A 72,089-nucleotide genomic window follows, 5' to 3' on the forward strand; every position below is an offset into this window, starting at 1 on the left:
ATTTCCATACCGTTTGGTTACCCACAACATGTCCAAGAGCACCACGCAAAATTCAGCTCCAATGGAGAGACTTGCCGCCAAATATGAACGGCGCTCTATGGTGTCAGCATGAACCATCTCCAGTCCTCCAATCATTTCACTCCTTTTTTGCCATGTGAGGGGGCATGGAGGCCTGAAAAACTGCATCTGGAACAACAAAACACCCTCTACATGTGGCGCCTGTTTGTCGTGCACCCCACTCTGTCAGACATAAAGTTCTGAGGACGCCACCCTCATAATGCATATAACCTGGCGTCGACAAGGCGACTAGTATACCGTATTTGGCAGTAAAACTATCTCGTGAGGCTCCAGCCAGTCGCTCCAAACTTCTTCCAGGCTGCTGGCCTCTACATACCGGCTGATATAGTGTGTGCAGAATACCATGGCTGGTGGATGTGCAGGCAGCGGGGCACATGTGGATAGAGCGGTAGTGGTGGGTGCTGCGGGCAGGTGCGTGGGGAAAATGTCGAGCGCTGGAGGGGAAGTACCGTTCTAATTGATGTCTACACTCACATTTTTTTTAAATATTAAGTGGGGTCCCTTCACGCCCACACTTTCATGGTGACCCTACATAAATGTATCACGTCTGCTTTGGATAGTGTCTAAAAGAATCCCGCGGAAAATGCAACGATTTATTTTCGCTGGCTTCTTCACCACTTTTATCTTTCAGAGAAGTGTCACGAGTGGCGAATAATTCTAAAACAGTGGTTTAATAAGTTTATTAAGTGAGGAGCAGAGGAAAAGTAAGATCAGTGGCTTACGCAAAAGCACATCCTTGGTACAAAATAAACGTGAATTGACTTCACTTATGTTGTTCCAAAACCCAAAACATTTCTCGTTTAAGCAGCTGTCGATGGCCCTTAAAAATTATATTCTTTCATCGAAAAAGTCTGTAGTTCGTGGAATAAAACGGCAGATAAGAATTTTATGGCAAAATACTCTCCTCTTTGTGTGCTATCGTTTGCCTAAATCTCATTTCGATATATCAAACAGTTTATGAAATATGGGAAATGTGATTATTTCACTCTTTGTCGCTGGTGCGGTGAGATCACAAATGAGTTTGCTAAGATCAATTTTCTCGAGGTTGGTGACAGATGGTGACCTCCACCCAAGATTAAAGAAAAATTCGCTATGTCAGCTAAATTTCATACGCTGCAACATATAATGCATCGTGCACCAAACGCAAAATCATAGTGACACCTATTTTTCTTTGAAAACTTTTTCGAATTTCTCGCAATGTCTTACTTCCACATAAATATCGTAATAGCTATGACCATTAACGAAATGATGGGCATGTGATAATGAACCAGACATATAAAGCTACAAGTAAAGCCAAATAATTTTTTTAACGAACATTTTCTGTAAAATCGTTTGAGAAAGACCGCAGGGCGTGCACCTCGATTCTGTGCTCGCTGACTGGCCGAAAAGTGGCAAACGCTTGTCGGCCTTCCCTTCCGAACAAACAAATGAGCTCGCCCAGCACTTTGGACGAAACCTTGTCACTGCGCATCTGCCACTGTACCCTGCACGAACTCTACAAAGGCGTACCGCCGACCTTTCCCCAGGGATAGCCTCTGCCGGTACCCGTTATTGTCGCCAACCAGGCACCTTCTGGGAATTCTCTGGCCCAACCACTCGCGATTCTCTCAAGTGCACCATATCAGAACCAGCACCCAATTTAATCAGAGCAAACGAAGCTAGAGCTCTCAGTACCTGGCCACACGTTATTCCATGGCATTAATCGGCCTGGTCACACTGATGACATTTCCAACGAGTGATAAAAATGGAAGAGGACAAGCCAACAAGGGCTTGGCGCCTTTCAACGCCTTTTGGCAATGTTTCAGTGAGTACGGTACCCATCATCTTCAGGCAAAGTGTCGAGATGTTGAGTTCCATGTATCTATTTATCCCCTGGACCACCGACTTCTTCTGTGGGCGGATCATCATGTGCCTCAGTAAGAGGATGCTGCGGTAATGTGGAGGAAGGAGGTGCGGTCAGTGGTGGGGGAAAGCGGTGCTACCCTTGTGCGGACATCGAGCTCCGTTTTTCTCCATTTCGTTCGCGTACGCCGCAGCTTTCAGAACGGGGTGTTCCTGTCGTATTTTCGTAACTGGGGAATAGCAGACTGTGCTGTGTTGAAATCAGCTGTCCCGATTTCTTAGGTTGTGGCTCTGAGCACTATGGGACTTAACATCCGAGGTCATCAATACCCTAGAACTTAGAACTACTTAAACCTAACTAACCTAATGACATCACACACATTCATGCCCGAGGTAGGATTCGAACCTGCGACAGTACCAGTAGCGCGGTTCCGGACTGAAGCGCCTAGGACCACTCGGCCACCGAGGCCGGCTCTTAGGTTGTTCTGCAGACATATCTCTGCCCCTTCTTTGACAACTGTCCTAGAAACAAATGACGTGGTATAGATTCATCGTTTATTGAAAATCGGAGGTGTGTTACACGTTGCTGCTATGCCCTGCCACCTTGGACATGTCTGTCTGACCTATTAGAACGTTTCTTAATGCATTGCGCTCAGTGCTATGAGATGCGTCGCTGAGTCTGTCCGATGTACTGCATCCTATGTTGTAAACGCCTGGAGCCTGCAGGCCTAGGCGGTCTTTGGTCGAACTAGCCATGTACTTAATTTCACGTTGTATGGAAGACCGTCTTTATTTGATGTTGCTCTATTATTCTCGCCATTATGCTTGTCAGTGGCCCTTTATGCGGGAGGAACGCTACATGTTTGGCTTCTGGTTTGTCCTCTCTTCTTTTATCTGCCTTTAATGCCAGTGTTATTTGCATCTCGTTGTATCCATTTTTGCAAGGAGTTTTCCGCAGATGTTGCAACTCATTCTGCAAGTTCTTCCTTGTTCGACTTGGCTCTACGTACTAAGGTGGTTAGTATCGAGCTGGGTTGCGTTGTTCTTGCTGGTGGCAACTCACATACCCTCTCAACCTGTGTAGTTTCCTTTTGTTTTCTCTTTCCCTTCTGGGCCAGTGCAGTATAGTATTTAGTTAAGCAACAGAAATAAACGTATAACACTTTCGTACTGAACAAGCTACTGTTTACAAATAAAAATTCTTGTATGGGATAAGGTTGGGTCATAAGAATCTTTTTTAGTTTAATTTCAAATTTAGCTTTCCTGTCTGTCAGGCATTTAATATCAAGGATTTTGAAAACCAATTTTACACACTCCTTTAGAGAAAGTAAATTTCTATGAGGAGGAATGGATGCCGTTTTTAATACGTCATATCGCTTCTGTGCTGTATGGGTTATTTACATTTCCCGAGAGAAAATTTGTACTACTTTGCTGTAGTTAAAATATGTAACCCCTCAAAGAACTGTTTATGAAACTATCTGAAGTACGAGATCGATAGTATATAACAGGCGGTTGTGGTATGAATATTGTGATTCGACTACAGAATGCTAGACTTGTTACGTGAAGGAAATATTAGGTTCCTATTGATATACTTGCTAATTACCTGGCGCTGTCTGGCTATGTGTTTATTCCAGTCTTGTCTATGTCTATCTCCTCCCCTCTCACTGTCCATCTACTCTACCCGTCTCTCTGCCTATCTCCTCCTGCCTCTTTCCTGTCCATCTGCTTCTCTCCCCCTGTCCATTAGTTTCTCCTCCTCTGTCCATCTACTCCTTTCCCCTCTGTCCATCTTCTCCTTCCCCCCTGCCCATTTCCTACTCCACAATTTTATCACATCCTCCCCCCCACCCCCTCTTTCATTAATCTCTTCCTCGCCCCTCTGTCTCCCCACCTTCTCCTCTTTCCTTTCTCTGTTCATCTCATCCTCGCACCTCCATCGGCCCATCTGCACCTTGTCCATTTCCTCCTCTACTCTCTTTGTCCATCACCTCCTCCCTCATCTCTCAGGCTATCTCTTCCTCCCCTTCTCTATGTCTATTCCCTCTTCTTTCTTTGTCTATCTCTTCCTCTCCCTTCTCTATGTTTCTTTCCCCTTCCTCCTCTCACTGTCCTTCTTCTATTCCTCTCCATGTCCACCTTCTCCTTATTCCTCTCTGTCCGTCCATCTCCTCCTGTCCCCTTCTCTTTTGACCTGATCACGCCCACCACAATAGCAGGCTGGTGATTCTTATCTCCCACAGGATTTCTTTCCAGATGGTAAGTAATATGTGTACCAAATGGAGTCGTCTCAAAAGTTTAGGATGAGATCTTTACTCGTTGCCTTTCCCTCATATGCACATGTCAAATGTATTTTACGTATGTTTAAAATATTTCGGAAGTATTTGTTCACATATTTCACCAGTATCTGTAGCGAATTTGGGCCTGCAGTTTCACCTTCACGCAGCTCAATGTTTATGTCGAACCTCTGGATTGCGTGTTGTACAGTGATATAATTTCGCAGGTACATCCAGTGATACATGTGTCTGTTGTCTGCGGCAGGTGTTGTGAATGGAGTTAGAAGTGAGAAAGTAATAAATTAAAACGACATGCGTGATACGGCAGTTTTTCACGCATCCCACTCTTTATGACGTCATATGTCCTGAACTATGTGTCGTGCAGTGATATATTTTTGTGGATACGTTGAGTGGCGTATGTGGCTACCACCTGCGAAATGTGTTGCGGATAGAGTTAGTAGCAAAGAAATATTAAATTTAAACGTCATATATGACGCGACAGTTTTTCGCGCATCTCAGTGTTTATGACGTCATAGCTCCTGAACTTTGTGGCGTACAATGATATAATTTTGCTGGTACATTCAGTGGTATGTGTGAATACTGTCTGCAATGTGTGTTACGAATATAGTTAGAAGTGAAGACGTAATAGATTAAAACGTCATGCTCCATGCAGTAGTTTCACTGCATAAACAGCGAAGATGTAGTAAGCGATAAACTTTGATCGTTTTATGATTTTGTGGAGGTTTGTCAGCGAGAAAAAGTTTCATAAAGATTTGAAAATATGTGCAATGTTTGTGGCAAGTCATTATGTGCTCTCATTCTTAAATATAGATGAATGAAGTTGAGGTATTCGCGCGTTGTGGGATGCACTGCTTTTTCACCCCCAGCCCGACCTATTTGATAGGTAAGTGGTTGTTACCCCCACAGCGATTCTTTCCAGAAAGTAAGTGACACGTGTACCACGTTTGGTTGAAACAGATCCAGTGGTTTAGAGTGAGGTGTGGAACATACATACATATTCGTACACACTTTTTATAATATGTAGGGATTTCTTAAAACTGGCAATGACGTAGCGAAGGAGAGGAACAGCATGGTGAACGTTTTGTGACACATGGCTCATGGTTGCATGTTTGGGGGAATTTTGTACATTGGCCATTACTTGGGGCAGGACCTGAAGTCGACGCCGTCATGTTCAAACTAGACGAAGGAGACAGAGATAATCTCAGTCTTAGACCTCATGCAATATCTACCCTTACTAGGATACTTAGATAAATTTTTGTGTCATTCCTGTGGGACGAGCGTGCCTGGGGCACCAGTTGGGATGGAGACCAGTGAGGAGACAGCGCGGCAGATTCTCTCAAGCCAATCAGCAAGGTAAGGCCAACGGTTTTCACGGTAGCACAAGAGCTCACTCTCCTAGAGACAGTGTTAGTGGTGAGACAACCCGTGCGGCCCTCTCCATGAAGGATGGGACTCTCCGACGCCGATCTCACTGCCCAGCAAAACCCTGGAACGATTGTTCCTCTGTTATCATCCACGTTCATCGGATTTCTGTGCATTTTTACGGGGAGCGATCTACATCTACATGGATACTATGAAAATCACATTTAAGTGCCTGGCAGAGGGTTCATCGAACCACTTCCACAATTTTCTATTATTCCAATCTCGTATAGCGCGCGAAAAGAATGAACACCTATATCTTTCCGTACGAGCTCCTATTTCCCTTATTTCCTCCCTATGTAGCTCGGTGTCAACAAAATATTTTCGCATTCGGAGGAGAAGGTTGGTGATTGGAATTTCGTGAGAAGATTCCGTCGCAACGAAAAATGCCTTTCTTTTAATGATGTGCAGCCCAAATCCTGTATCATTTCTGTGACACTCTCTCCCATATTTGGCGATAATAAAAAACGTGATGCCTTTCTTTGAACTTTCTCGATAAACTCCGTCAGTCGTATCTGGTGAGGATCCCACACCGCGCAGCAGTATTCTAAAAGAGAACGGACAAGCGTAGCGTAGGCAGTCTGCTTAGTAGGTCTGTTACATTTTCTAAGTGTCCTGCCAATGAAACGCAGTCTTTGGTTAGCCTTCCCCACGAAATTTTCTATGTGTTCCTTCCAATTTAAGTTGTTCGTAATTGTAATACCCAGGTATTTAGTTGAATTTACGGCTTTTAGATTAGACTGATTTATCATGTAACCGAAGTTTAACGAGTTCCTTTTAGCACTCATGTGAATGACGTCACACTTTTCATTATTTAGGGTCAACTGCCACTTTTCGCACGATTCAGATATTTTTTCTAAATCATTTTGCAGTTTGTTTTGATCTTCTGATGACTTTATTAGTCGATCAACGACAGCGTCATCTGCAAACAACCGAAGACGGTTGCTCAGATTATCTCCCAAATCGTTTATATAGATAAGGAACACCAAAGGGCCTATAACACTACCTTGGAGAACGCCAGAAACCACTTCTGTTTTACTGGATGAATTTCCGTCAATTACTACGAACTGTGACCTCTCTGACAGGAAATCACAAATCCAGTCACATAACTGAGACGATATTCCATAAGCACGCAATTTCGCTACGAGCTGCTTGTGTGGTACATTGCCAAAACCTTCCGGAAATGAAGAAATACGGGATAGATCTGAAATCCCTTGTGAATAGCACTCAACACTTCATGCGAATAAAGAGCTAGTTGTGTTTCACAGGAACGATGTTTTCTAAACTCATGTTGACTATGTCATTAGATCGTTTAGATCAATAAATTCAACCCATTTGCTCGAACAATGTCGGTTGTGGGACGTCGTGGAATACATCCGCTTCAGCCCCTGTAGTTTCATGACCTTCCGATAGGTGGCACTGCTATACATAGCCTTCAAAATGGCGTCTGAAACGGAGGTGCGTGGCAAGCAGAGAGCTGACACGGAATTTCTTTTTGCGGAAAATCAATTTTAGATAATCATGGATACCTGGTATCTACGGATATCTGGCAGTGAACAAAAGCTCGGTTAGTCGTTGGGCGAGGTGTCTATCATCATCAATCTCCTGCTGGCCGGCCGAACACAACTGTCACTCGTGCATTGTTGGAACGTATGGACACTCTCATTCGACATGATCGACGATCGCAACAAACACCTCGCTTGACGTCTTTGTTGATAGGTCTGATACTGTGCAGCAGTTTGTGTACTCGCAGGTGTATGCCAGATGGGTTCCATGCCGCCTAACAGAAGACCATGAGGAGCAACGAAGGACCATTTGTGCGGAATTTCTTACGCATTACGAGTCTGATCCTAAAAATATTCTGTTGAACTTCGTCACCGGCGACGAGTAATGGGTTCATCACTTCAAATTGGTAACAAAACGACAATCCATCACCTCTCCTACGAAGAAAATGTTCGAAGCCGTACTCCCAACCGGTAAAGTAGCGGCGACGGTCTTTTTAATATCGTTTCTCGTGGTGTAAGTGTAGTGTGCTACCAGCAGGAAATTGAGGAAACGACTTCAGAGTGTTCGTCACCACAAAAATGTACACGAACTTCTCCTTCTGAATGACAATGAAAGGCCACACAGAAGTCTGTGAATCAGAGAGGAGCTGACAAAACTTCATTGGTCTCTTCTTCCTCATCCATCCTACAGCCCGGATCTCGCACCTTCCTTCTTCCATCTATGGCCTAAAGGAGTGTGCACTACGCGGGAAGCAGTACATGGATGATTACCAGTATTCTGGTGTTCATAAATTATTTTGGTTATCCATCCAAGAAATTGATGCAGCAAGATTGTGTCTTCCTACCATTGTATATAATAAGGGGACGCCGGCTGGAATGACCGAGCGCTTCTAGGCGCTTCAGTCTGGAACCGCGCGACCGCTACGGTCGCAGGTTCGAATCCTGCCTCGGGAATGGATGTGTGTGATGTCCTTAGGTTAGTTAGGTTTAAATACTTCTAAGTTTAGGGGACTGATGACCTCAAATGTTAAGTCCCATAGTCCTTAGAGCCATTGTTTTAAACTATTTGCGATCACGTGCCTGGCGGAGCAAAGTAGTTCCTAGACTAGCTGCGACCTCTGGTGAAGCTGCTCTGCAGGCTCCGTGAACGGGTACCGGTCCCTGGCGGCAATTGGTGGAGACCTGGTGTTGTCTTGTGTTGTGGGCCCCGGTAAGTATCTGTTTTGACAACACAGACGACGTAGGTTTTCCTGGTCAATATACACTCTGTGATGCAGACATCCCGTGATGGTTGGACGTAAAGTGGGATGCCGATACAGTAGGCGCTACGATGTCCGAAGTGTGCGGCCACAGCATTTACGATTACTTCTTTTTACTAATTTCCGTCGTGTGCACTCAACAGTTGTTTTGAATAGAAAACGCTGAACCAGGAAGGTATTTCCAGACGTTTTTCTTGCCTTTAACTCATATCTGATCTAGAGTACAGCGCTTTTTACCTTGCTGCACTACACTACTGGCCATTAAAATTGCTACACCAAGAAGAAATGCAGATGATAAACGGGTATTCATTGGACAAATATATTATGCTAGAACTGACATGTGATTACATTTTCACGCCATTTGAGTGCATAGATCCTGAGAAATCAGTACCCAGAACAACCACCTCTGGCCGTAATAACGGCCTTGATACGCCTGGGCAAGGGTCAAACAGAGCTTGGATGGTGTGTACAGGTACAGCTGCCCATGCAGCTTCAACACTATACCACAGTTCATCAAGAATAGTGACTGGCGTATTGTGACGAGCCAGTTGCTCGGCCACCATTGACCAGACGTTTTCAATTGGTGAGACATCTGGAGAATGTGCTGGCCAGGGCAGCAGTCGAACACTTTCTGTCTCCAGAAAGGCCTGTACAGGACCTGCAACATGCGGTCGTGCATTATCCTGCTGAAATGTAGGGTTTCACAGGGATCGAATGAAGGGTAGAGTCACGGGTTGTAACACATCTGAAATGTAACGTCCACTGTTCAAAGTGCCGTCAATGCGAACAAGAGGTGACCGTGACGTGTAACCAATGGCACCCCATACCATCACGCCGGTATAGCGATGACGAATACACGCGTCCAATTGCGTTCACCGCGATGTCGCCAAACACGGATGCGACCATCATGATGCTGTAAACAGGACCTGTATTCATCCGAAAAAATGTTTTGTCATTCGCGCACCCAGGTTCGTCGTTGAGTACACCATCGCAGGCGCTCCTGTCTGTGATGCAGCGTCAAGGGTAACCGCAGCCAAGGTCTCCTAGCTGATAGTCCATGCTGCTGTAAACGTCGTCGAACTGTTCGTGCAGATGGTTGTTGTCTTGCAAACGTCCCCATCTGTTGACTTTGGGATCGAGAAGTGGCTGCCCGATCCATTACAGCCATGTGGATAAGATGCCTGTCATCTCGCCTGCTAGTGATACAAGGCCGTTGGGATCCAGCACGGTGTTCCATATTACCCTCCTGAACCCACCGATTCCGTATTCTGCTAACAGTCATTGGATATCGACAACGCGAGCAGCAATGTCGCGATACGATAAACCGCAATCGCGATAGGCTACAATCCGATCTTTGTCAAAGTCGGAAACGTGATGGCACCCATTTCTCCTCCTTACATGAGGCATCACAACAACGTTTCACCAGGTAATGCCGGTCAACTGCTGTTTGAGTATGAGTGTCGTTTTGTAGCGTACTGAAGGACAGGCTCCAGGACACCCAAAAGAACCACACCCGGGCTATCCCAGAAGACTGTGCACATCACTTTGCCTGCAGACAGCTGTACTGAAATTGTTCTTTGACGGAGAATTCCCATGCCGCCATGCCATGGACTGTCTTTCGGATTCCGGCACGTAGTGGCGACACCACATCTTGTCTCCAGTGACGACGTTATTCAGAAAATTTTTGCCTTCAGCTTCATATTGGTCCAGCAGGTCCCAACAAATTTCCATTCGATAAATTTTTTGCTATTCTGTAATCATGCGCGGGATCCGTCTCGCACAGACTTTGCGATAACCAAGATGTTCCAACATTTTTTCCAAGGCATTACAGCTGATATTCAGCTTCGCACAATTGTAAGGTATCTGGTATAAGAATTCATTAGAAACAATAAATATTTTTTTCAAAATTGTACGACATACAATAACTGACTAGATTACAATGTTTTTAAGAGGTGGACGTAAAGTTCCCCGTCCCTTGGTATTGCGAGGTTTAAAGAGCTCCGTTCATCTATCAGAGGCGACCATATTTTATACACTTGCTCCACTAGTACTGGCACAGCTCGAGGCGGACACGGGGGCGCTGCCACAAGGCACTCTGTTTTGTTTGTTGCCACGTGATCCAGGGCTGGTACCAGTGCGTTAGTCAACAGTCGACGACAGTGTTGTAGATTGAAGTAAAAGCAGTCACAGAGGAGCTCCATACTCTCCAAAGGCTGTCTCAAATAGGCTCAAAGCTGTATAAAAATACAGCCATTTCCTAAGCACTGTTGTGAAAATTTCACGTGGTAAGGTTGTCTGTTATGCAGTTAACGAGCCGTATTTGCGTATTTCGCTTTACATTCAGCAATCTGCAAATTAGTTGAAGAAAACTGTTGTATGCCATTCGACATGGTAACGTAATCTATGGAGTCGATAGTACCCGCAGTTCGAGCCATTCTGTAACACGTTATTAAAATAAGTAAACTTGATTCCTTGTCGGTGTTCTGCTCCTTGACAGACGAGGAAATGACATTGTTCGTTCGTCAAAGATAGCTCAAGAAACACGACAGGTTGTATCTCGTTATGTTCATAACGTCATGATAGGCGACGGAAACTAATGCTACTACAACCTGGCCGAAGGAAGTGTCAGCCTGGCGGCAAGGTCGCGTTTTCGAACTGACTGTTGCTAAGTGCTAATGCAGTAAAACTACGTACAAATAACAGAAGAGGGACTGAGACAAGAAGAATGAACCAGTCATTTATCTATGACAGCGTGTATCCGTTTGCCAACAGTTTGTTTCGTTGCCTTTGGTACATGTAAGAATATTTGGTGCTTACAAATTTGCAGTCCTACACGTAAACGAAAATAATACCGACAATTGAATTGTTGTTCCAGAAACGACTGAGAAATCGAATAACGTGAATAACATCTGAAATCCGTTGTGTTTCGTTCGAAACGATGTGACAGCTTGTAGTAAATCCTTATTTCGCTGGTGTCATGACACTCCTTTATCTTTTTCAGGGCTGGTCGTATCTCACTATGTGCTCCTAATTCCACTAACTGCTACGCTTGCAGAGACTGCATATAAATGGTATAGTTCAGTTATGCAGAAGTAACGGAGTACTTTTAGTTACAGTGGTTTAGTCACTGTTCTCTCCTTTGAAGGAACAGAAGATTTAGAGCATTTATCGAAATAATCCAAGGCACGAACGAAATTCCTAGGAGATTAAAACAGTGAACTGTGTGCCAGATTGGGACGCGAACCTGGGACCCATCTGCGACGCGGTTTTATCTGCCAGGAAGTTTTTAATCAGGGCACACTCTGCTGCAGAGTGAAAATTCATTTGGAATCTCTGACACTTTATTTCTATATTAAAGAAAATAGAATGTTATGCATCATTTTAATAGATAGATTTTTTTGACTATGTTCACAAATGAACGCTTTAATTTCTCCAGTAATTATGACTTTAAAACCTCCAGAAAGATTTTATTCCAGTATAGCAACTTCGTATAATCTATTATTTCGGGACTGATTTCATCAAAATATGAGTACGTTATACGCGACAAGATATGTAAACGAATTAAACATTTTAAAAACCGTCTCATCTATTTATTATGAGATTAAATGTTCAAAATGATTTCTGTAGACACCAATGGACAACTGTAAACGAATAAACAGAGAAAGAAGGATAGACTGAAGTGTTGACGCCAGAATATCCACAGAATCGCACAGTGCGTCTCTTCTCTGTCTGGTACACCATGATTCTCCGTTGATGTGACAAGAGTAAAGTATGACTAAGGACACCAAAAAAGTTCAAGTCTAGCCTGCATGGTTACTAGAACTCGCTCAGGATCAAGGCAAACACTCCCCCCCCCCCCCTCCCTGTACATTCTAGACTAACTGGGTGAGGTATAATTGGCGGAAAAATTTAAAAAAAGATGGGGGTTGGGGTGCTGCCCTATTGGTCAGGTGATCTGGAACAGCAGGCATAGTTGCCAAATTTCCCAAGTGCATTTAGCCTAATTCATTTCCCAATTATCTTAATAGTTATACGAGGGTTATTCCGAAGGTGAGGAACGATCAGCCACGAAATGGAAAACATAGTGAAAATCCGATGACGTTTTGCACAGGTGTATTGGGCAGTGTCTCTAGTATGCCCGTCGGTCGCATTGCGTCGTTCTTTTTAGTTCGGAGCACACAGAGCACATAAAGATACCTAGAACAATAGTGTCTCCCACAAAGTACGAGGGCATGGTGAAAAATTTCGCCTGAAGCTATGCAGCCAACATTACATAACTGATGTGGGTTTTCTTATTCAAGACAATTCTCAGCCGCATTCTGCAGGGGCAATGAAGATCCTCCTGCATTGTTTTCAGTTGGAAATGTTTGATTACCCACAATATAGCCCGTAATTGTCTCCCGCTGAGTTTCATCTCTGCTTACATGAACTGCTGGCTATGAAGACAACATTCTGGCACAGACAACGAGCTGTATGCCAGCGTAGAGAATTGTCGGAAAGCACTGGTGGCTGCCTTCTATAACGAGGGTATTGAAAAGTTGGTACAACGCCACGACAAACGTCTAAGTCGGATCGGCTACTATGGAGATAAGTAGCTGGAAGTTGTAGCTAACTGTTGCAAATAAAACAGTTTTGATTTCTATTTCGCAACCTATCGTTTCTTACTTCCGAACAGACCTCGTAATTTATGACCTATCTTATCTTTATCAGTATAATTTATGACCCAGTATGGCGGCTAAGTACTATTAGAAGATGTCGTTACCTTAATTAGTTTAATTTATGAACAAGTACGCCTCCTACTTTTAAAACGTAACTGCCTTATATTTACTTCATCCTTATGTTAGTGGCTTTAATTTCTTAGACAAAATGGACACTGTACGCTATTTAAGCTTATCGTAATTGGCATAATTTATGATCTAAAAGTGAGTTGTCACAATCAAAACATGGCTACCTCTGTGTTTATGTCAATTTTATCTTAGTGGCTGTAATTTATGTCTCGATATTGCCACCAGATTCTTTTTCAAGGTACCCTTACCTTAATTAGTATAGCTTATTACACAATATGGTCTTGCAATCAAATATGTCTGCCTAAGAGGAGTCTCACACCACGATATTACAATGGACAAGTAAACCAGCAAGACATTAAGAAAATGTAAATCTGTTTATCTAGGAACGATTCTCCAGAAATGTCTATGTTAGAAAAACACAGTGCAGGTCACACACAATACGTCACCAAATTACTATGATATCCCATGCTTCTAAAGCACTCCGTCTTCAGGCCACAAGTGGCCCATTGGGACTATCCGACTGCCGTATCATCCTCAGATGAGGAAGCAGATAGGAGGGGCGTGTGGTCAGCACACCGCTCTCCCGGTCGTTATGATAGTTTTCTGTGACCGGAGCCGCTACTGTTCGGTCGAGTTGCTCCTCAAATAGCATCACGAGGCTGAGTGCACCCCGAAAAATGTCAACAGCGTATGGCGGACGGGACGGTCACCCATCCCAGTGCCGGCCAAGCCCAACAGCGCTTAATTTCGGTGATCTGACGGGAAACGGTAACGGTGTATCCACTGCGGCAAGGCCGTTGCCCCACCCCCCCCCAATGCTTCTACATTTAAAGAGTATCCCGTCGCTGTTGCCAGCCCACTTGTGCTGGTACCACCGCCACTGGGATGGAACAGGACCAATTACAACATGTTCATTATAGACAAAATTTGGGAGAGCCTCTGACTTTTCGTGCCATACATTGCTGCTGCTGCAGCTGCCGCCCTCCTCGTGGAACTGCCACTTTGAGTGACTGCACATCGAGAGCTACTGCCAGACAACTGGATAAATAGACATTAAGCACGACTCCAACCAGCAGCAGCAGCAAGAAGGTATAAGCCTCCCTTCCAGGCACCACACTATCCAGTCCTGCAGCTAAGCCTTCTGAGATGCTTCTGTACATATTGTCACAATTAAATGAGTAATGATGGTTCTGCCAAAGGCAATGCATTAGCGGACTGCATGCAGTCAGGGATGTTCTCGCATCGATCACTCTCAGATGTAATTCCCTTAAACTTCATCTTTTCTCGAGACGCCTAAAGTGCAATATTCCTCGTTTTAAAACAGTAGAAATTATGCTTTTCTAAATAACATCTTTACATACACAGAAAAATGGGATGAAATAACATGGTTTCCCGGACAACAATACTAAGATCGTGTGGAAGGGTAAGCCAAAGACTATGTTTTATTGTCCAAACATTTTAACTTCCAAAATGCTAACACTATCATAGCTATCAAAGAATTATAATCACACTAGTGTATTACAACAAGCAACCTGCGGGTCTTTTGTAGGAACTTGAATGAGAGTGCATGGAAAGAAAGACAATGTAATTTTCGCCAAACCATGTTAGATATTACAAAGCACCACATCAGTAAGCCATCATAAGTTCCAGAGCAATTTTAATATTTTAGTTTAGTGCACTAATATAGGTTTTTGGCAATCGGTACCATATACATCCTGCCATCTGAGCAATGCATATGCACGAACTTGGTACCCTGTTAGTTGCTCGTAACAGTGCACTGTGCAATACACTATCTGATCAAAAATAGTTGGACACCCAGCAGTAGACATTAATACAGAGTGTTTCTACCGACCGAAACGCTCGTCCTATGTGGATCGTCTAACACTACTTCTAATTCATGGTAATCACTCTAGTCCTATTACGGAAAGCAGTTACACTACTTTAAACTATCCAAAGTTCCTATAGCGTTAGGTATGGGCTTTACATCTGTCACTGTTCTATTATTTCAGTATTGGTAATTACAACAAAATCTACACTTTTTCATCTGTCTGGATTTTGGTACAGTGAGGATGGAAACTCCACAGATACTAGTGAATTCCTCTATTATGCCACCCTTCAGTTGCAGAATGATAAATTCTTCCATAATTGGTTGTAAGTGATGGCGAACTATATACAGTTTTCGATACACGGATGGTTTATCTTCCGTATTATCTTACCGGTACCACTGGTATCAGGCAATGAGGATTAAATAGGTCCTCGAAACTTACAAACGACAATCTGTCCATAGCTACTACCTTAGCTCCCTTTAAATGCTCTACTTCTTGCACATAACACAGCAATACTGACGGCCTGCTTCTGCGTATAGACCATACTTCATCCGTGTATCATATCTAAATTAACAGTTAACAATGCCTCAACCAAACTTATTTCATCGGCGCCAGAATTATGCGCACTGACAGGAACCCTACTGTCACCATCTGTATCCTGTACATGTCTGATACTTCCACATATATAACATCATAACGCGTCGGATACATTGTTCTTCTCTACTGGTTCTATTGAATACAACATCTCAACAGGAATCTCTATTCTATATCCTGTACATGTGTGATACTTCCACATATATAACATCATAAGCCATCGGATACTTTGTTCTTCTGTATTGGTTCTGTTGAATACATCTCAACAGGAATCTCTGTTGGTCCATCTTGGATAGCTGGTTAAGTAACTGACAATGTCAATGAAATTCTTCAATAGCCGTGTGACTTAAGATTTTATTTTATTTTATTTTGAAGGCTACCAGTTCCAGCATTTCACTGCGCCATCTTCAGGTCCCATGTACATCTCTCCAAATAAGCGAAAATGTCATATAGTGCCGTAAATCCCTGGATGTTGTGAATTTAATCGTTTCATTAGTGCTTCATTCGAATACTTGATGGCAGCTTGAGTTGCTACTGTGAATTCAATTGTCTCACTAGTGCTTCATTCCAAGACTTAATAGCAACTCAAGCTGCTATCAAATATTCGAATGAAGCTCTAATGACACGATTAAATTCACAACGTCCAGGGATTTGCGGCACTATATGACATTTTCGTTTATTTCGAGATGGCATAGTGAAATGCTGAAACTGGTATCCTTCAAAATAAGATAAAATAACATATTAAGTCACACGGCTGTTGGAGAATTTCATTGACATTGACAATTTCTCAACAGGAAGTTCTATCCCGATACTCATAAAAAGTAATTTCGAGCTGCCTTATGGCAATTTATCATATGAGTCTAGCTTTAGTGAGTCTTATGTACAATTTAACTGGTTTGTTCTTCTTAGTGGACAAATCTCGCTGCAGTAGGTCACATTCGACAATTTTTCACTGGAACAATGTTCTACCGTTCGTCACTGAAGCTCAATTTTAGCATTATGATTATGCAAAATATCAAGGATTGTACAGTACCTTCCCCGACACGGGACACGACATCCACATTCTCCAGGAACAGTTTTATCCTAACCTGAAAACTCATTGATGCTGAACCTAGTGATCCTACACCACTACCCAATACCCTCGTAATCTATAAGATGGAGAATTCTAATACTTTTTGCCCAAGAGGTCCAGACTTCCCACTGACACATGTGCCCATGTATCCATTAAAATTTTGCTATGTACAACGCCTACTAAACAACGCTGGTGGATTTGGAGTGAGTTCTCATTGAGATTTAACTCTTGATTATTTTACCTTTACTCATTTCGTTTAATCCTTCTGCAACCATTCCACTGATGCCCGGGCCGGCCGGTGTGGTCGAGCGTTTCTAGGCGCGTCAGTCTGGAACAGCGCGACCGCTACGATCGCAGGTTCGAATCCCGCCTCGGGCATGGATGTGTGTGATGTCTTTATGTTAGTTAGGTTTAAGTAGTTCTAAGTTCTAGGGGACTGATGACCTCAGCTGTTAAGTCCCATAGTGCTCAGAGCCATTTTGAACCACTGATGCCCAAGCAAGTCCCGTTTGCTACATTGTGGTTGGAGGTGCTGCCTCTAGATGTAGAGAAGACACTTATGTCACTTAATTTTCAGGTTATTTTTTATATCAGCTCAAGCTCCATAGCTAACCTGACGGCAGCAGCCAGGATCTTCAGGATTAGCTGCCTGTATCATCCATGACATATCAGGTGGCAGTTCTATTATAAAAGCATCTAATGCACTATTCATACCTCCTGTAGAATTATATTATATTCATTTCCCTTGTTCTGGTAACAAAACTTTCTGTGCTGACTTCCCAATGATTCTACAGACTTTCTACTGACTTTGTGATAGCCCACCCAGCTGTATATATAGCGCTGAAAGAGACACTCTTTTGCTTGCACAAATGTAAGCATGTTCCTTAAACCAACGTAATGTATATAACTGTGATCCACGATCAGAGAACTGTAATTATATGCATGTATTATGCCAAGTAACATACGGGTGTTTTTGTTTTGTATGCATGGAATTACTCTACAGCCCTACTTAGGGAGGAAACATAGTGGTGTATCAGCCTCGATGTCTTTCTAATGTGCGATGTCACTCCCAAATGATGATTATATTCCACCCAGGAAAATGTATAGAACAACCAAAGCAAAAAAAAAAAAAAAAAAAAACAAGGTAACCGGCTGCCAACTTTTAATATCAAAAGTTACCGTATCGAGGGTGTCACTATAACGTATATAAGACATTGATGTAGGTTTTAGCAGTACTAAGACGAGTTTTTCAGTAAAATAATACATATAATGGTAGACACGGAAATAACATTGATTATTTTGGTACAAACATCAAATGAGTTTTTCGGTCACGATCAGAAATCTGTACTTGAGTATTACGATAAGCAACCTGCTCATGTATAAATAACATATGTTCATACCGGAGGGGATGTGTCATGGCATGATAGCCAGTAAAACAACGTGAAAATATTTTGGTGGTCCCTTCCAACAAAGGGAGAAATTGTCATCGTAATACAATAAGAGAAATAAAGGCCGGCATCAAAAGACTTAGGACTCCTTTTATTCTGATGTGCTTTTCAAGTATGGATTGAGAGAGAAATACACTGTGGGATCTATGCCCGGTACATGCATGTGAACTGCAGAGTAATTTGCTACAACAGTTTGGCTGCAACATAGCGACATATGAAGTAAATTGTCACAATTTTGGTTTCTGACCTGTAACAGAGAATACTATAGGAAATCCTATAAGATTCTATTATTTGAGGCAGTTTTGACACAAAATTTGTATCTTTCAGTAAACTGTCACTGATTTCAACACAGAAATCGGTAGTTTCGTCTTAGAATTTCAAACGTCTATGGCTTTAGAAATATTCTGCATTCTGACAGGAATCGTTCAGTTAGGTATATACAAAGTACGTGAGAAATAGCGTCGCTTTCTAATAGTTATGCATTCCAACGCAACGTGCAGCAGTTGGAGGATGAGGATGAGGAGGAGGAGGAGGAGATTAGGTTTTAACGTCCAGTCGACAACGAGGTCGTTAGAGACCGAGCACCGGCTCGGATTAAGAATGGATTCAAAAGGAAATCAGCAGTACCCTTGTCAAAGGAACCATCCCGCCATTTGCCTTAAGCAATTTAGGGAAAGCACGGAAAACCTAAATCATGATGTCCGGAAGCGGGTTTGAACCGTCGTCCTCCCGAATGCGAGCAGTTGGAGATGTTTGCTGTGGCAGGGTGACCACTCCTGGCTCCTAGCGCACAACTACGCTCTCTGGCTGGAGTGCTCAGAGAGCGGCTGTCATTGATAGAGGAATAGCTGTCACACCGCGGCTCTGCATGGTGTGTCTGCTGGCGTGGTACTTGGTGCTCTATGGTTTGCATCCAAGTGGTTGGCGTAGGATTCACTGACTGTTTCTCGACCATTCCACACTCGAATAGCACACGAGAAAAAAAAAATTCCTAAAACTCATGGCGTAAGCTCTGAGTTATTTTATCCTATTATGCATTTCTCCCTGTGCAGGAGAGGACCAACAAAATATTTTTGCACTGTTTTACTGATTCTCATCACATGACACTCTCTGTCTTGTATATACAGAAGTTATTTCCACATGAGCACATTGCTTACTGCGATACACAAGTATGATTACAGATTTCTGATTGTAGACAGAAATTTAATTCCAAAATGAGATTTTCATTCTGTAGCGGAGTGTGCGCTGATATGAAACTTCCTGGCAGATTAAAACTGTGTGCCGGACCGAGACTCGAACTAGGGACCAGCTCTTCTGCAGGTTCGCAGAAGAGTTTCTGTCAAGTTTGGAAAGTAGGAGACGAGGTACTGGCAGAAATAAAACTGTGAGAACGGGGCCTGAGTCGTGCTTGGGTAGCTCTGATGGTGGAGCAGTTGCCAGCGTAAGGCAAAGGTACCCAGTTCGAGTCTCGGTCCGGCACACAGTTTTAATCTGCCAGGAAGTTTCAGAAATTTAATTGATTTTTCTACCAAGCTAATGGATTTTGTTACGGCATGTAAATTGTATGTATTAATTTGTCGAAAAATTCATTTTAGTTCTTCTAAAACCAATATCAACGTCACCAATTTATTTAGTGACCTCCCGACATTAACAGTTGGCTGGCATTACCTTGTTTTTTACTCAGTTATTCTACACCGATGCGTGTGTGGAACATAATATTCTTTTGGGAGTCGTATCTCACATTAAAAAGACAGCGGCGCTGATATGCTACTAGATTTCCTCCCTGCGCAAAAACGAAACACACTCATGTTACTTGCCGTAACATATGCATACGACTACAGATCCATGACCACGGATCGCAATCATACGTATTCTGATGCGTTAAGGAATGTGCTTACATTCGCGCAACTAAAAGAGGATCTCGTACAGCGATATAAGAAGCAGAATAGTTCAAGATTATCTCGGGAACATTTGAGTGGTGTATCATAGAGGCAGAAAGAACCAGTCTGCCGAAAAGACGGACATAGCATGGGCAGGATCTGCACTGTATGATGCATGCTTCCAAACCTCCCAAGGAAAACGCGTATGTAAAGCTTGTGTTGTGTGCGCCCTTGTGGCGTGTTGCATTCTCCTGCACAAGAATAACGCGCTTGCTTAATTTTCCACGCCTCTTGTTTCCTATCGCGTTGCATAGGAATGTCAGTGTTACCTAATATGAATTAGCGTTGATGATTGTCCCCTTTACCATAAACGATGTGTAAATAACTCCCTCACAGTCGAAGAAAACAGTGGCCATTACCTGCTGATAGCGCAATTTTGCATTTCCTCCAGGGAGGTGAAGGGATGTCACCTGTCCATAGACGCTCTCTTTACTGCAGGTACTGCAGGTGTGATATGACGGACCCATGCGTCATCGCCGGTAATGATGCGACTTAGGAAATGACTGCTTTCAACAAGGGATGTCCAGAGACGTCATAGGCCTTGAGCTTGTGTGTGTAGGAGTAAGTGACGACGACCGCAAAACCCAGCGTGAGCTAAATTTCCAATACCGTAGACGATCTTGGAGGATGGAATGGGCGCTTCCTATTGAGATATACATATACTGAGGAATGTCCGAGATTGTCATCAGGAATTGCTGTGAATTAGTCCCTAGATTGCCAGGGTAATTTCGTCTGTGGTTGATGTCGATGGCTTTGCTTCCCGGCCAGCACCACCCATTCTTTACGGCTGTGGTCAAATTGTTGGCTCCATTTCGCTGTGCTTGGTCACGACTTTGCATTTGGTTCACATACCGCCAGAATTTCACGGTGAACCTGGGTGCAGTTTAGACACTTTACCACCAAGAATAGTGCTCACCAGCGTCTCACACACACACTGTGATGGATCTGTTAACCGGACTGCAAGAGAACTGTGCCTGCAGGAAGCCCGGAACATGTACTAGATTCTGACAACGCGCCAGTCTTGTTGCTCAGTGGTCTTAGCGCGGTAGCACATGCGTACCTTACTTTCTGTATGTCCTATGTAATAAGGCTGAGTGGATATGATATACAATGAGCCAATATGTCGAGTTTAGCGACCTATAGCCTTTCTCTGACGATTCCAGCGGAGGGATACTACAATGCAGGGAAAAAATATGCGGGGATGGTTTCTTTGAAAGAGCACGGCCGACTTCCTTCCCCATCCTTCCCTAATCTGATGGGACCGATGACCTCTCCCACATCAACCAACCAACCATATTATGCTTTAGACACAGTAGATGTTAGTAACTACAAAAGCACATACAGTAACAACATCCAACGTGTTTGTATATATAAACAAAGCTTATGGTCAAAGAGCTTAGGTTTAAGAACTACAGAGATTTCACACATACCTACAAATCACAGATATTAGATTATGAAAGTGAAATTGTTACATGATTCCGAAACCGCACCGTCATTTACAATGTATAGAACTGTTACTGGTAAGTTATTTAAGGTTATGATCACTGACAATTTTTCCTTCGTTAGTTGTGAAAGGGCAATGTGTGACAGTTTTCTTTTTTAAAAAAATCGTTAAAGTTACATAGAAATGACCTGTTTGCTGGTTTGGTAGGAATCCTTGGAGATATTTACGTTAATCACATAGAAAATCAAGTCTTCAGGTCGGAATATTTGTCTAGATATAAAATAATTTATTAGAAAAGGTGTGTTATAGATGGCATCATCCCGTACAATGATATGTATGTATGTATTGAACTGGGGCCTAGAAACGACGGAGACGCTTCGTCGCCACTGTAGCCCTCAGTGGTTCACAACCCCAGAAGAGGCTACAGCAGTCTACTCACCCCACCACCGCCCCACACCGAACCCAGGGTTATTGTGCGGTTCGGTCCCCAGTGGTCCATATTGTTGTACACACCGGTACCTCTCATACACAGTAGCACGTCCTCTTGCATTGATGCATGCCTGTATTCGTCGTGGCATACTATCCACAAGTTCATCAAGGCACTGTTGGTCCAGATTGTCCCCCTCCATAACGGCGATTCGGCGTAGATTCCTCAGAGTGGTTGGTGGTTCACGTCATCCATAAAAACCCCTTTTCAATCTATCCCAGGCGTGTTCGATAGGGTTAATGTCTGGAGAACACGCTGGCCACTCTAGTCGAGCGATGTCGTTATCCTGAAGAAAGTCATTCACAAGATGTGCACGACGGGGGCGTGAATTGTCGTCCATGAAGACGAATGCCTCGCTAATATGCTGCCGATATGGTTCCATGACCACCAGCGGTGTACGTCGGCCCCACATAATGCTACCTCCAAAACAGCATGGAACCTCCACCTTGCTGCACTCTCTGGACAGTGTGTCTAAGGCGTTCAGCCTGCCCGGGCTGCCTCCAAAAACGTCTCCTACGATTGTCTGGTTGAAAGCATAACCGACACTCATCGGTGGAGAGAGCATGATGCCAGTCCTGAGCGGTCCATTCGGCATGTTGTTGGGCCCATCTGTACCGCGCTGCATGGTGTCTTGGTTTCAAAGATGGACCTCGCCATGGACGTCGGGAGTAAAGTTGCGCATCATGCAGCCTATTGCGCATAGTCTGAGTCGTAACACGACGTCCTGTGGCTGCGCGAAAAGCATTATTCAACATTGTGACGTTCCTGTCAGGTTCCTCCGAGCCTTAATCCGTAGGCAGCGGTCATCCACTGCAGTAGTAGCCCCTGGGTCGGCCTGAACGAGGCATGTCATCGACAGTTCCTGTCCCTCTGTATACCCTCCATGTCCGAACAACATCGCTCTGGTTTACTCCGAGGTGCCTGGACACCTCCCTTTTTGAGGGCCCTTCCTGGCACAAACTAACATTGCGGACGCAATGGAACCGCGGTATTGACTGTCCAGGCGTAGTAGAACTACAGAGAACACGAGCCGTGTAGCTCCTTCCTGGTGGAATGACTGGAACTGATCGGCTATCAGACCCCTCCGTCTAACATGCACTGCTCATGCATGGTTGTTTACATCTTTGGACGGGTTTAGTGACATCTCTGTGCAGTTCAAAATGGTTCAAATGGATCTGAGCACTATGGGAATTAACTTCGGAGGTCATCAGTCCCCTATAACTTAGAACTACTTAAACCTAACTAACCTAAGGACATCACACACATCCATGCCCGAGGCAGGATTAGAACCTGCGACTGTAGCGGTCGCGCGGTTCCAGACTGTAGCGCCTAGAACCGCTCGACCACTTCGGCCGGCTCTCTGAGCAGTAAAAGGGACTGTGTCTGTAATACAGTATCGACAGTCAATGTCTATCTTCAGGAGTTCTGGGAACCGGCGTCATGCAAGACTTTTTTGATGTGTGTATAAATTGACAGTAAGCATTGTACATTTTATAAATTACAGTATGTTTTCATAATCATGTAAAAATTTCCTTTTAATAATCTGTAATATTTGTTACATTTCTCTATGTGTAACATATCTTTATTTCTTAGACCTAAACTCTTTGACTATAACCACTGTATTTCTACGTAAACACGTTGCATGGCAGCGGTTATTATTCTAGATCATATAAAGGTACAGTCATGGATTTCAGCTGTTTCTGTTGTGGATAAATTTCCCTTAAGTCGCACATGTTGTCCCGCGCCAGGACCATTAAGCAAGAAGAGTGACACTGTCAGAAGAGAACAGATGTTCTGGGTGTCCTGCAGACGCAGTTCTCCCGCTGGGTCAGTATGATTCATGTGGGCGAAACATCTAAATAATACACAGGTTCGCAGTGAAATTCTGGCGTTATACGGACCAAATGCAACGTCGTGTGTAGGCGAAGTGAAATTCTGTCGACAATTGGACCAAAGTCGCACGGATGTGGGTGATGCTGACCGGGAAGCCAGTTACTGCGCCAAGCGACGTCCATCTTTTCGGCTGGATATAGAGGTAAATATATTTTCGTAAGGTTCACACAGCAGACCCCGAATGTTTCCGTGAGCAAACAGCGGGTTGCTGTCGCCGAGGAAATGAACGATTGGTAGAGCATTCCGACCGTTGTTTACCGAGGCTTGAAGACTGTAGTGTGACGGTGGCACGTAAAGTGCCCTCCGCCACACACCGTTGGGTGGCTTGCGGAGTATAAATGTAGATGTAGATGTAGATGTAGTGTTATGTATCCTTGTCACTTTTAAGTGAAGTGCAGCACTGAATAAAAATTGCTCGGCTTTCCATAATAATGTGTAACTCACTTTCCGAACTGGAATCTACATCTACATCTACATCTACATTTATACTCCGCAAGCCATCTAACGGTGTGTGGCGGAGGGCACTTTACGTGCCACTGTCATTACCTCCCTTTTCTATTCCAGTCGCGTATGGTTCGCGGGAAGAACGACTGTCTGAAAGCCTCCGTGCGCGCTCGAATCTCTCTAATTTTACATTCGTGATCTCCTCGGGAGGTATAAGTAGCGGGAAGCAATATATTCGATACCTCATCCAGAAACGCACCCCGTCGAAACCTGGCGAGCGAGCTACACCGCGATGCAGAGCGCCTCTCTTGCAGAGTCTGCCACTTGAGTTTGCTAAACATCTCCGTAACGCTATCACGGTTACCAAATAACCCTGTGACGAAACGCGCCGCTCTTCTTTGGATCTTCTCTATCTCCTCCGTCAACCCGATCTGGTACGGATCCCAAGCTGATGAGCAATGCTCAAGTATAGGTCGAACGAGTGTTTTGTAAGCCACCTCCTTTGTTGATGGACTACATTTTCTAAGGACTCTCCCAATGAATTTCAACCTGGCACCCGCATCACCAACAATTAATTTTATATGATCATTCCACTTCAAATCGTTCCGCACGCATACTCCCAGATATTTTACAGAGGTAACTGCTACCAGTGTTTGTTCCGCTGCCATATAATCACACAATAAAGGATCCTTCTTTCTATGTATTCGCAATACATTACATTTGTCTATGTTAAGGGTCAGTTGCCACTCCCTGCACCAAGTGCGTATCCGCTGCAGATCTTCCTACATTTCGCTGCAATTTTCTAATGCTGCAACTTCTCTCTATACTACAGCATCATCCGCGAAAAGCCGTGTGGAACTTCCGACACTATCTACTAGGTCATTTATATATATTGTGAAAAGCAATGGTCCCCTAACACTCTCCTGTGGCACGCCAGAGGTTACCTAAATGTCTGTAGACGTCTCTCCATTGATAACAAGATGCTGTGTTCTGTTTGCTAAAAGCTGGTCTGATATTCCGTAGGCTCTTACTTTGTTTATCAGGCGACAGTGCGAAACTGTATCGAATGCCTTTCGGAAGTCAAGGAAAATAGCATCTACCTGGGAGCCTGTATCTAATATTTTCTAGGTCTCATGAACAAACAAAGCGAGTTGGGTCTCACACGATCGCTGTTTCCGGAATCCATGTTGATTCCTACAGAGTAGATTCTGAGTTTCCAAAAACGACATGATACGCGAGCAAAAAACATGTTCTAAAATTCTACAACAGATCGACGTCAGAGATATAGGTCTATAGTTTTGCACATTTGCTCGACGATTCTTAAGGACTGAGACTACCTGTGCTCTTTTTCAATCATTTGGAACCTTCCGTTCCTCTAGAGACTTGCGGTACACGGCTGTTAGAAGGGGGGCAAGTTCTTTTGCGTACTCTGTGTAGAATCGAATTGGTATCCCGTCAGGTCCAGTGGACTTTCCTCTGTTGAGTGATTCCAGTTGCTTTTCTATTCCTTGGACACTTATTTCGATGTCAGCCATTTTTTCGTTTGTTCGAGGATTTAGAGATGGAACTGCCGCGCAGTCTTCCTCTGTGAAACAGCTTTGGAAAAAGGTGTTTAGTATTTCAGCTTTACGCGTGTCATCCTCTGTTTCAATGCCATCATCATCCCGGAGTGTCTGGACATGCTGTTTCGAGCCACTTACTGATTTAACGTAAGACCAGAACTTCCTAGGGTTTTCTGTCAAGTCGGTACATAGAATTTTACTTTCGAATTCACTGAACGCTTCACGCATAGCCCTCCTTACGCTAACTTTGACATCGTTTAGCCTCTGTTTGTCTGAGAGGTTTTGGCTGCGTTTAAACTTGGAGTGAAGCTCTCTTTGCTTTCGCAGTAGTTTCCTAACTTTGTTGTTGAACCACGGTGCGTTTTTCCCGTCCCTCACAGTTTTACTCGGCACGTACCTGTCTAAAACGCATTTTACGATTGCCTTGAACTTTTTCCATAAACACTCAACATAGCCAGTGTCGGAACAGAAATTTTCGTTTTGATCTGTTAGGTAGTCTGAAATCTGCCTTCTATTACTCTTGCTAAACAGATAAACCTTCCTCCCTTTTCTTAAATATTCCTATTAACTTCCATATTCAGGGATGCTGCAACGGCCTTATGATCACTGATTCCCTGTTCTGCACTTACAGAGTCGAAAAGTTCGGGTCTGTTTGTTATCAGTAGGTCCAAGATGTTATCTCCAAGAGTCGGTTCTCTGTTTAATTGCTCGAGGTAATTTTCGGATAGTGCACTCAGTATAATGTCACTCGATGCTCTGTCCCTACCACCCGTCCTAAACATCTGAGTGTCCCGTTCTATATCTGGTAAATTGAAATCTCCACCTAAGACTATAACATGCTGAGAAAATTTATGTGAAATATATTCCAAATTTTCTCTCAGTTGTTCTGCCACTAATGCTGCTGAGTCGGGAGGTCGGTAAAAGGAGCCAACTATTAACCTAGCTCGGTTGTTGAGTGTAGCCTCCACCCATAATAATTCACAGGAACTATCCACTTCTACTTCACTGCAGGATAAACTACTACTAACAGCGACAAACACGCCACCACCGGTTGCATGCCATCTATCCTTTCTAAACGCCGTCTGTACCTTTGTAAAAATTTCGGCAGAATTTATCTCTGGCTTCAGCCAGCTTTCTGTACCTATAACGATTTCAGCTTCGGTGCTTTCTATCAGCACTTGAAGTTCCGGTACTTTATCAATGCAGGTTCGACAGTTTACAATTACAATACCGCATGTCCTGACTTTGCCCCGCACCCTTTGAGGCTGTTGCCCTTTCTGTACTTGCCCTAGGCCATCTAACCTAAAAAACCGCCCAGTCCACGCCACACAACCCCTGCTACCCGTGTAGCCGCTTGCTGCGTGTAGTGGACTCCTGACCTATCCAGCGGAACCCGAAATCTTACCACCCTATGGCGCAAGTCGAGGAATCTGCAGCCCACACAGTTGCAGAACCGTCTCAGCCTCTGATTCAGACCCTCCACTCGGCTCTGTACCAAAGGTCCGCAGTCAGTCCTGTCGACGATGCTGCAGATGGCTTTCATCCCGCTAGCGAGACTGGCAGTCTTCACCAAATCAGATAGCCGCTGGAAGCCAGAGAGGATTTCCTCCGATCCATAGCGACACACATCATTGGTGTCGACATGAGCGACCACCTGCAGATGGGTGCACCCTGTACCCTTCATGGCATCCGGAAGGACCCTTTCCACATCTGGAATGACTCCCCCCGGTATGCACACGGAGTGCACATTGGTTTTCTTCCCCTCTCTTGCTGCCATATCCCTAAGGGGCCCCATTACGCGCCTGACGTTGGAGCTCCCAACTACCAGTAAGCCCACCCTCTGCGACCGCCCGGATCTTGCAGACTGAGGGGCAACCTCTGGAACAGCACAAGCAGCCATGTCCGGCCGAAGATCAGTATCAGCCTGAGACAGAGCCTGAAACCAGTTCGTCAGACAAACTGGAGAGGCTTTCCGTTTCGCCCCCTGCCACACCTCGAGACGACCTCCCACTCTACTATAGGTGAGGGATCAGCGTCAATGTGGGCAGTATCCCGGGCAGCTACAGTCGTAGTCCGATCGGGGGATGCGTGGGACGAGCTGGCTGTCCCCGACAAACCCCCATCCAGACCCCCACAGTGATGCCCATTGGCAACAGCCTCAAGCTGTGTGACCGAAGCCAACACTGCCTGAAGCTGGGAGCGAAGGGATGCCAACTCAGCCTGCATCCGAACACAGCAGTTGCAGTCTTTCGCCCCCTGCCACACCTCGAGACGACCTCCCACTCTACCATAGGTGAGGGATCAGCCTCAATGTGGGCAGTATCCCGGGCAGCCACAGTCGTAGTTCGATCGGGGGATGCGTGGGACGAGCTGGCCGTCCCCGAGAAACCCCCGTCCGGACCCCCACAGTAATGCCCATTGGCAACAGCCTCAAGCTGTGTGACCGAAGCCAACACTGCCTGAAGCTGGGAGCGAAGGGATGCCAACTCAGCCTGCATCCGAACACAGCAGTTGCAGTCCCTATCCATGCTAAAAACTGTTGTGCAAAGAACGTCTGAACTAATCTACAGAGAGCACAAACAATTCGACACAAAATTTAAACGGTTATTAAAATACAAGACTGCCTAATAGATGCAATAATGCTGCTACTTGCGCACTGCTGACACACTGCTCGGCGGCGGAAGGAGACTACGCGATTTTACACTATTCAGGTACTAAAACGCTATGCTACACTCTCAAATACTTTAATACGCCCGAAATTTATGAATTAAACAATGCAAGTACCAAAAACACGCAAAGGAATTAAGAATTAAACTATGTAACAAATAAGTGAGCTAAAAGTTTACGACTTGCTGCTGCAGCTGCTTATCCAACGGCGGCAGGGAGCACACATCGCATAGCTTTCCCAAATTTGAAGCATCAGGAGACGCGATAGTCTTTACAACCTTTCGCCGGGTCCTGGTAAGTGCAGAATAATGCGCTGAGAGAAGCGTCGATATGCAGTACTTCTTCCAGAAAATTAGTGATGCAGCACCAGTGTCACTGCTACGACGCAATTTGGTCCAAAAGATACAAAAATTGTCGAAACAGCTAATTACTTATAATTTCTTAGACTTTGTCGGCGATTCTTTGCCACCTTATAGAATAGGGTGTACTGCCGGTGGCCCGCGTCTTCCCAACACCACACTTCGAGTCATAGCCCGTGGTCTTTATCAGGTTCTTCCTGAGACGCTTTGCTGACCGAGTTCCAAATTTGTGCCTGAGCGGCGCTTGGTATACACTATGTCGTCAGCAGCCTCTGTGGCTGATGGAGACGCCGAGTTATGACGTCGAAATATCGTGTTGGAAGGACGTGGACCACCTACGCTGCGAAATGATAACGAATAGCCGGGAAAGTCTAAGAAATTATATTGCAGGACTCTACAGTGGGGAAGTGTGCATGGAGATGAAGCTATTGGACAAGCTACGACAGCACGAAGAGATGCAGAGAAGGAGACATCGTGCCCGTATTTGCCAAAATTAAGTAGTGTGCCAGTACTGTTCTGGTATGGGAAACGATCAGTGACATGCGAGTGGATGTCACCTGCAGTGAGCTACTACATCTTATCTTGGCAAACAACTTAGCAACAGAGGACTGTGGCGCGGCAGTCGGTATGTCAAGGTTACTGACACTCTCTGACTGAAACAGCTCGACAACGGAGTTAAAACATCTACAATGAGTGTTCTTGGGACATCCGTAAAGCGCTGCATCCCACCAGACGAGCCGGCCGGGGTGGCCCAGCGGTTCTAGGCGCTACAGTCTGGAACCGCGCGACCGCTGCGGTCGCAGGTTCGAATCCTGCCTCGGGCATGGATGTGTGTGATGTTCTTAGGTTGGTTAGGTTTAAGTAATTCTAAGTTCTAGGGGACTGATGACCTCAGAACTTAAGTCGCATAGTACTCAGATCCCACCAGACGACCCGATACAACGAAAGAGGAACTAGAAGAAGGGACCAGGAAAATAGCCTTTCTACCATATGCAGGGCCTATCTCCGCTAAAATCAGAAAAATGTTGAAGAAACACAAAATGAAAAGTGTGTTGTACTCGCCCAGCAAGATCAGGGAGCTCCTTGATGCGGTTAAGGATGATCGGTTAAGAAAGCCTGTTATTTACCACATACTCTGGTTTGTCTTACATCGATTCAAACCGGTAGCACATAAGAGGTAAGAAACACCGAAGATATATCAAGCTACGACTGGCCACTAAATCAGCAATAGCAGACCATTGCCTGGAACTAGCACACACCATGAATTGTAACAACACCTCACATCCTGGGAAAATGTCATCTATGAATCTATTGATATCAAGATGCTTGAGAACCTGATCAACCGGGAAGGAGAATACCAGTTCACTATGGCATGGATTCCGGCTTTGGAATTACTACAGGAGCACCGGAAAAAATTATCTTCTCAAACGACTGGAGGCGTAATTAACAGGATCAGAACTCATACGAAGCACCAGGCGGCAACAACATCAACCACTTGAAACCTCAGGCACAGCACACTCTGGAAGCAGACATAATACTGAACACCAGATGGCTGCTCGGACATAAAATGCAGCTCCAACAGCAGCCTGATGCCGCAGGAAGCGCAACTCGCAGGCGCATACTGAATTAGTTAGGAAAGCCAGGAGTATGAAGTGGTCACGGGACAAAGCTAGCACGGTCGCGGACAGCTTAAAGAACGTCTACAGCCCTACGATAGTGCTAGGAACGCGGTTGGGGAGCCATGGGAACGCCATGGGATGGCCGCCACCACGGAAAACAGCTACAATGTGCGTGGACGGAAGAGGGAATATACTTATATGGATATGGTGTCTGTTCTTTCGGACATGCCCGAAAGAACAGACACCATTGATGACCTGCAGCCGTCTAGAACGAAATTAGAATTACATTAATACCGTCAGCTGCGCACGGACGTTGATGTAGATCAACGGGAACATGTGAAAATGTGTGCTCCGACCGGGACTCGAACCCGGAATCTCCTGCTTACATGCCAGACGAAAGAACAGACACCATATCCATATAAGGATATAGTTCTGGCGATACCGGCCATGACCTTCTTCTTCTGTGCGGATGCACACATATTCCCCGAACTCTTACGGGACTTGGAAGAATGTCTTGCACGGGTAATGAGTGTGTTGGGGTGGGACACTACGAATGTAGTGTGTGGACATACAAGGTGAGAATGAGAGTCTCGCGAGAGGCGTGCACGAGATAGTCCCTGCAGTTGCACTATCACCTGTGCCCTCGGTGGCTCAGATGGATAGAGCATCTGCCATGTAAGCAGGAGATCCCGGGTTCGAGTCCCGGTCGGGGCACACATTTTCACCTGTTCCCGTTGATCTATATCAATGCCCGTGCGCAGCTGACGGTATTAATATAATTCTAATTTCGGAAGGAGGAATGTGTGGCGAGAGGTGCAACTGTAAGAAGTAGCTACAGCGGGCCCGAAGTACATAGTGGCCACCAGGTATCGCCCAGGCATAGATATGGGACCTAGTAAGCAAAATCACTAGTTTTAGGAAACATTTGAAAAAGACATTGAGTTACGACGCCGAAATATTGTCTTGGGAAGACAAGGACCACTGGCAGTACACCCGGTTCTACCGATGACGAGCTAATTGCTTGCTATTCTGTGTCATACCATTTGTCCGAAACTGTTTTCCGATACTTAGAACAGATTACAAAACATTCTGTGTGTCCAAGTGCTGTGGTTTACCCCGAAATATCGCCAATATAACATGCTACAAAGCTGCTCACAGTTTCAACCACTTGTTTTGCTTGGTCGAGGTATACTGTCCCATCACATTTAGTGTGACCACCTGTCAAAAGCGTGGATAATCACCTTGTAGGAAGAGAGTGAACTAGGTTCTAGAAGGTACCGTCAGGGACGTGGAGCCATGCCGACTCCAGTGCTGTGGCCAGCTGCACCAGGTTTCTTGGTTGAGGACTCATGGCACGAATAACCCTATCAAGGTGGTCCCACAGATTCTCGATTGGGAGAGTTTAGTGACCAGGGAAGTACATGAACTCAGCCTAATGCTCTTTCAGCCATCCGCATACACTGTGGGCTGTGTGACATGTTGCATTGTCCGCTGGTAGATGCCATAGTGCCGAGGAAAAAGAAAACTGCATGTGGGGGTGGACATAGTCTCCAACGATAGATGAATACTGTGTTCATCCATTGTGCCTTTCAGAGTGACGAAATCACCCTGGGAATGCAACGAAAACTTTCGCCAGACTACAAAGCTCCGACGATTTTTGCAGGGTGTCTGGTTTCACACGTTTCACGCTCTACACGCTAACGACCATACGTGCCATAGAGCATAAAACGTGGTTCATCTGAAGAGGTCCCTTGTCGCCACGCAATGGACGGCGAGTTGCGGTACTGCAGCCTTCTTCGCCAATGAACAACAGTCAGCATGGGTGGCCCCTTGGCAACTGGATGATCAGTTGCTCAACAATTGCACGTCTATTCAGCCGTACACATTTGTGCAACCGTTTTCATCACTTCATCCATGGCCCATGATGCACCAAAGTGCCCTCGGCGCTGGTTGAGTATAGCACCATTTTGGCATGGTAGTGTGCGAACAGACTAAAAACCAACGCTTCCACCCTTTGACCCGAAACCTTGTGCTCACGCCCTGTCGAATTTTAAGGAAGCCACTGAAACACAAACTGCGCTATCTGCTACTACCTCCACAGGTTTGGAATATACAACAGGAGGTACTGCCTTTCTGTTGGTACTAACTTAGAAGAATTACGGCCCCTAAGAAGTCTTTCTGACCAATACTTTTAGATAAGAAAGTATTGGTCAGAAAGACTTCTTAGGGGCCGTAATTCTTCTAAGTTAGTACCAACAGAAAGGCAGTTTTGATTTACGCTGTCGCCCCTCAATGTTTGTAAAAAGTGATTTTATCCACATTCTGTGTACTTAACAGAACGCTGATTATGGTTTTACAGTGTTTAAGATGTGTCACCATCCGGTCTGCCGAGCGCTGTTGGCAACTGGGGTGCACTCAGCCCTTGTGAGGCAAACTGAGAAAGCTACTTGATTGAAAAGTAGCGGCTCCGCTCTCGGAAACTGACATATGGCCGGGAGAGCGATGTGCTGACCACATGCCCCTCCGTATCCGCATCCGGTGACACCTGTGGGCTGAGGATGACACGGCGGCCGGTCGGTACTGCTGGGTCCGTCAGGGCCTGAAGAAAGAGTTAAGATTATAGACCGACAGGGTAAAAACCAGCAAGGAACTCCTGTACAAAATGAAAGGAGCGCGCACAAAGGAAACATTTCAACTTGCATTAAAAATGTAACATCTGTCGTTTACATTTTTCTTCTCACTAAGAAATCTATTGGAATCAGAACCTTCAAAATAGTGCACAATATTCTGTAGATGGATAAATAAAGTGTTGTCTGACAGTACATTGTTCCTCCATTAAGTGTTCATGAATCGGTGCTGCAGTTAATTTGAAATGAGTGTAAACTTACTTCATTATATTACCGCTTAAAAATCAAACGCTGACTATTTCAAACGATATTTCAACGTGTAAAACACGAGTTGAGTTCAGACAGACTCAGATGTTGTTTCCGTCACCAGATCGGGAGTCGTTCACCGTATCGTGCTATCCGGCTGTTCTCTACCTTGTTGCTGTCGATAGCGAGGCAGAGCGAAACCAAAGTCGGTGGCGCGCTGCAAAGAAGGTGAAAGTCATTTTTGTCGTTCGAAACGAATTGCTCCTCTCTCACGCTCTTCAGAGTTCGGCATTAAAAAATCATAATACGCTCATCGAAAACCCGGATGCCGAGTGAAAGTACGAGATCATTTCTTCAGCAGGGTGAATGCTGCAGAGACACACCTACAAAACGAAACGTTGTCGACAAGGCGCTTCAAACACAAGATTGTAATGGAAACGTTGTAATTCACCAAAAAAGAGGAAAACATCCATTTCTGTTAACTGCTCTATTAAACTTCACTACACCAGCAGCAGCGGAAAATGATAGCAACAAAATTTTGCAGGAAATAACCTAGGATAGCTTGAAATAATTCCATAAAATTCCTGGAATTACGACGGCCAAACATGATTTTATTCAGCCACAAATCCAACGATTTACTGTAGGGCCATATTGTTCAACTCATATTTCAAGACTCAATAGCTCAGAGAAAACTTTGATGAACCATAAAAAAGCTTCAAACTTCCCCTGAAGTTATGCAACCAACATTACATAACTGTCGTGCGGTTTCTTCTTCAAGACAATTCTCAGCCTCATTCTGCAGGGGCAATGAAGATGTTCCTGCATCGTTTCAATTGGAAATGTTTGGTTACCCAAAATACAGCCCTTAATTGTCTCCCACTGAGTTTCATCTCTGCTCAAACGAACCGCTGGCTATGAAGACAACATTTTGGCACAGACAACGAGCTTTAGGCCAGCGTAGAGAATTGGCGGAAAGCACTGGCGGCTGCCTTCTATGATGAGGGTATTGGAAAGTTGGTACAACGCTACGACGAATGTCTGAGTCAGAACGGCGACTACGTAGAGAAGTAGCTGAAAGGTGTAGCTAACTGTTACAATTGAAACATTTCTGATTTTCACTGTGATTTTCATTTCGCGATCAATCGTAACTTACTTTCTGGACAGCCCTCGTAATAAATTTCCTTGAGACAAAAATGCTTCTGTCCACGAAGAAGCAGGGTTTTAGAAAGCATCGCTCATGAGAAACTCAGCTTGGGCTTTTCTCACATGATGTCTGCTAACCATGGAGGAAGGGCCACAGGCAGGTTTCATGTTCCTAGATTTCCGAAAAAACATTTGACACGGTGCCTCACTGCAGTCGGTTGACGAAGGCACGAGTATACGGTATAAGTTCACAGATACGTTAGTGGCTCGAAGAATTCTTAAGAAATAGAACCCAGTGGGTTGTCCTGGACGGCGAGTGTTGTTCAAGACAAGGGAATCGTCAGGAGTGCCCCAGGGAAGTGCGATAAGAGCGCTGCAATTTTATACGTATGAAAATACTGAATACATTTTTTTTACAAAAATTCGCGCCTCATGTAACGTGTGCCTTACATATCGTATTCAACTGCTCAGCAATAATGACTGCTGGTTGGCAATGTGTTGCGCATTGAGCGAGGTGGCGCAGCGGTTGGCACACTGGAGTCGCATTTGGGAGCACGACTGTTCAATTCCACGTCCGGCCACCTTTATTTAGGTTTTACCTTGATTTCCCTAAATCGCTTAATATAAATGCCGGGATGGTTCTTTCGAAAGGGCACGGCCACTTTCTTTCTCCATCCTGTCCTAATCCCAACTTTTGCTCTGTCTCTAATGACCTAGTTGTTGACGGGACGTTAAATACAAATCTCGTCCTCCTCCTCCTGTGCTGCGCATGTGAAAAGCGTCGTAATCTAAGTAATATGCTGAATTTGAAACAACGAAAATAAATCTATTTAAATACCAGAAGGAACTAATAGTGTACTTAGTTAAAACTATTTAACTGTAACTCAGTACTCAAGTACTTTATGAAAGATGAGTAACATGAAGTACAAAACTTGACTTAAAATATCCACAAATGAAATACTCCTCAAGTCGATAGAAAATAACTGTTTAATATTACCTACATTGTTCAGTGTAAATCATTCTGCTTAATAAGCACAATACCTGAAAATGCTGTCTGTGTACTGTTTGCTCACAAGAGTGCTAAGTGAGATGTGACTTGAAATAAAAGTAACTTATCTCATCCTAAGCATGATACTTTGTGTTGCTGTACTAAGGTTCTCGAAAGCAAATTGAAATCAGTAAATGCAGCAGCTGAATAAAAATAATCTACTCACTGAAAATTTGTTTGTTGCTTGTCTGAAACAATTTGTGGCTTCCCGTGGCGTAAGGTGAAATGCACACACGATAAAACATTCAAAACTTTACTAAGAATGAAGAGGAAAGGTGTACTTCAAAGAAAATTGTTCTTGAAAAAATTAAACTCTGATCACTCAAAAAATACTATAGAACATAAGAAGACTCTAACAAATACATAATTCTCTTGTTACTCAAAAAAAAAAAAAATACAGACATTTAAACTAACTACACTACCTGTGACATAATGGAGGCAAAGAGATCAAATTAACACTAGTCATGAATATTACTACTAACCTAAGAAACAAAGATTTCCTTCAGTTTATAGTTCTGACATACATACATATCATTCTCATCATGCATTGGTTACTTCGAAATATTCATCCAAAAATCGTCCATAGCATCAATAACATTTTTTTACAAACAAGTTTTCATCTTCGTAATAAAATATTTCAGATAACTGATCCCGAATTCACAAATATCAAATCTCATTCTCAGAAACTCAACTGCTTGCTGCTACACCTCGAATAAGAGTGACGCAGCGCTGCACAACTCGTATGTGAAATTGTGCAAGAGCGTTGTACGAATATGTAAGACCATTATTACATACAAAATATGAAGCTTGTGGTGGCACTAGTATGATTAGAAAGCATCTATATACACAAACAGTTATGCAATAATCTGTGCAAGATACAAAAGTAAAGTTTAACTAGTGGAGCCACTGACCAAACATCAATAACTTCCAATGGTGGCAAATGGCTATGAAAATGTGCAACAAAATTTAGTGTTTGCACGATAATTGTTCTTATGTCACTATCACTCCGAGAATGTCTGCTTACACAGAACTAACGACTAAGATGTAAAACATAGGAACAGTAGTAATAAAAGGAGATGCAAAAAAATGTATCATAGTTCATGTAAAGAAAAAAGGAAATGGAATTTAGTGCAGTTCAGAGTGAAAGTGTCAGCCGGTCTGTGTGATATTTTATTCTAGTACCACATACTACTCTTAATGTACCGACCAGCTTTCTAACTTCTTTACTTTATACGTGTTTTATGAACTTATATTTTCACTGAAGACTCATACATGTCTCATAATATGTTTCATCTCAGTTTACCTTTCAAAAGCACATAAAAATGCGTTTCGTGTCAATTTATCTACAAAAAACTGTCAGTTTACCTACCAAAAACTTTATATTCAAACTTCCCTCAAATATTTCGTCATCACATCATCATAGCTAGATAATATAACCTTTATTCAACCTGCCTATACTCATTTATATTTGCATAGTGCAATCAACATCTTTCTTCAACCAAAGGAATTTCATTCGACCTGCCTACTCACACATTTCACTACTTTCTGTACTCATTTCTTTCTCATTTCTAGCTGCTGTATTCTCTATTTACTGTATTCTTCTATCCATATTTCATAATTCTCTTATTATTTATGACATTTACCTTATTTATAACGGCTAGCAGTGAATGATTATCCTAAATAAGCTCCCACAAAACTATAGGACCCACAATATGCATATACTCGCAAAACCATTTCATCAGAAAAGCAATGCAGCCAAATTCATTGTCATACACATATAAACATGACAAATACTTCATCAGAAAGACAATGAGTAAAGTATCTTATCTTACGCATCTGCAGCAAAAAATCATTATGGTAAACCAGTAAACAGGCAACGGCCTTGCCACAGTGGATACACCGGTTCCCGTCAGATCACCGAAGTTAAGTGCTGTCGGGCGTGGCCAGCACTTGGATGGGTGACCATTCGGGCCACCATGCGCTGTTGCCATTTTTCAGGGTGCACTCAGCCTCGTGATGCCAATTGAGAAACTACTCGACCGAATAGTAGCGGCTCCGGTAAAAAAAACCATCATAACGAACGGGAGAGCGCTGTGCTGAACATACACCCCTCCTTCTGCATCCTACGTCGAGGATGACACGGCGGTCGGATGGTCACTTGTGGCAAGAAGACGGAGTGCTTAAACCAGTAAATAAAATGAAATACACATTCTTAAGCTAAGACAGATCATACACATAAAGTTCATCATAAAAACAATCCAGCAACTAAAGCAAAATATGTCATCACAAAAATGCGGGATACCAGTGTCATTACAAAATGCCAATTCTTGGCATTCCTCTCGTGGAACTTCAGCCAGCAACTTCGGGAATGACACTGATGAGTTCTGTGGGTCGCTGATACGACTGCGGAAGATCAAGAAATAGAACCACAAGAAAAGTGTGTAACCTGTGTAAAAAATTTGTTTGCCCCGATCATTCCAAGATTATCTGCATTTTTGTTCATAAAATCATGATTAGATTTGTTTTTGCACGAATATGTGTTTTTTGAAAGTAAAACAAAGCCAATGATGCTATCTTCCTTAAAATTGTGACTTACTGTGAAAAGATTGTCGTTTTTTCAAATATGAGGTCATATGTATACTGTTTGTTGATAGTTTTTAATAAACATTACTACTGGCAACACACACAACACTCAATAAAAATATTTGAAAATTCAATGGCCTCTTTTTTTAGTTGAGAACATGGCATACATGTGTAATCCTTGCGACCACTTACGTTTCTTTTTAGTGTGCGACCACTGCAGGGTTAAGCACTAGTCATATTTCCATCATGAAATTTTCACTTTGCAGCGGAGCGTGCGCTGATATCAAACTTCTTGGCGAATAAAAACTGTGTGCCGAATCGAGACTCGAACTCGAGACCTTTTGCGAGCAAGTGCTCTAGAAACTGAACTACCGAAGCACCCGTCCTCACAGATTTACTTCCGCCAGTACCTCGTCTCCTAACTTCCGAACTTCACGGAAGGGCTCCTGTGAACCTTGTAATACTAGCTCTCCTGGAAGAAGGGAGTCATATTATGCAACAAGATTATGTACATTTCACAACATTACCCTATTCCATAGCAATAAAATTGATTAATAAGTGCTGAAAGTGTAAAAAAGTGAAAAAGTTATTGATTGGTAGCATATTATTCATTTAGAGAACCGGCTTTTGAAGCTGACTGCAAAGCGTTTCTACTGCCGCGAACGCACATTTTGTGAAGGGCCACGGAGATAAGATACGAGAAATTAGGGCTCATACAGAGGCACACTGACAGTCGTTTTTCCCTCGCTCTATTTCCGAATGGAACAGGAAAGGAAATGATTTAACAGTGGCACAGGGTACCTTCCGTCACGCACCGTACGGTGGCTTACGGAGTATGTAAGTAGATTTAAATGCAGATGTAGATCATTCTGAAGAAAATATCCTTATGGACCCTGTCGGCCTGTCTCAGATGTGACATGTGACGCAGTTCACAACAATAGAACGGGCCCTGCAGCGGCTCACGCCATTGCATAGCAACAGCTCGAGGCGACGCGGCTGGCGAATAGCACGGATGCGTCCGTACGCAGTCGGCTGAATCCTAAGAAAACCGTTAAGTGCTGTAGGGACACTGAGCAACGATGGCAAACTGCAGGTAAGCCAGACCTCGGCACTCAAAACGCAGGTGGCAAATCGATTGTACCTTCCTGTGGCAACATTACGAAAGTCCTCACAGGTGCGTGTATTTAATGAATGAAGAGATCTTCGACATTGCATTATATTTACGATAAGTGGACTTGATAGATCAGTCATCCAGACTATTTATATTTACGGTAACTGGACTTTGCCGGTCGAAGTGGCCGTGCGGTTAAAGGCGCTGCAGTCTGGAACCGCAAGACCGCTACGGTCGCAGGTTCGAATCCTGCCTCGGGCATGGATGTTTGTGATGTCCTTAGGTTAGTTAGGTTTAACTAGTTCTAAGTTCTAGGGGACTAATGACCTCAGCAGTTGAGTCCCATAGTGCTCAGAGCCATTTGAACCATTTAACTGGACTTTATAGGTCAGTCATCTAGACTATTTTCAAGGCTTGTCTGAGGCAGTATGTATTTGAGAGGCGTGACATTAAAAAAATCTCGTAATTACAGGAAAATAGGAAGACTACGAGTTATCTATCCTCCGACGAAGTTTCCATGCCAAGTGATCTTTGTATTCGCTCGTGTAGACACTATTCAGTAAGTCGAGCGGATCACCATGACGTCTTGAACGCACGTTTTCCATGTGAATATCAAGGGAAGTAAAGCATTTGTATAAGAATTTCTGACGATTATAGACGAATTTAAAACATTAAGCTGTATTTTTGCCAGAAAACTAATTTGTATTTTAATATTATGTAATTTACAAACGGAATGAAATGCTATTTGAATAGTTTTTTCTGCTTACGTATAATAAAAGAATTTGGTTCAACTTTCAGCTTTGTGTCAGAGTTATATACACTTTCAAACCCAGTATAGTGCGTGCGTATTTTTTTGCTCCTCACATCCCAAGTAGTCATTCGGTAGAGGTTTGTTTTGTTTTGTTTTAGTGCACTAAACAAAGAAAAGTGCGAGGTCATCCACATGGGTAGTAAAAGAAATCCGATATATTTTGGGTATACGATAAATCGCTCAAATCTAAGGGCTGTCAATTCGACTAAATACCTAGGAATTACAATTACGAGCAACTTAAATTGCAAAGACCACGTAGACAATATCGTGGGGAAGGCGAAAGAAAGACTGCGCTTTGTTGGCAGAACACTTAGAAGATGCGACAAACCCACTAAAGAGACAGCCTAAATTACACTTGTCCGTCCTCTGCTGGAATATTGCTAGACGGTACGGGATCCTTGGCAGGTAGGATTGACGGAGGACATCGAAAAAGTGCACAGAAGGGCAGCTTGTTTCGTGTTATCGTGCAATAGTGGTGAGAGTGTCACTGATATGATACCCGAGTTGGGGTGGCAGTCACTGAAACAAAGGCGGTTTTCTTTGCGGCGAGATCTATTTACGAAATTTCAATCACCAACTTTCTCTTCTGAATGCGTAAATATTTTGTTAACACCCACCTAAGTAGCGAGAAAGATCATAATAAAATAAGAGAAATCAGAGCTCGAACGGAAAGTTTTACGTGTTCATTTTTCCCATGCTTCATTCGAGAGTGGAATGGTAAAGTAGTAGTATGGAAATGCCAGAATGAGATTTTCACTCTGTAGCGGAGTGTGCGCTGATATGAAACTTCCTGGCAGATTAAAACTGTGTGCCCGACCGAGACTCGAACTCGGGACCTTTGCCTTTCGCGGGCAAGTGCTCTACCATCTGAGCTAGCGAATCACGACTCACGCCCGGTACCCACAGCTTTACTTCTGCCAGTATCTCGTCTCCTACCTTCCAAACTTTACAGAAGCTCTCCAGCGTGGTAGAGCACTTACCCGCGAAAGGCAAAGGTCCCGAGTTCGAGTCTCGGTCGGGCACACAGTTTTAATCTGCCAGGAAGTTTCAGTATGGATATGGTTCGATGAACCCTCACCCAGGCACTAAAGTGTGAATTGCAGGGTAACCATGTAGGGGTAGAGGTAGAGACAAAAACAACTTGGATAATACGCCCAAATGTCAACACTAGAACACGGTGACAAAGAGAGGAGTAAAAAACGACTACACGTTAACCCCAACCGACGGAAGAGAAGACAGCTAAAAACAGGGACGTGGAGAAAGGTTTATCAAATAGAACATAGGGAAACGGAGGATGTGAATTAAAGATTAAATGTCCTTCGCCATGTTGCTACGACGGATAAAAAGTAAAACGTTGTCGACAGTCCGCGTCTCGTTCGCTAAAACGGCCAGTAACTCAGACGACAAACACAAATGAGAACGTAAGTGTTTGGAAAAAGGGCACTCCGTCAGGAAATGACGGATCGTCAAAGGTTGAGGGCAATGAGCACAAAGTGGTGGGGGAGCACCGCTTAACAAATGGCGATAGCTAAAAAGACAGTGCCCGATAGGCGACCTAGCTGAAATGATCTCACGAAAACTGGGCGAGAGGTCACCCAAGCCGCTGGAAGAGGCTTAATAACCCGGAGCTTGTTCCCATGAAGGGAGGTCCAGTGGTGATACCAAAGTGACACCATATGTTGACAGACGGCAACACAGAGATCATCGAAGGGAACGTAACAACTAGCGGCATGAGGTACGAGGACTGCAGCCTTTGCAGCAACGTCAGCGGCCTCGTTTCCTGTCAGACCGTCGTGACCAGGAACCCACAGAAACATCACAGTGGCTCCATCAAGAGTGAGAAAGTGGCAGCTTTCCTGGACCAGCTGCACTAAGGGATGGACAGAGGCTTTGAAGCGCACTGAGACAGTCGGAGCAGATAACGCAATGGAAAACCCTATGTCGCCCTATGTGCTGCGTGGTCTAGTGGCTAGTCGGTAGATGTCGCTGTAATTAGAGCTGCTGATATGGTCACTGGGCAAAGAATTAGTCACCCCTAGAGAAGTCATTACAAGTGTCATTTAATACCATGTAATTCCGCCCCTGTGCTTAATGACCAGTTAGGAAGTGAGTCCACCAAGTTGTGCACATACGTCGCATCCAGGTTAAGCAATTCGCCGAATATCTGATCGCTCAGTTCCACGAAATTGCCGGGATGCCGGTGTCGGCGTTTACCCACTTTTGCAATACGTCCCTCAGGTTATCTGTGGGCTTTAAGCCATGTGATATTTGCAGGCCCTTCGAGACGGAAAAGGGTGAGGGAGAGTTCAGAAAACCAGTCACATATTCTTCCAGTCCGATGAACTTTCCTGTTGTCGTCTTTATTTGCCTGTATGAATAACCGCCCTTGCGAAGTGGTCGACTCCAAATGTTCATTGCTTTGTGTTCATGTCGCAATGTTCTCTCGCTAGCAGGTTGGGATGGACCTTCATTCACTACTTGCAGAAATTCCTGTCGGGATTGGAAGTGATTTTTATTCACAAGCCATGAAACGCGTCTCCTGTCCCTCTCAGTCAGGACCTTTTCAGACCAAAATTCTGACATCGTGTTTCATGGTCACGTGCTTAAACCACTGCTTGTAGATACGTTGAGTAGAACGCCGAGAAACGCCAACAAATCTAGGAACTTCACACACCGTATGATGCGATTGTCCGTTTTTGTTATTCTGTCACATCCTTACATTTGCCCACGTTTATGTATCATATCCGCTTGAAACATAAATGTCTCACTGATCGCTGCCGCCTTATGCTCACGTAGGGGCACGTGGCTCTATCGCTGCGCCATCTAAAAAGGCTTAACGATTCATCAGTGCGTGTGCCCTGGGCTGACTAATTTTTTTGTTCCGTGAGCTTATATTGATTCTTCTCGCTTCCAATTTTGGCGAACTAAAACTACTGTGCGCAATGTGTCTGACATTACAGTTGTCATTGTCTCATGCTGTGGCCTGCCGGGGTGGCCGAACGGTTCTAGGCGCTACATTCTGGAACCGCGCGACCGCTACGGACGCAGGTTCGAATCCTACCTCGGGCATGGATGTGTGTGATGTCCTTAGGTTAGTTAGGTTTAAGTAGTTCTAAATTCTAGGGAACTGATGACCTCAGAAGTTAAGTCCCATAGTGCTCAGAGCCATTTGAACCATCTAATGCTGTGTTTAATTTGGTGACTAGTAATTGGTAGCAGCGAGTATCATTTGTACATCATCTCTTACACCCCTGATCTGACACCACAAGTATTAATCGTTCACTCTGAGATGACTGTCTAAGCAGTGGCCGACGGGAGAATCTGTTTCGACAGAAGATGAAAGACTGTGCATATCTTCGGGATGATATTCACTTGTTTCCGGTCGCTATCGGTCTAAGAATTCGATATTATGTATAAGGAGAAGCTCCATTAAAGCATTAGTAAATTTAAGCTATTTTAATTTCCGTTACTCATAACATGTACGTCGACGTTTATGTCTACATGGCAATTCAAACTTAAGTGTCCGGCAGAGGATTCATCAAACCACTTTCAGACTACATCTCTACCGTTCCACTCGGAAACAGCAAGGGGAAAAACGAACATGGAAATCTTTCCATGCAATCTTCCATTTCTCTAATTTTATTACCATGATGTCCGCCTCCGTACCGCAGCGGTAACGTAACCGCCTACCACGCAAGGGGGACGTGTCCGATTCCCGGCAGGGGACTGGGTGTTTTGTGTTCTTCATCATCATTTTCATCATAATTGACACGCAGGTCGCCGAAGTGATGTCGACTAAAGACTTGCAATACGGTGACCGAACCCCGAAGGGGATATCCCGGCCAATAAATGCCATTACCATGATCATTTCTCCCTATGTAGACGGGCGTCAATAAAATATTTTCACCTTCGGAGAAGGCAGTTGGTGATTGAAATTTCGAGAAAAGATCTCGCCGCAACGAAAAACTCCGTTGTTTTAATGATTGCCCTGTCAACTTTCGTATCATATTCGTGCATCTCTCTCCCATATTGTATAATAATACAAAACGAGCTGTTCTTCTTTTGAACTTTTCCGATGTCCTACGTCAATCCCATCTGGTAACGATTCCACACCGCACGGCAGTACTGTGGTAGAGGACGGATAGTGGTAGTGTAAGCAGTCTCTTTAGTAGACCAGTTGCATCTTCTAACCGTTCTTCCAATAAAAGGCAGTCTTTGGTTGATCTTCCCCACAACGTTATCAATGTGATCGTTTCAATCTAAGTTGTTCGTAATTCTAGTCTCTAAGTGTGTAGTTGAAGTGACAGCCTCCAGATTTGTGCGATTTATCGTGTAACGGAAATTTAGCTTAGAAGGTCGCGGGAAAAAACGAAAATGCTTTGGTCTCAGAGGATGTTGGTTAAACAAAAGACGAGGGTACACCTAGGAACAATCTAGTTCAATGCATTCCGGCTCAAATCGTTGTAAGTACTGGAAGTTGGCTGAAGCCGGGGATAAGTTCATCTGACTGTTTTTACCAAGAACCTAATGTTGTTCAGTAACGATGGGTTAAATACTGTTGATGATTAAACATTTGTTGCTGTTAAAAGAAATTTATCTTACAGTGAAATAGAAGTACTAGGGGCGGTCAAATGAAAACAAGACAGATGGGGAAAAAGTAAGTAAACTGTCCATTAGTTCTAAAGTAATCGCCACATTTTTAATACATTCGTCCCACTGAGTGACGACGTCATCTATGGCGCCGATCGGAGTGGCCGAGTGGTTCTAGGCGCTTCAGTCCGGAACCGCGCTGCTGCTACGGTCGCAGATTCGAATCCTGCCTCGGGCATGGATGTGTGTGATGTCCTTAGGTTAGTTAGGTTTAAATAGTTCTAAGTTCTAGGCGACTGATGGCCTCAGAAGTTAAGTCCCATAGTGCTCAGAGCCATTTTTGATCAATGCCTTCACAGAAACTGTTTGCAGCTGCTTATTGAACCATGATTACACCCCGAAAGAAATCGATAGCCTTGAAGATCTTTTTTCAGGACACCAAAAATATAGGAGTCGCATGTGGAGATATCGGGACTGTATGGAGGATGTTTAAGAGCTCCCCACTGAAACTTCTGCAGCGTACTCTAAACATCTTTGTCAACATGCGGGCCCACTGCAGAAGTTTCCCTGGGACGTCCTTACACATTTTCCAGACAGTCCCCACCTCTTCCCAAACAGTTTACATAGTTTTGGAACCCTGAAGAAACACATTTGTGGCCTTCGATTTGTTTCGGACGAAAGGGATGCACGCCTTGGTACAACCATCGTTCCATAGGCAACAGCGAACATTTTTCCATGAGGGCACTGATCGTCTTCACTCATCGTAGTGGGATAAATATGTTGACAGTTAAGGCGATGAAATAATAAACAGTTTACCTACTTCTTTTTCATTTATTTGACTACCCTTTATACAATTCACTACATCTCCTGTAAGTACTAGTGTTTCGAGGAATGATGTCCCTACAAATATTCCTGAACACCGTGCGCTTTCTTGGACGTCGTCCGACCTTACCGATTGCTGTGGAGTGAGTATACTGGTGGTAATTGTTGGTACTGACGTTAGAAGTACAGCACTGACTAACCACACAGATAAAGCCCTTGCTTCCTTGTGAGCAAACCCGATGCCATTCCAGAACACTCACACATATTAGAATCCCCGACTTCCACTGAAAAGTTATACAGAAAACCTTTCATTATTCTTACGAGCAGCAGAATGTTAATCTTTGTCCAGATTTCGGCACACATCGGAAAGCGTCCCAGATTTTGATAGCCGTGTCAGTTGTATAAATCACCATGACGATTTATTCTTCCGGATACAGAAACGACTAATTTTAAACCATTTTTTTGCGGTCATACAGTAATACAGTCAGACCAAAAGTAAATTGTGTCCTATTTCTCTATTTTTTTACTATGGGAATATTTTATGATCTCTGGCACGAGTCGGATACACAGATAAACAGAGGAGTGCCTAATCGATCGTAAGTTCAATAATGTGTAGGGACGTAACTGACGTGAAGCAAGGCCAATTCCCTTACGCCCCTCCCCCCCCCCCCCATCCCCTTCCCCGCATGTGGTGGTAACATGGATAGTGGAACTTACTTAAATTATATTGATAGGGATTGGCTTTTCTTAAAAATACTATGTACTGTTTTCTTTAATTTTAAATTTTATCGGATATTTAAATAACGTTTCCTTTTCTTCGACTCATTACATCTCTTCATCAACAGCTGTGTAATAATTATAAATAACATCTTTAATTTTCTTGCTGAATATTATTTAAGTAACTAATGTAAATGATTGATTTTGGAACACCATATGGTGGTTTCATGTTTCTACAGCAAAATAAATAGAAAATATAATTTTCTGCTTCGTGTTTGAGATGTTATGGTCTCCAACAGCGAGTTTTCTTCATCCATGACATATCCAGTTTTTAGTTTTCTCTGAAATATTTCAGTAGGTAACGCTTGTTTTATTTTGAAAAAATTGTTTTATTTGTTGCTTTTTCTGTCCATTTGACCTATAATATGCGTCTATCAAATTACACTTTAAAACGATAGCTATGTCACTGTGGTCTATATTTACAGACTCACGTCAAAACTGTAAAAGTAAATATTTACAATTTTTCTATTATTTTTGTAAGTAGAAAATTTTCATTCCTCCACTTTGAGGCATTGTGCAGGATTTTTCCATACTGATTCGATGTAAACGACACTGTGTGTCAACTTGTTTGTTACCGAGTGTAATGTTTCGGTCAGTTGGTGTTACCAGCTTCCTTAGTACCTGCCTACATGGACTTCGTGGCTACAGATAATACAAATACGTATCCACTGAGTCGCGGCATTTACTGCTGACAGAAAAATTCAGTATTATTCTTTTTGGACATAGGTTGAGTATATGGCAGGACGTGTCACGGTTTGGAAATGGCAGTTTGTTGATATTACGGAGCGATATGATGGACAAGGCTCAGAGATACACGAAAGTGGTATTGCGTCGCACGGTACCAGTAACGGAGCTACAGGGGTAACATGCGTGGGGTTGTAACTGGGTTTTCCAAGTTCGATACTGTATTCAGAGATATGTCCGGAAGAGAAGAAGGTGAATGTTGTGTTCATGGCTCAAGAGGCCCACGGCAATACCACGAGAGGCAGTCACCAGGTGGCACTTGCCGACTGGGCTTATTTCCTGCTTCCACGCCAGTGTGTCAGTCCGTCGTATTCGTCTGCCAATAGTGCTGCAGGCCGTCAATCGGGGACTACTTTGCGTCCATCTCGTAACGCCCTTCGGATCTTCGGTCTTGGCTAACACTCAGCGGTAGAGCAATGAGATTATTATTTCTTATGTATCGATATCGACGTTACAAACAGAACATTGATGAACTGAACCCTCGACTTGTGCGAGATATTTACTTCACCAAATGTCGTAATTAAATCGTTTATAATCGATGGTTTATCAGTTGCTATTTAAATATTAATGATAAGTTCAAATTAGATCCAGCAACACCAAATTCCCTATAGAGTGGTTGTAATCTCAAATCTATAATCAGTCGTAACAGTGTTATTAATTCCTGACGTAACGTCAAGGAGTTTCTATATAAGCGCCGAGCGCTTCAGTCAAATAATATCGCAGCACGTTATCTCTATAAATAATATTATAAAACTTGAATGACAAATGCGTGAACTGACACGATATGCTGCTTTATTACACGATATTAGTCACTTCCTAACAGAGCCGTGAGGAAGAAGCTTTCTCAGGTGTTGGGGGGAATTATAAATTATATGATTCGTAACCATCGCCAAGTTCCATAGTCCATTAGTTGTTACGAATGAAATTGTCTATCTGTGTTCACTTCCTAACTAGTGTTAACTTCCGGTTATCCAATTCTGTAAAACAATCTAATTGCGCCTACATATACGAGCATTCAAAAGTACGACCTGCTTCGTCTAACTCTCGTAACGTAGTGACAATGGATTGAATTATCCTTAGCCATTACTCACGAATCTCAATGAGTACTCACACGGAGTATTCTTTGGGAATAATGGTTCTACTCTGCGAATTTTAATTACAATGATTTTGCGATTTACTATGATTTTGAATTTTGAGTTTGATTTTACTGGAATCCTATTTTTCTTTCGTATGTTAATAAATTACTAAGTATTAGTTTCCTGATTCAATTACTGGTTAATGTCCAAATAATAGTGTTAACTGGAAATTTGTTTGCTTGTTCATTTTTCATGGAATTTGGAACTTGTTTGGGGAAATCTTTGGGAATTTTGGAGCTAATTTTTGATTTTCATTTCTCGTCCGAGGAAGTGGCATTACATCGTACTAGCGGAGATGGAGGTCCTTCCGCCGACAGGCGGACACACTCTCAGTGAAATCCCTGCTGCACCTCTACTACAGACAATTCCTGCACTCCAGCCATTCCGACATGTGTCAGAATGCCCTGCATTGCGCTACGGAACACACTTCTGCGAGTTCCGTTCAAGCGACTGCTCTCTCACTTTTTACGGAGCTCTAGGGCAGTCTAGCGATTGTCGGCAGAATTACTTTCAGTCACAGATTAATATCATAGGCCGCCAACAGACAGCGAACTTATTTAGATATCACTGCACTAGATATAGAGCATGAAGCGCAGCTAGCAAACTGTTATCGAATTTAGGTAAAATATTGTATCATAATTGTTATAAATGTTGTTGGTTATTTCTTATTGTGTTGCCACATTTCTTTTCTAGTGCTGTCCTGTCAAGGAAGTGTTTAATTAAATTGCCACCTACTTTATTGAACCATAATACGAAGATGTGCTGAAAAGCAATGCCTCCAGACTTTTCATCTGAAAACTGTTCAAGCTTTCTACATAAAAAAAAACATTATTAACATTCCGCATCTTTATTCTTTATGTCTTCACATTTGCAGCCTTCTGCCGCTAGAGGGCTCCGAATTGCAGCGTGTAATGTGGCGGCGTGTGTCGCACCGGTGCGTGAGAGATCCTCAGAAAACTGAAACCATCAATTCGAATAGTTTGTCCATATGTTGAGCAGCCTCCCCTTCAGCAGACAATGCCAGACCACACAAGAGCACAGCGACATCTGCAACCGTCCGACGCCTTCGTTTCACTGTGATTGTTCATACTCTATAAAGTACTCATTTAGTCTCATCCGATTTTCGTCTGTATCTGAAACCTCAATAACGCTTTTGAGGACGTCACTTTGATAGTGATGAAGCGGTACAATGTTAATAAAGCCTGTCTTATTTAAAAAGCTTTAAGAGTTTTCACGTTAAAAATTCGGAGACATTACTTTTTCGCACGCCTTCGTAGCAGTAAATTTTCCACTGCTGTGGATATTTGATCTGAATTCATTTAGTAACATTCAGTTGCAACATCCCAGCAGTGAATAACTGGGTCAGTTGCAGCAAAATGCGACTGGGGAATGCCTTTCGTAAAACTAGGCAAACGGAATCTACTTGTTCAACTGCATTATTGTTTCCAAGTTGTCGTATACGAGCAAGAAAACCTGTGATTCACAAGGGTATTACTATGCTCCTGGGCCGGCCGCTGTGGCCGAGCGGTTCTAGGTGCTTCAGTCCGGAACCGCGCTGCTGCTACGGTGGCAGATTCGAATCCTGCCTCGGGCATGGATGTGTGTGATGTCCTTAGGTTAGTTAGCTTTAAGTAGTTCTAAGTCTAAGGGACTGTTGACCACAGATTGTTAAGTGGCATTTGAACAATTTGAACCATTTTGTGTTCTTGGAGGAAAACGAGCTTTCCTCAGAGAACCAGCACGAATTTAGGGAAAGCCATTTGCGCGGAGAAAAGATTGCTTTATTCGTAAACTGCATCTTCCACACTATACATGCTGGTGAACGGATAGATTCCGTCTTCATAGAGAAGCATTCAGCAGTGTAGTACGTCACCGACTACTAACCAACATATGACCATATCGAGTGTGACGGGATCTTCGAATATTTCAAAAACAGAACCCAGTACGTTACACTGAACGGCAAATTTTCAACACAACCGAAACTAAAGGAAGAGTAATAGGGCATATAATGTTTTCAACATGCGTTAACGATTTATCAGAGAGTATCAGCAGATTGTTCGCTGACGGTGCTGTTGTCGTTGGAAAATTGTAAGGAACTGCAGAAAGACATGGGCAAAATTTCACCATGGTACGAGCAAATGCTGAAAAGTAATGGCTCCGAATGTTTTATACGAAAACTATTAAACCTATTTAAATTAAAAAAATATTATTAATATTCTACATCTTTATTATTCATGTCTTCATATTTATTTCTCATCGCAGTCTCCCTGGCGACGAACATATTTTTGCCAACGAGAGGCCAGTTTCTTGATACTGTCACTGTAGAACGACTTTGTTGACGGGGCCACAACCTCAGCTCTGCTCGTATCGCTTGATCACTATCAAAGTGTGTTCTTTAACTTTTCGAAACAAATGAAAATCGGATGGGGCCAAGTAGGGACTGTTTGTTGTTGTGGTCTTCAGTCCTGAGACTGGTTTGATGCAGTAGGGACTGTATGGAGGATGACTGACGACAGTGAACTCAGGGCGTCGTATTGTTGCAAATGTCGCAGCGCTCGTGTGTGGTCTGGCTTTGTCATGCTAAAGGATAGGGTGCTCCGTGTGTGGACGAACTTTTCGAATTCATACTTTCAGTTTTCTGAGGGTCTCTCTCGTATCGATGTAGTTACGTTACACACCACCACTTTACGCGCTATAACTCTGAGCCTTCTTGCGGCAGAAGGTTGCAATTTGCGCCGGTGAAGCGAGAAAGTGGACCGAGTAATATGCATGAGGTTTAATACCTCACTTGATATTGAGAATAGAATTAAAAATCTGGAGGCACGCCCTCGTGAATGGCAGCTCTCTTTAAATGTGGATAAATTAGATTAGATTAGATCTACTTCTCGTTCCATTACTAGCGTAGTGAGGAGATCCTTCGGGATGTAGAATATGACAGGAAAACGAGAACGCACAAAGAAAAACAAGTATGCTATGCTACCTTCCACAGATGCAAAGTGAAGTAGTCCTCATGCAGTCTCTGTACGACCATCTTTTCAGAGATGGTTGCGGGGCCTCGGCTGTTCAGTACAGAATGTCATATCAAACACCTTTTAGCAGTCTAAACTTCAAATTGTTATTTTATTGGGGTATCACTTTCGGCGATATATTACGCCATCTTCAGGCCCCTGTGTACAGACAACAGTGGTAACAGTGTGAAACAGATAACAGAAGGGGGTGGTGCAAATCTTATATACAGTGGTAATGTGTAATAACATAACAGTACCGAATTGTACAGAAAGTTACATGAAAGTTACAGACAAATTAAGGAATACAATAAGAGAACAGTTGCATACTGTATTAACATAAGCTAGGGAACAAAATATATATGTCATATAATCGAAAAAAAAGAATCTACTAAACTGAGGTCAATACTGCATATTATGCCAAGATTATTATTTATTTATTTTTTATTTATTTATTTATTGTTCCGTGGGACCACATTAAGGAGAAGTCTCCATGGTCATGGAACGAGTCAATACATGAAATTATAACACGATTGTAGAAACAGATAAAATGAAATATAAGAAACATATTCAGGTGACATGTCGTTAGTTTAAATAAAGAAAATCAATAATGTAACACTGGAATTTGCTTAATTTTTTAGCTCTTCCAGGAGCTCCTCGACAGAATAGAAGGAGTGAGCCATGAGGAAACTCTTCAGTTTAGACTTAAAAGCGTTTGGGCTACTGCTAAGATTTTTGAGTTCTTGTGGTAGCTTATTGAAAATGGATGCAGCAGAATACTGCACTCCTTTCTCCACAAGAGTCAAGGAAGTGCATTCCACATGCAGATTTGATTTCTGCCTAGTATTAACTGAGTGAAAGCTGCTAACTCTTGGGAATAAGCTAATATTGCTAACAGCAAACGACATTAAAGAAAATATATACTGTGAGGGCAATGTCAGAATTCCCAGACTATTGAATAGGGGTCGACAAGAGGTTCTCGAACTTACACCACACATAGCTCGAAGAGCCCGTTTTTGAGCCAAAAATACCCTTTCTGAATCAGAAGAATTACCCCAAAAAATAATACCATATGACATAAGCGTATGAAAATATGCGAAGTAGACTACTTTTCGTGTTGAAATGTCACTTATTTCAGATACTGTTCTAATGGTAAATAAAGCGGCATTTAGTTTCTGAACAAGATCCTGAACATGGGCTTTCCACAACAGCTTACTATCTATCCGTATGCCTAGGAACTTGAACTGTTCCGTCTCGCTTATAACATGCCCATTCTGTCTGATTAAAATATCAGTTCTTGTTGAATTGTGAGTTAGAAACCGTAAAAACTGAGTCTTACTGTGATTTAGCATCAAATTATTTTCCACAAGCCACGAACTTATTTCATGAACTACATTATTTGATAATGTTTCAATATTACACGCAAGATCCTTCACTACCAAGCTGGTGTCATCAGCAAACAGAAATATTTTTGAATCACCTGTAATACTAGAAGGCATATCATTTATATAAATAAGAAACCGCAGTGGTCCCAGCACCGATCCTTGGGGAACGCTCCATTTAACAGTGCCCCATTGGGACTGAACATCATTACCACTCTCAATATTGCGGAGAATTACCTTCTGCTTTCTGTTCTTAAAGTAAGAGGAGAACCAATTGTAAGCTACTCCCCTTACTCCATAATGTTCCAACTTCTGTAGTAATATTTTGTGGTCAACACAGTCAAAAGCCTTCGTTAAAACAAAGAAAACACCTAACGTTCGTAACCTTTTATTTAATCCGTCCAAAACCTCACAGAGAAAAGAGACTATAGCATTTTCAGTTGTTAAACCATTTCTAAAAGCAAACTGTACATTTGACAGCAAATTATGTGAATTTAAATGCTGCAGTAACCTTGTATATATAACCCTCTCGATAACTTTAGCAAACACCGATGGCATAGAAATAGGTCTATAATTATCAACATTATCCCTGTCTCCCTTTTTATAAAGTGGCTTCACTACCGAGTACTTTAATCGGTCAGGAAACCGACCACTCCTAAAGGAAAACTTACAGATATGGCTAAGTACTGGGCTAACATACATGGAACAATACTTCAGTATTCTGCTAGATACCCCGTCATATCCATGAGAGTTCTTGGTCTTTAGTGATTTAATTATTAACTCAATCTCCCTCTTGTCAGTATCATGGAGGAGTGTTTCAAGTAACAGTCTCGGAACACTTTTTTCTACGAGCGCTATATGATTCCCTGTTGGGACTAGGTTTCTATTTAGTTCACCTGCTATATTCAGAAAGTGATTATTAAATACTGTACATATATGTGACTTATCAGTAACACAGACATTCCCACTACGCACTGATTCTATATCCTCGACCTGTCTCTGAAGACTAGCCACTTCCTTTACGACTGACCATATGGTTTTAATTTTATCCTGAGACTTAGCTATTCTATCTGCATACCACATACTTTTTGCCTTCCTAATAACTTTTTTAAGCACCTTACAATACTGTTTGTAATGGGCTACTGCGATTAGATTGTGACTGTTTCTAACGTTTTGATATAATTGCCACTTTGTTCTACAAGATATTCTTATACCTTTAGTCAGCCTCCCAGGCTGCCTATTTGTGCTAGTACCCTGTTTTGAACGTTCTAACGGAAAGCAACTTTCAAAGAGCACGAGAAAAGTCTTGAGGAAAGCATTATATTTATCGTATACTGTATCAGCACTATAAACATCTTGCCACTCTTGTTCCTTGATAAGGTTTACAAAAGTCTCTACAGCAACTGGATCAGCTTTCCTAAAAAGTTGGTAACTATATTTAACCTGTGTTGCAGCACAAAAATCTTTTAGACTTAAAATTTGTGCATCATGATCTGAAAGGCCATTCATCATTTTGCTAACAGAATGCCCTTCTAGTAATGACGAATGAACAAAAATATTGTCTATGGTTGTTCTACTGTTCCCTTGCACTCTCGTTGGAAAGAATACGGTTTGCATAAGATTATATGAATTAAGGAGGTCTACCAGCATCCTTTTACTTGCACAATCACTTATACAATTTATATTGAAGTCACCACATATAACTAACTTTTTGTATTTCCTATAAAGTGAACCAAGAACACCCTCTGGCTTTAGCAAAAATGTTGTGAAATCGGAGTCTGGGGATCTATAAATAACAACAGTAAGAAGTTTAGCTCCACTAAATTTAACCACACCTGCACAACATTCAAACACCTTTTCAGTGCAGTACTTTGAAACATCAATTGACTCAAATGGGATACCGTTTTTCACATACATGGCTACTCCCCACACCGCAAAGAGCTCCTAGAAAAGCTGCCAGCCAACCTGTATCCTGGTAAAGGAAGCCTCTGAATTATCTCCTTATTTAAGAAGTGTTCAGATATACCAATAATATGCTACCTTCCACAGATGCAAAGTGAAATAGTCCTCATGCAGTCTCTGTACGACCATCTTTTCAGAGATGGTTGCGGGGCCTCGGCTGTTCAGTACAGAATGTCATATCAAACACCTTTTAGCAGTCTAAATGTAATGTGTTAGCATTACAGTGTAATGCTAACACAATACCCGTGAAACAACTGAAGTAAAACAATATTGTCATATACTGATGAGAACAGATTGAAGGTAAAACATTTGGTCACATGCTGTCATATACTAGCAAAACATAGATCACTTACTGGAGGTCAACCCCATAACTATCTATATCATCATGTTTCATATACTAATAATGACTAATAAAACGAGAATTATAAAGTTACATCAATGCAATTTATCAATCACAGATTCATAAGATACAACTTATTTAATAAAACATTTTTCATCGGTCAAACCATAAGGCTAATGAGATTTTCACTCTGCAGCGGAGTGTGCGCTGATATGAAACTTCCTGGCAGATTAAAACTGTGCGCCCGACCGAGACTCGAACTCGGGACCTTTGCAAAGGTCCCGAGTTCGAGTCTCGGTCGGGCGCACAGTTTTAATCTGCCAGGAAGTTTCATAAGGCTAATGTAATACACCGTAACGAATTCCCACTAAGCAATAAGTACTGAAATATATGGGAGAGGGCGTAACCAACGTTACCATGAAAGTGATAAGTCTGCTGATAAACAGGCGTGTGGCTGGGTGATATACCAAACCATAAGGTAAGTAGTAACTCTGATGAGGACTACAGCGATACTTACACAGTATATTAGAAAGACACTCATTTCTATCGGAACAACCAAAGTCACGTACCTCTACATGTCATGTATCCCTTAAGCAGGGGAGGACGAAGGATAGTATGACCTAAGACAGAAGAACGATCAGAAAACATGTGTCTGGGCATACCATACAATGTGTAGTATGTCAGTCGATACCTTTGTGAGTAGATGGTTAGAGAATGTGGATGTCAAGGGATATGCCAGAACACTATGTAGGGTATTATCAAGGCATTAGAGGAATAGGAAACTGGCAGCCCAATAAAACAACAATTTGGAAGTTCAAACGGCTGAAAGGCGTTTGATTGGTCCTCATGGATGTTGAATAAGTCAAAAAACCTTAAACATATTTTTATTAAAAAGGTAATAAATAACATGTCATAAAACATGTAACTGTTCAATACACTGAGGGATTATGATAATTCTTAGGATATTATGTAAATGTATCATCAAAAAGAATTTCATTTTACATCACTTAATTGCAATGATTGCATTGCTGCACAGGGTTTGTACAGATGTCAGATTGCACTAATATTAGCATTGTTTGATATTATTAGTTATATATACACATTATCTCTTTCTTTTAAGAAATTTATGAGTAGAGTGGAAGGAGTTCGCCTCATGCAGATCCTTGAGGCTCTTCCTAAACTTAACCTTATTTTTTAGTTAATTTTCTCAAGGCTGCTACTATCTTAGCGAAAACGTGTGTTCCGAATAATGAGCGCATTTCTGGACCAAAATAAGTGACGTTAAATCTTTATGAAGATTATTCTTATTTCTAGTGTTGATTCTAGAAACTAAGCTGTACGTTTGAATGAGAGATATATTTCTAATGACAAATTTCTTTTAGGAGTACATATATTGGGAAGTAGTAGCTAGTGTAACTAGTTCTTAAAACAGGTCTCTGCGGATGTCCTTGAATTCACACGACAAACAATTCTTGCTACACGCTTTAGGACCAAGAAAAATTTTGCTTGGTTTGATTTGATAAGTTACCCCACAAAATAATTCCGTATGGCATTATGGGAAGGAAATAAAAATAGTGTGTCAGATTTTTTATTTTTATATCATCTATGTATGACAACATTAGCGTTCCAAACAGGGATTTGTTTGGGGCTTTTAGCAGTTCTGTCGTATGTTCCTCCCAGCTGAATTTATTATTAAGCTTAATACCAAGATCGTAACGCTGTCAATTCCTGTCTGTTTGTTTTCACGGTTCAGCACATGGGAAAGTCCCAAAAGTTCTAAGCTGCATGTAGTGTGTGTTTTCAAACTTCGGTGACAAACAATTGGCTAGGAACCATTTATTAATGTCCATGAAAATGTCAGTAGCAGATCTGCCTAAGACTACATTTGCTTTGCTATTAATTGCAATGTTTGTATTACCTGTAAACAAAACAAACTTGGCGTCTAGCAATGTCACAGATCATTGATATACACAAAAAAGGGTAAGGATCTCAAGATGGAACCTTGTAGGGCACCACATATATTTGGTTTGTTCAAAACTGATTGGCACTGCAATTTTTTGTGTTCACAGGAACCACATGCTGAAAAAACGAATAAAGATTGTGTTATAGGTATTCCCCGCCAATGTCTTTGCCCTTTTGCCATCTTTCTGGCAGCTTCCCTATTTGGGCAGCAAATTATTCTTTGGGAGTATCCCGGTGCCACTGGTCGACAACTGTATGAAATTCGTCATTGGTGATGAACGTTTTACCCTGAATGATCTCTCTCATTGCCCCGAATAGCGCATAGTGAGTAAGAGCCAGATCTGGCAAATAAGGAGGAAGTGGCGATACAGTAATCCTTTGTTGACGCACGGTGATAGTGCTCTGGCGATCGGCATGTGGCCGCGCATTGTCGTGCTGGAGCAGCCATGGCCCTGTTTTCTGTGGAGGCGATGTTGCAGTGAACTGCAGTGCCGATCAGTGTTGATGTTCGTGTGAGGTGGGAGCGAATGCAGCAGTAGTATTCCCTTCCTGACCCCAGAACACAGCCGCCATTTTTTTTCACGAATGATCCCAGCCGTGTTATCCTAGGACGTCGGCTTCCAGTATGCTTCCACGGTATAGACCGGCGTTTCTTTTCTAGAGTTTCGTGAAAGAACCATGACTCGTCGACGGTAACGAGACGTGCAAAGAACTCCGCTGGATCTGTAGTGTATTGTTGCACCAACTGTTAGCGTATCTCCATACGCTTATTTTTCTGCACAATGGTTAGGGAGTGGGGCACCCATTGTGAACACACCTTCTTCACCTTCAAATCCTCATGGATGATATGGAGTGTAGCGTTCCCCGTGACAGACCTGTGGCCTTCTCTAGTTCATCAAGTGAGTTTCGCCTGTGCCCCATTATCACGTCGTTGACAAGCTGGGCATCGTTTTGGTTTGCATGCATTTACTGGACGCCCAGTGCTTTCGCGTTTTTCAGCACAGTCCCTGCCATCTCTGAACTCAGATATCCAACGAAACACGGATCTGCGATTTCGTGCTGTTTCCCCACATATGACTACTAATCTCTCGTGGGTGCTGTTTCCCCACATGTGGCTACTAACCTCTTGTAGATGTCTGGAACAATCACACCTTCCCTCCATTGTCCACCGTTGCCCATGCTAGTCTGCTTTCATGTTGTCTTATTGATGTCCACCAGCGTACTCGCATCCGGAACAAGTGCTGCTGCAATGTGCCACCTATGATAAGCAGCTACACCATCTGGGGGCAGTAGACAGTTCTATAGTTATTCTTCATGTGTATATCGATACGCGTTTCAAACTGCTACTTTGCAAGAGTTATAAGGGGATTGTCAATCAATACTGAACAACCTGATTATTAGTTCCCAGTTGCATGATACTGACAGCATAATAAATGTCTGTTGCCTAATGATATCCTTTGTTTCCTGCCAAAAATATACGCTTTGGGCTGCTTTGCAGTATTTCATTTACACGCCAAGGTTCTAATTTACTTAAAAGGATATTGTGATTCACACAGTCAAATGCATTTGAAAACATAAGGTAATGCATATAAAGAATATGAAGAATCTGTGAGTACAAAATTAGTGTAGAACTTTTTGAGCATATCATGTTGCTTAAGTATTTATGAGTGATGTGAACTGCGACTATCACGTAAAATCAGTATTAGGGAAGGCGAACAGAAAACTTAGATTTCTTGCTAGGGTTTTGCGAAAATGAAGCGCATCTGGGAAGTAAATCACGTACAAGACGTTAGTGCCATCAGTTGTGTGTGGTGTCCCAGTGTTTAAGAGCCCTCGTCAAGTCGATATGACAAAAGACGTCGATTAATTCAGAGACGGGCTGCTACGATCATGGTAGGTTGGTATAGACCGAACGAATAGAGTGTTCGGGGAACGTAAACGAGATTCAAGGAAGAAATTCCTAGTTACCTCGAAACCCTACCGCGTGAATTTAGAGAAAAGGTATTCGAATGAGACTGTGCGAGCATTATGCAGCCAACGTTCGTGGGATCGTGAGAACATACAAGAGAGATTAAGGTAAGTAAAGAACGATACTGCCAGTCATTTTCCGCCAACGTGCGTGGGATCATGAGAACATACAAGAGAGATTAAGGTAAGTAAAGAACCATACTGCCAGCCATTTTTCCCTCGCTCAATATACGAACGTAACAGGAAATGAAATGGAAAACGTTGGTGTAATATACCATCTGCTGTACTGCAGTTTACGGATAAGGAACGATCAGTTATTATAGGAATGCGGAGTGTATCCGACAAGAGCTGTTTAAGAACTCTAGCGCCGGTGGCAACCATTACTGCGCTACTGCAGTGTGAACCTAGCAGGACTAAACAAAAAGATGGGGCAGGAAGTAAATTCAGATACGGCAAGACTACTCGAGGAGGCAAATTCAAGCTCCCTGAAGATACGTTCTTACTCACTCCAGAACTAATATCGATTTTAGGGGGACCTTAATACGCAAATGAACGGAAAGGAGAAACAATCTTAATTTTGTCAGATTCACGCTGAGCATTGTTGCTGTTAAAATGCTACGACATCAACAATCTTGTATATTGCATTGTAGAAGCAGTTCTGGAGCTTTCCCGCTTACATAAGATGGCCATCATGTTATGGATGAAGGCGTATAGCGGGATAAAGTGAAATGAAAAAGTGGATACTATGGCCAAACAAGCTTTGATAATAAACTATCGCCAGACGACATTCTTCGTACCATACGGACTATAATCAGACCCCGATGGAATTAAAATTTCCATCAGTCTTGCAAAATTACAGGGAGAAAATGCCACAATGGTGTCTAACCTCCCGTCACGTCCTTGGTACCAAAAGTGCAGATACAGCAGAAACTTTATAGTTATAACACCAAACTTCGCTTCAGTCAAGCGAGATTCCGACATCTCTACCACCTTAACATGGCCACATCTTCTTCATGTGACTGAGGCAGTGAGGAAGATGTTAAACAATTTTTTTTTCGGCTGCCACAGAAGGTATCAAGAAACTACGAAACTATTACAGCATCTGACGACCTCTGGAAATGATTTACCTGCAAACATTAAAACCTTTCAGTAACAGAAGACTCAAAAGTGTTTAAGCACCTACACGATTTTATAACAGAGTGTCAAATAAGAATATAGGAAAAGAGAATTATTTTACATTATAATATAGTAAATATGTTAATATACTTAAATCATTTACTTAAGTTCAGTTAATATGGATGTAACAGATAATAGTTGTTTTTATCGTCTGAGACTGGCTGCGTGGGAGATGCCCAGAAGCAATTAAAAAATAAAAAAAAAACTATGGAGGAACAAGACCACTCATGAATTCTGAATTAATTTCGAAGTGACAATGAGTCATCTGTTCCTAGTGAATTTTCCGGTGTACGACCTTATGTATGAAAAGGGGAAACGTTGAAATAAAATGTCTCGAATAGTTCTTGACTTATTTACTTGAAATTTTCATATGTATATGAAAATTTTAAAATTTCGAGTAAATAGGTCAGTTGGACGTAAAAGTTTATCAGAGTATTATGTAAATATATGAAGTACATCGCTCAAGGACTTTTCGAGGTTTATAGTAACAACGATTTCCCTTTACATAGTGTGTAGATATTTATATGCCACACTTAGTATTTAAAATATGTAATCGTTGTACTTCCCAACGTTAATTACAATACAGTGTAATAATTTGACAATAATCTGTCAAGAACCTTTCTCGATTTTTTAGTAACAACGTTGAACAACAACTTGTCTTTATGTAGTAATATAGATTTCATATTTATTTATATATCATATACATTAAATACAGTGCAGCCTCTACTATCTGTCTCGTTTGCTACAAGAACTGTAGTTCCCACCGTTTTCTAACAAATTCACGTTGAGAGCATTAGACAAAAATAGATAAAAAACAAATGTTCCCCTCTGCTTTTAAGACAATCCGATGTGCAGTGGTTTGTACATGCTTCTAATTAATTTAATAAAGCTTTTGTTTACTTGAACTTCTTTTTAATGATTATTCATATTCGTTGCTGGGTTGGGTTGTTTGGGAAAGGAGACCAGACAGCAAGGTCATCGGTCTCATCAGATTAGGGAAGAGCGGGGAAGGAAGTCGGCCGTGTCCTTTCAAAGGAACCATCCCGGCATTTGCTTGGAGCGATTTAGGGAAATCACGGAAAACCTAAATCAGGATGGCCGGACGCGGGATTGAACCGTCGTCCTCTCGATGCGAGTCCAGTGTGCTACCACTGCGCCACCTCGCCCGGTCATTGCTGGTCACATGATCTGTTTGGTATCGACTCGTTATGAAATTGCATGCACACGCGGTTACAAAATGATAATCTGTGCCAATGAATTTCATCTGAAAGACAATCGGAATATTGCAGGTTCTATTTCGGAAATACTAAGAAAGAGAAAACGGAGTAAAATGCTGGTCAAAATGACTTCATTAAAATTGCAATTCAGTCAATACAGTTTATGAAAGACGGCGGCATATACAGTTATTCAGAAAATCATTGTACTGACGGAGAAGGTAATTTTCAATCAGTAACATGACACTTATAAAAATTGATTATTATGTCAATAATATTAATCAATTACACAAAGCATGACTCCCAAGACAATTCAAGAATCAAAATTATGCTACTTCACGATCAGTGTCATAGAGAGCTCAACATAGATAATGTTATCGAGTTATAGCACAAAACCGGCCTGGGTGGCCGAGCGGTTCTAGGCGCTACAGTCTGGAACCGCGCGACCGTTACGGTCACAGGTTCGAATCCTGCCAAGGGCATGAATGTGTGTGGTATCCTTAGGTTATTTAGGTTTACGTAGTTCTAAGTTCTAGGGGACTGATGACCTTAGAAGTTAAGTCTCATAGTGCTCAGAGCCATTTGAACCATTATAGCACAAAAACAAAGATCATTTGTCGTGGTTTAGTTACATGTACTTTGCTTTTCTATTATATTTTTGTGTTTGTTACACTGTTTACTGTTGTGTGATATTTATACTATAAAATGTATTTGTTATACATGAAAAATGAGCGCTAGACGCCAATGTCAGAACATTTATTGGAGTATCGTGTAAAAATCTGAAGTGAATCAGTAAAGATTTTTTCGAGGTTTTTGCTAATAACCTCTCCCCTTTATACAGTATGTATATGTTTATATATCATATATATAAAATGTGTAGCCTATTGCCGTTCGAACGTTTATTACAGTATCAAATAAAAATTTGAAGTAAATTTATCAAGAACTTTTCGAGACTTTTGGTAACTACATTAAACGACGACTTGTCGTAACACAGCAGTATAGATAAAGTTTAGTGCGAAGAATGTCTCAATACAAACTTCAGAAAATATTATAATTTCGGAAAAAACTTACGTGTCTGCGACTACCCCTTTTCCGTTTGTACACTTTGTCACAAAAAAAAAAAAAAAAAAAAAAAATGGGAAGGGGTGGAGAAAATGAAAAGGAATTTTATGGGTTGAGAGGGTATGCGATGTTATTTCAGTGATTATTGACAGTGTAAACCCACTCATCATTACGTTACAACTCGTTGGCTCATATAAATGCTCTGGTTCCGCTGGGAAGAATGTCACAAAGCCGTTGCTGCCTCTGTGGAGGCAAGCTGGCCCCCTGTCGTTGTAACTAGTCCTTGATATCCTGGATATGAGCACTGGGATGCAGATGATATCCACGCTGGTCCCACTCATGTCCCATCAGGGAGGGAACTGGCGAGCGTGCTGGCCACGGGCGTACCTCAACCTCACGCAGCCACTTCGTGGAAACACATGCCGCGAGTAGACGAGCAGGTCCTGTTGATAATGGACACCAAGATACTGACGTATGAGAGGTAACACTTGAGGACACAGGATGTCCACGACGTTCTGTTGATATATCAGAGTTCTCTCAATCACTGTCGGACGTAACCGGAAGATGCACCACGTGGCACCAGCATGACACCCGCAATAACTCCACTTTGCCTCTGCAAAACATTGGCAAAATGGGATCCCTCCCCAGTTCGCCGCCATATTCGCCGACGATGGTCATCCAGGGTAGTGAGTGCAAAAACGTTATTTATCACTGAACACCGTGTGACGTCATTTATGAGTGGTCCATGATTACTGGCCACGGAACCACAACCAATGTCACCGTTTATATTCTAATGACAGCCCCTACACATGAGACTGTAATTTCCTATTCTGGTTGCTGCTGGCGATGTCGATGAGAAACTTGACAACTACTATGCCTGAATGGAAATCGAATGTGACCGACGATTATAGTAAGATTAACAAGTTATTAGATCCGCAGAAGTATAGGAAACTAAGTAAAGACCCCACTGACAAAGTCCTTAGAACTGTTACGCGGTTGGTAAAAAAGTCCTCTATCGAACAGAGCGTTAAGAAAAGTCTGTTCAGTTCAGTTGAACTAGCATCAACACCTTATGAATTGCCGAAGGTGCACAAATAACACGCTCCTCTAAGCCTATAGTGACTGCTATTGGTTCGATCACCTATTCGATTACCAAGTTCTTGACAACATTTTTACTGCCGTATGTAGGTCCATCGGATTCGGATATCAAATGGTTCAAATGGCTCTGAGCGCTATGGGACTTAACATTTGAGGTCATCAGTCCCCTAGAAATTAGAACTACTTAAACCTTAAACCTAACGCTACAGTCTGGAACCACGCGACCGCTGCGGTCGCAGGTTCGAATCCTGCCTCGGGCATGGATGTGTGTGATGTCCTTAGGTTAGTTAGGTTTAAGTAGTTCTAAGTTCTATGGGACTGATGACCTCCGAAGTTAAGTCCCATAGTGCTCAGAGGCATTTGAACCATTTGAACGAAATCGGATATCTGGTTCCGTTACGTTCATGACACGTTTGTTTTGTGGCGGTATAACAGGGAGGAACTGGATCGTTTTCACAAACACCTGAACGGGATCAGTCCGAAGATCCAGTTTACCTAAATCGGCCAAGGATGCTCGCCAACCGCTGGTAAAAGCTGGAGTTTATAGGATTCCTTGTAGTTGTGGGGAGGTGTACGTGGATACTAAAAAAAAGAACTATCAAAGAACGACTCGTAGAGAGCAAAGACAATTGCAGAAGAGGGGAGAATGACAGATCAGCTGCTGCGGAACATGCTTGACAGTCAGGAGACCGCCACATTTGTTTTGATAGGGCTCAGGTACTGGCAGTCACAAGCGGATATCATGAAAGGATATACACAGAAGCCATAGAGATTGCAAAACACCCCAGGAATTTCAATAAGAAGGAGGAGAGCAAGAAATTGAATGACATTTGTATTCCGGTACTGAAGAACATTTGTACCAGTCTTCCACCATACGATGATAGCAGCAGCGGATGACGGCAGTCGACAACGGCCAGTTGCATTTGCGTATTCAAAACATGTGACGTTACGCCACTGCGGGGAAGCTTGAGGAAGTGAAATTTTGCTCTAGTCAGTACCGGGCCAGGGTGTGAATCAGACATTCAACAAAGCTAAGATCCCCCTTGAAAATGTCCTCCACAGCCGGCCGGAGTGGCCGAGCGGTTAAAGGCGCTACAGTCTGGAACCGCACGACCGCTACGGTCGCAGGTTCGAATCCTGCCTCGGGCATGGATGTGTGTGATGTCCTTAGGTTAGTTAGGTGTGTGATGTCCTTAGGTTAGTTAGGGGACTTATGACCACAGCAGTTGAGTCCCATAGTGCTCAGAGCCATTTGAACCATTTTGTCCTCCACAGATCGGGACAAAATGTCGGGTTGTGAGGTGAAATCGATTCGTCCACAGCGTAATAACCCGGAACATTTTATTAATTTTGCCATTTACGGCTATGAAAGTTTACATTTTACAACTGATATGCCTGCCTTTACGTTCGCTTGCAGTCCAGTGTCGGAACACTGTTACATCCGAATGTGCCACAAATCTGGCTATTCCAGGGTTCGCCCACCCAGCCAATTGGAAATCCAGAATGAGATCGCTTTCAAACTATCAGGCACAGGTAACGCTATCTCACAAGAGTACTCAACGTCTTCGTGTCCTTCACAATGTTCACTCAACATCTGAATTATATACCCTACGAGACTTGAAAGGTGGCTACACTGAGTCACAGCGCCAGAGATTGCGCCAAAGATTATTATTCCGCCGCCTCCACTGGGCAGTGGTAGTTCAGAGGATGTCGACGGTAGTTGTTGTTCTGCTGGGCGAGAGGGTAGACGCTGTTCGGTTGGTGTAATGTATAGATGGAAGAAGTTGCAATTGTCAGAATATATTTGAGGAAGGAGATGGGCTTTTGATTTATGATGCTGGTGTAATGGAATATTTTCGTCAATATATAATGAAGTAAAGAGGTATTACAGTTTTCTTTAATGACAATCCGTCTTGCTCACAGGTACGAACAACAAAGCACCTGGCTTGTGTTCATTTATTAGACTTGTAAGTGTGGTTTCTATGTGCAATCATAGTATTTCTGGTTTTTCAATTAGTTCATTGTAAATGGTGTTTAAAGTATTTTGTCGTATTGAGAAAGAACCGAGCCAGATACATGTACGTTGAGTCACAGTACCACACACAGAACAGTTACACTTGTGCTTTGTTGTTTCGTAGATTTTATAGTTGCAGGGGACTTAATTAATCAATTATGTTAATGGAAATTCCTTGTCATTCTTTATTTTTATTTTATGCAGTCAGATTGCGTGTTAATACTAGTCAGGGCCAACCGGTTACGAGACTTCGTAACCGGTCACACAGCTAAGAAAATTATTGCATTTATTCATTAATATTAGTCCTTTCTTTTTAATTAAGCCCCCATGCAGACTTAGTAACAGCCGCGCGGGATTAGCCGAGCGGTCTGAGGCGCTGCAGTCATGGACTGTGCGGCTGGTCCCGGCGGAGGTTCGAGTCCAACCTTCGGGCATGGGTGTTGTGTTTGTCCTTCGGATAATTTAGGTTAACTAATGTGTAAGCTTAGGGACTGATGACCTTAGCAGTTAAGTCCCATAAAATTTCACACACATTTCACACACACTTAGTAACAACAGTAAATACGAACAACAGTAATGTACTCTGGTGGCCATTCTACCTGTCAGAGAGAATTGCAACTCTGATCATCTACATACCCGGCGATATCTTGTAGCCGATGTGTTGACATCCGGCCATGGCGTCTGTGTACTTCACGTCAGGCCGTGTATGTAGATGTAGGGATGTAAACGAAGAGAATGTCTCCGGAGAATTGCGAGTTATCTTTAAAACTTGAAGCGGTTTGGGGGAGCGAGGGGACGGGTGGTGGATACCCAAATATCATTTGCTCAGGTTAGGACCGGGAGATGAGGCGTAGCTTTACTAGACGAAAATAAATTTTGGTATTTTGAGGAAACATTTTTTGGTGTATGTACTTCCTCCTTGACTCCAGCCTTTGCATACGTAGGTAACTATCAAGTGCATCTACTTTGGTGTAAGTCAGTTTCGCACCAGAGTGCCTAGTATATCTGTGTTGCAGTAGGTTTTCGTGAGTGGGGCGACGAAATATGTGCGAATGTTTCTTCCGGAAATCCGGTTTGAAATCGATCTCGTGGCCTCCGGCGCGAAAGGAGAGCAGCGAGACGGCGGGGCAGAGTGCTTTGCCGAGGTCGCCGCTTCGAAACCCGGCGAGGCTGCGCCGCCTGTCCGGCTCGTTCGTATCGCAGGCACGGCGGTCGGCCCGCGTGCTCCTCCCACGGCCTTCAGTCGGGCTCCCAGGGTCAACAGCCGCCTGGACGCGGCCCGCCCCACCAAGCTCGTCGTTTGTCTACGCCTACACCCACATACTCGACTGGCGTTCAGTAAGAAATGCAACACATTTTTTTCTGGAAGCAGCCTGGTTTTATTCAGGATTCCAGCACACAAACTACTCCTCGCTCTACTCGCTACAAAACGCATTTTCCAACATAATCTCCGTTCAGTGCGACGGCCTTACGCCACCTTTCTGGGAGAGTATGTATGACCGCATGATACCTCTCTGCTGGGGCCCTATTCTGTATCGTTCATATCGATCGGTGTAGTTGGTTCGTTTCGGTACTGACGTCATTTTCGGTTCTTTATCGAAATATCCTATTCAGTAAGCTTCTGAGACCTTTTACCGAACGGTCCTCCCACCGATTTTACGACAATTGTTCAAATTGGTTCAAATGGCTCTGAGCACTATGGGACTTAACTTCGGAGGTCATCAGTCCCCTAGAACTTAGAACTACTTAAACCTAACTAACCTAAGGACATAACACACATCCACGCCCGAGGCATGATTCGAACCCGCAACTGTAGCGGTCGCGCGGTTCGAGACTGAAGCGCCTAGAACCGCTCGGCCACTCTGGCCGGCCTACGATTATTGTACCGAGAGGTTTTGGATTTCGGTGTGGCCCTGTCGATGGGTGAGCTGTGGTTTATGTACAGCTATAATTTGTTATTTTAAACATATTTAGCGGTTTTAGCTTTGGATTTAGTGATTGTGTTACTAAAGAATCACCAGAACGCATCCGGTTGGAAAGTGAGTTCATAATAGACTATTTTCTTTTGTTAGAAATATGGTTAGGTTAGGTTGTGTAAGCAGGCTGTTTAGGTTTTCTTATGGGTAACGCCACGTAGCGCTCTGTGTGAGAATCACTGGCTGTGCTGTGTGCAGTCTCTGGCTAGTTTTGCATTGTTGTCTGCCATTGTAGTGTTGGGCAGCTGGATGTGAACAGCGCGTAGCGTTGCGCAGTTGTAGATGAGCCGCCAGCAGTGGTGGATGTGGGGAGAGAGATGGCGGAGTTTTGTAATTTGTCATGAACTGCTATATATATTATGACTATCAAGGTAAATACATTGTTTGTTCTCTATTAATATCTTTCATTTGCTAACTATCCCTATCAGTTGTTAGTGCCTTCCGTAGTTTGAATCTTTTATTTAGCTGGCAGTAGTGGCGCTCGCTGTACTGCAGTAGTTCGAGTAATGAAGATTTTTGTGAGGTAAGTGATTTCTGAAAGGTATAGTTTAATGTTACTCAGGGCCATTCTTTTGCAGGGATTTTTGAAAGTCAGATTGCGTTGCGCTAAAAATATTGTATGTCAGTTTCAGCACAGTCATGTATAATTATTCTAAGGGGACGTTTCAGTTGTTACTATGAATGATTACATCCAAACAGAAAACGTTTTCGGTCAATACTCTCTCAAAATACGTGTTATTTTAATGCGAATAAGAGTTTAACGATCATTAAATAGCAAGACATCGGCTCTGCTTACGTATATTACATTAGTGTGAACTGACGTTACTAGTGACTTTGTGTACTTTTTTCCACAAATGGTTTAGTTAGTAATTATCGAAACGTTTTTACAACTTTCAAGTAACAATGAAAAGCAATTATGTGAAGCCTGATACTAGAAACCTTCCAAACTATTACGCATTTCTGACTTAACGCACCATCGTTTCGCAACGAAGTCAGCCTACATTCCTCCGCAATAGTACAAGAATTCAGTCATGCGTAGTTATTGTTTAGCGTAGCCAAGTGGTTAACTCGCGGGATTACTACACGGATGGGTGCAAATTTTTTTTCCTCTTCATATATGCAACACGTTCTGAGACATTGTTATTCGTGTAAGTTAAGATTTTTCTGCAATATTACTTACATGTAAGAGTGCACTTCCTCAGTAATGATTTCGTGATTTCTGTGTGTTTAAAGTACGAAATACGAAATTGTTGGAGATGAAATTGCTGTGAGTGAAACAACCGACAATGACCTTTATATTTTTTTCTTGTCAGAAATAATTCACCTTCTTTTTCCGAATATGTTGTGATTTTCGAGTATGCGGTTACACAGGAATCTAAGAGCACAACCTAAATTACTGGGAATGTAACTAGCAGCAGTCATCTTCATAATCGTGCTTGTCACAATTCTCTATTCCCTAAGAAATCATCAAGAAAGCGAAACACTTGTCCGCTGCAGTGTGGTCTGGCTCTATCTTCCACAAGCCACTCGGTGCCTACAGTGCACGTCATTTACGACGGCGGCCGAGTTTAGGTTCGTTCTGCGCATCTGACGTCACAAAACACAGTCAGCCAATGAACAGAGGACGACGTTGCCAGAGCTCGACTGCAGTGCAGAGCTCGGACAAGTGTCTTCAGTTTTAGAAACGTTCAGTCATAAATAAAGTAATTGAACAAAAGCAATGTGTTGATAGCAGAATTTCTTTTATAGAAAGTTTGGAAAGAGTATTCTTCATACCAGTTGCTTCATATTCTATTAATTAATTAAACCAAACAAGCAGTAAGCCTCCTAATTCAGGCGATAGCAAGGAAAGGTGTTTCTATCATTCTCACGAACTGCTTTTTCGCAATAAAGAACAGCAGTAACTGTTTATTTCCTATTGTACTTCGATGAAACGTCAATAATTCATAGTGCTACCAACAGTGTTTGTCGGTATTTTGCACGATGTGTTACAGTCCTCCAGGAGTTCGTTGAATGACGAGCTGCGTTAGCATAATGGCTGTGACCAGGAAATCTAATGCCTTTACAGCAACGGCAAGTGTCAGAAATAAACTTATCAGAAGTGTTTGGCTGCTAAGTGCAAGGTTCAGAGTTCAAACCTTGTTTGATGCTTAATATTTTCTTTATTTAAAAACAATATCGAAGTGTCTTATGTCATGAATTTTATTCGATTGAGTGTAATTTTTTGAAATTCCTAGTGCTTTGTCTCTTCATTATAATCATAATAAGTTCCCGGTTCTTCTAATTTTGTCCTCCAATATTTCTTTTCACAGCGATTAAAAACAATGAAAAGGCACACATACAATATTCATGTTATATGTTTTGTTTGTATATCTTCTCTTCTGCAGTCGCTGTTTTACTATTCATATTGAGATATATTCTTTTGCGACAGTATTAAAAGTATTATTTAGAGCAGAATTTCGGCTCGTACGTTGTCGATCTACTTCATTGTCTGACGCAGTTCTTTGCTTCCCTGCTTTGGTAACACTTCCCTGCTTTGGCAACATCATATTCAATGTTTTCGTCGACCTGTGTTTTGGCACTTCCCCCATGAACCATGGACCTTGCCGTTGGTGGGGAGGCTTGCGTGCCTCAGCGATACAGATGGCCGTACCGTAGATGCAACCACAACGGAGGGTTATCTGTTGAGAGGCCAGACAAACATGTGGTTCCTGAAGAGGGGCAGGAGCCTTTTCAGTAGTTGCAGGGGCAACAGTCTGGATGATTGACCGATCTGGCCTTGTAACATTAACCAAACCGGCCTTGCTGTGCTGGTACTGCGAACGGCTGAAAGCATGGGGAAACTACAGCCGTAATTTTTCCCGAGGACATGCAACTTTACTGTATGATTAAATGATGATGGCGTCCTCTTGGGTAAAATATTCCGGAGGTAAAATAGTCCCCCATTCGGATCTCCGGGCGGGGACTACTCAAGAGGACGTCGTTATCAGGAGAAAGAAAACTGGCATTCTACGGATCGGAGCGTGGAATGTCAGATCCCTTAATCGGGCAGGTAGGTTAGAAAATTTAAAAAGGGAAATGGATAGGTTAAAGTTAGATATAGTGGGAATTAGTGAAGTTCGGTGGCAGGAGGAACAAGACTTTTGGTCAGGTGATTACAGGTTTATAAATACAAAATCAAATAGGGGTAATGCAGGAGTAGGTTTAATAATGAATAAAAAAACAGGAGTGCGGGTTAGCTACTACAAACAGCATAGTTAACGCATTATTGTGGCCAAGATAGACACAAAGCCCATGCCTACTACAGTAGTACAAGTTTATATGCCAACTAGCTCTGCAGATGATGAAGAAATTGATGAAATGTATGACGAGATAAAAGAAATTATTCAGGTAGTGAAGGGAGACGAAAATTTAATAGTCATGGGTGACTGGAATTCGTCAGTAGGAAAAGGGAGAATAGGAAACATAGTAGGTGAATATGGATTGGGGGGAAGTAATGAAAGAGGAAGCCGCCTTGTAGAATTTTGCACAGAGCATAACTTAATCATAGCTAACACTTGGTGCAAGAATCATAAAAGAAGGTTGTATACCTGGAAGAATCCTGGAGATACTAAAAGGTATCAGATAGATTATATAATGGTAAGACAGAGATTTAGGAACCAGGTTTTAAATTGTAAGACATTTCCAGGGGCAGATGTGGATTCTGACCGCAATCTATTGGTTATGAACTGCAGATTGAAACTGAAGAAACTGCAAAAAGGTGGGAATTTAAGGAGATGGGACCCGGATAAACTGAAAGAACCAGAGGTTGTAGAGAGTTTCAGGGATAGCATAAGGGAACAATTGACAGGAATGGGGGAAAGAAATACAGTAGAAGAAGAATGGGTAGCTCTGAGGGATGAAGTAGTGAAGGCAGCAGAGGATCAAGTAGGTAAAAAGACGAGGGCTAATAGAAATCCTTGGGTAACGGAAGAAATATTGAATTTAATTGATGAAAGGAGAAAATATAAAAATGCAGTAAATGAAGCAGGCCAAAAGGATTACAAACGTCTCAAAAATGAGATCGACAGGAAGTGCAAAATGGCTAAGCAGGTATGGCTAGAGGACAAATGTAAGGATGTAGAGGCTTGTCTCACTAGGGGTAAGATAGATACTGCCTACAGGAAAATTAAAGAGACCTTTGGAGAGAAGAGAACCACTTGTATGAATATCAAGGGCTCAGATGGCAACCCAGTTCTAAGCAAAGAAGGGAAGGCAGAAAGGTGGAAGGAGTATATAGAGGGTCTATACACGGGTGATGTACTTGAGGACAATATTATGGAAATAGAAGAGGATGTAGATGAAGATGAAATGGGAGATAAGATACTGCGTGAAGAGTTTGACAGAGCACTGAAAGACCTGAGTCGAAACAAGGCCCCGGGAGTAGATAACATTCCATTAGAACTACTGATGGCCTTGGGAGAGCCAGTCATGACAAAACTCTACCATCTGGTGAGCAAGATGTATGAGACAGGCGAAATACCCACAGACTTCAAGAAGAATATAATAATTCCAATCCCAAAGAAAGCAGGTGTTGACAGATGTGAAAATTACCGAACTATCAGTTTAATAAGTCACAGCTGTAAAATACTAACGCGAATTCTTTACAGACGAATGGAAAAACTGGTAGAAGCGGACCTCGGGGAAGATCAGTTTGGATTCCGTAGAAATGTTGGAACACGTGAGGCAATACTAACTTTATGACTTATCTTAG

The 72,089-nt window shown here is 42.8% G+C and overlaps 1 non-coding gene and 1 pseudogene across 1 annotated transcript; both read left to right on the plus strand.

Moving 5' to 3' along the window:
- The first annotated feature begins 31,178 nt into the window (after positions 1-31,178).
- Trnat-ugu lies at positions 31,179-31,253 on the plus strand. Its single transcript has one exon. It is a non-coding gene; the product is annotated as a tRNA-Thr (tRNA).
- Positions 31,254-37,475: 6,222 nt separating this feature from the next.
- Positions 37,476-37,593, plus strand: LOC124712937 (annotated as a pseudogene).
- Positions 37,594-72,089: the final 34,496 nt, after the last annotated feature.

Source organism: Schistocerca piceifrons, chromosome 8 (genome assembly GCF_021461385.2).
Source record: "Schistocerca piceifrons isolate TAMUIC-IGC-003096 chromosome 8, iqSchPice1.1, whole genome shotgun sequence".
NCBI classification, from domain to species: Eukaryota; Metazoa; Arthropoda; class Insecta; order Orthoptera; family Acrididae; genus Schistocerca; species Schistocerca piceifrons.